Source organism: Dasypus novemcinctus, chromosome 9 (assembly GCF_030445035.2).
Source record: "Dasypus novemcinctus isolate mDasNov1 chromosome 9, mDasNov1.1.hap2, whole genome shotgun sequence".
NCBI lineage: Eukaryota > Metazoa > Chordata > Mammalia > Cingulata > Dasypodidae > Dasypus > Dasypus novemcinctus.
Window position 1 is genome coordinate 56,094,295 of NC_080681.1, and position 72,089 is coordinate 56,166,383.

At 34.8% G+C, this 72,089-nt stretch overlaps 1 long non-coding RNA gene across 1 annotated transcript; it reads left to right on the forward strand.

The window, feature by feature from the left end:
- The first annotated feature begins 24,729 nt into the window (after positions 1-24,729).
- LOC131279905 (uncharacterized) lies at positions 24,730-57,721 on the forward strand. The gene is made up of 3 exons (XR_009187403.1): positions 24,730-24,808; positions 55,642-55,715; positions 57,280-57,721. It is a non-coding gene; the product is annotated as an uncharacterized lncRNA (long non-coding RNA).
- Positions 57,722-72,089: the final 14,368 nt, after the last annotated feature.

Consider the following 72,089-nt stretch of genomic DNA (forward strand, 5'->3'; position numbering starts at 1 on the left):
TAGGCGGATACTCTATCTGTTGAACCATATCTGCTTCCCCAAAAGATACTCTTTAAATAATTACATTTAAAATAAAGATGTAAAAACCTAATACAAGTCATAATAGAAGAATAGGATATTGTGATATTTGAAAGCTAACTTTTCAAAGGCCAAATAAGACTTCTTGGAATGAAAAAAAAACATAGGTGTTGAACAGAAACATTCAATGGAAGGGATAAGCAGTATTTAATACATAGTAAAGAACATGTAAATGATGTGGCAAACAGGCATGGGGAATGATCCAGAATAGGCTCAAAGAGATAATGATATTTAAATTTTGAAGATGTATTCAGGAGGAATGGATAATAGTACAAGAATTTCCAAAATCAATCTAAAAGGAGTCATGAAAGAAAAAAATAAAGGGGGAAATAATATTTCAAACAAGAATTTCTGAGAAATTTTGAGAATTGATTAAAAGATGAAGGTTCATATTCAGGAAGCACTACAAATACTAAGTGGGAAAAGACAAGTGTCACATAAATATATTAGAGAGAAATATATTAGAGAGAGTGTCACATAAATATATCAGAAAAAAAGAAAACCATAAAAAGTAATATAATTGTCTAAAAAAGAATAAATATTAGATTGACTCATAATTCCAATCAGCAACATCAGATGAACAAGAGCATCCAATTGACCAGGAAAAGTAACTTGATGTCTACACTCAATTACAATATCATTCAAGAATAAAAGTAACATTAAAACATTCTGTAAGACTTAGTGACTCCACAAAATACAGATCCTTATTTTTAAAAAATATTAAAATATACTTTAGTAAAAAGGAGCATAAACAAACAACAAAAGAGTAGGATACAATGGTAAGCAAAGGAATCATATATTGATATAATCAATCGTTTCTATTTTCTAAGTCATACTAATTCTTAACCTATATGCATATAATTATATGGCCTCCATGTATATATACAATTTACAGAATTACAAGAAGAAATTGACAAATCTATTATAATATCTGGCAAATGATAAAACATCATCTAGAGACTAAAAGATCAATACTGTTTTAAGTATATAAAAAGATCTAAAATACAATAAACCATTTCAATCCAGTGGACAAATATATAAAATTAAACCAAATAAATATCAGTTAAAAAATGGGTGCTAGAATCTTACTTTTGTGGTTCAAATATCAGATCTGCCAATTATGAGTTTGTTGAATTTGTGCAAATTACTTAACTTCTCTCACAGTTTCCTCTTCTTTAAATAGTAATAATTTTAATAACTCTGATAATTGCTCACCCCTCAACTCTTCAATTTACTTCTACTTACTTTCAACTATGAAAGGAATTTGACTAGAACATGGTCTGGATTCCAAATTCCTAGAAAAGAGACTCCAATTAACAAATTTGGGACAGGCATCCACCCCTGCTGCAATCAATTGTCAGACAGTTGGGGCTAGAAATACAATAGAAGTCATTGTGAGCTAGGAAGAAACGCAAGACCATCTGCTATAATCAGTACCTTGCCTATCCAATCTTTAAAGATACACATTAATATTTTAGTGTGTAACATTGTTGAATAATTCATTAACAAACCTTAGTTGTTTAGAATCTATGTTGCTTTAGAAACCTATGACTTAAAAATAACTGAATCCAATGTTTAGCAGTATCCTTGCTGATAAATCCAGAACAATAATATAGTCTTTATTGTCATGGCGATGAACCCTCTATATATTAAGATAACATAATCTTAAATTTAATTTTTATTATTGTCCCCTTAAATGTCTTTTCCAAGTTAAAATGTGCCATTATTTTAGTTCTGGTAATCTAGACTGAAAGGAAACTAAGCACTGCCTCTATAAATCTGCTGGATCGCACTAAACTGGCTTTCAGGAAAGGCCCTACTTACCCACTTTTACACACATATCCTGTCCAAACCTTCAATCTCTGACAAAGAATGGTAGGTAAATAGGTTTTAATATCCTTCCTGTTCCACAACTGAGAAAACTGAAAAACAGAGTCATTAAAAAACTTTACCAGTAACTATCAAGAGCAGGAGCTAGTGTTCAAAGTCAAGCAGTGTTGCTTCAAAATCTGCTTTAAACCCCCACATTCTGAGTATAAGTGTGTGTGCATGTGCATAAATTTGGAGAGTGACACAGATAATTTCCTGGTATACAAGTGGAAAGAAAAAGGAGGAAAGGGAGGAAAGAGGTGAAGGGAAAAAAAGGAGAGGGGAGGAAATATTTATTATTGCCACTCTGAAAACTAGAAGACATGCTAGATGGTAGATCTTGCCTGCCAAATGTATGCTAGATTTTTCAACATTCTATTAAAGGCAATATTCTGTGGCATATTCTTTTAAATTTAAAATTAACTCTTTCAAATGATTCTTTAAAACAATTTCATTAAGGGCAATGATATACATGTAAATGAAAGTGCACATATAAATAATAGCATTAGCTTTTAAATATATGAAAGTAAATATTGCATACCATAGTTTTCAAACTCTATTCTCCACTTCAGGTTTTATAACAATTTAGTTCAAATAACTTTATTAAGCATTTATCTCTATTTGGTTATTTTACATACATGATATTGAATTAATAAAAACAGAGTGATTCGAGAGTGACATTAAAATATACTGCATGTCAACAGGTTTCAATTTTTTTCTATTACAATGCTAGTGAAATTTTAACTTAAACTAAAAGAATTGGTATATGTGTCAGTGCTAAATTAAAAATACTGTTTAGAGTTCATTAAATCAACATGTCTTGGTTATAATGATTTTACAATGAAACATAAAGAATAATTTTAACATATGTAATGTTGAGTAGTATATTAGAAGCACTCAGTTATGATATTGCATTGTATAAATTATAATTACAATTTCGACACCTTTATTAATTGACTTTTTCTTGGTAAATTAGATGCAGTATTTCTATTCTCTGTATTCACATTAAAACACTAGAAATAAATTGAATTTATTAGAATTCATATAAAAGAATCGGATGCTTTTTTCCTTCCAAAAGGAACCCAGCCCATCACCTGATCTATATGCAAATAAAAATAAATACAGTGATTTTAATACAACTATGCATTATGCTACGCACCATGCTTCTTGACTTTGCCCAAAGCCATGCACATTTGGCCATGCCAATATTTAGGTAGCAGTTTACAGAAGGAATACATAAAATACTACTGGCAGTATGGTTGTTTTCTACAAACAAAAAATGAAGTGTGAATTTGTAAAGAATTGTGTCTTCCAAAGAGAAAGTAAAACTGTAAATAATGCAAATTGGCAGGATTATAGAATATAATGATTCCAAAGAATATTCTGAGTTATAATTGGAAATGATATTGAAGGAAACAGGTTACTCTATTTTATGTGTTGCTAAGCATTGAATTTGTAACTTGCTAAGGAATTCAACTATATCAAAAGAATATGAAAAATATATTGCAATATTATACTCATTAAAAAACCATTATTATACTTCAAAGTATATGATACATTGGCTGAAGAGTAACATTTTCTAATGTTTGAAAACTTGTTAACAAAATATTAAGGGCCTCTGAGACCACGGATTATTTGACTTCCTGATTGTATTGGATTTAAGAACATTATTTAATAATATTTGGATTTGGAAATATCTAAACATAACTGATAACTTTAATATTCTAGTAACCAATAGGATGAATAGCAGCTAAAAGAAAACTAAAACAATAACTGGACGTATACAGTTGTTCAGGAAATAATAGGAATGATTAATGAGTGAGAATTACTCTTAAGGGCCTAGAAGTATAAGGTTTCACTAAATAAATTTACTGATAAAAAAGAGAGATTCCTCTTCATTTCCATAAGGAAGTTTGCTGTATAGAGAAACATTCTAAAAATACAAAAAGAGATTTCAGTGTCCTCTATGACTGAGGACAGTAAAACATGCTTTCTAAAGCATAAAATAAACATTTGCCTTGGGTATGCAGACATGAGAATGACTGATCCTAAACTTCATCAATTTAGTATTAATAAATAGGCCTTGAGAAAAGAATACTACCACATTTTGAAAACAAAGGAAATGGTGTAGAAAAGCATCAACCTTCAGATAAATCATATAAGGAGTAGATTATTGCTAAGTCAGTCCCTGTCTAAGCGATTTCCAAGTCGGCTGAAATGCAGATTTATTCTAATAGAGATTTCTCAAATTGATTTTGTGTTCATCTCTGGAATATTTTATCTTTATGTGGTGCTTCAGTCTATGGAAATGGCTTTGCTCTGAAGAGCCTTCACCAGGTATAGATTACTCTAGTATTGTATGTCAAAAAGTCATGAAAGAAACAAACCAGTATAATGCAAACAAGTAGAACTAAAATACAATGTGCAGTGAAACAGAGAGGAGGACAAGGCTTCTATCTGCCACATTTGGAAACTCAAAAGCAAATGAAAAATGCTTAAAATGGGCTTATTTTAGTCTTCATGTTTTTAATCACAGGTTTACTTTGCTGAAATTCAGTTCAGTTATACTTAGCCATATATTAGCAGTAGTAAAAAGATTATGCTCAAATTATCTCAGAATATATTAATATTACCTTAGAAATGTAAAAGCAATAAGCCCCTTTCATTATTGGCTAAACTCAACTCATACATTCTTCATAACATTGATTTTTTCATGTTATTTGTACACTAACTAGTTCCATTGAACTGCATGGAGACTGGAAGATAGAAACATTCTGAAAAAGCATAACTTGGGAATTAAGTTACTTCAGATTATCTAGATTCTAGATCGAAAATAAAACAGTAGTTTTAGGTAAGACAGGAGCTTAAAAAAGAACATGCATTTCCTATTTTTTTACTGTAAACCCAATTATCAGTGTTATATGATCATAAGATACAGTGAATATTTGTAATACCAAGCATGCAAACTATGGTATTTAATTTTTCAAATAAATTGAAAGCCAAAACTGAAATATAGGTCTTCATGTTCCATTTAATTTATCTCTTTAAAAGTTAAAAAAAAAAAAAACCCAAGGATTTTACTGCAACTCCAATTTATTGATTTTTTTTTTGTCTGGAAATCATTTATTTATGTATTTCATAAAGACCAATCAGTATCGCATCCTTCATATTTTATCTGTATTTTCCTATTCTTTGAACTAGTTAGAAAGCATCATATAACAATCATCTGTTAAAAATGAAAGCAGTGTGCGCCTTATATTCCCTGAGAGTGTTTTAACCATTTGTGCATGTTTTACAACTTTATTGTTTCAATATTTCTTTGTGGGGTTGGAGAGCCAACCACTATGTCCTCAACCTTCTTCATCCCAGTCTTTTGACTTACTGTATTGTTCAAGTTAATATTAGACCTGGATATTGGGTAAGATCTCTATTGTATGATTTGAGAATCTAGTCCTTTGTGTTAGATAACTTCCATAACAATGTTTCCACGGGCATTCTGACTGGCACATGTTAACACATGTGCAAGATATTCTCTAGTATATACAATTAAGTTTACACATTATGGCATAAGCTTTCCTTCTAAACACCACTTAATGCATAGCTTTGATTGAGACCATTTCCTGCCTCTGACGCATGCTCTACCTTTCAGCATGCCAGTAGCCATAGGCAACCAATGCCTTGCTGGTGAACAGACCTTAATCAATTACTGATGATAGTTGGTGCATTAATAATGCCTGCTGTTTCACCCTCAACCCATCCTGGGTGGGATAACCATGAGGAATACTCTTATGTTCTACCTCGCATCTTTACCAGTGTGATTATACTCCCCTTACCTATGGTAGGAAATTGCTTTATAACCTACCATTTACTGGATTTCTTTCCTCCATCTCAGTTTCAAACTCCTCTCTTCATGTTTCCAGAAATCTGTTCTCAAATAGGTTACTTTCAATTTTTTCATTGACTTAGATTCTGCTTCTAGAGAGAACTAAATTAAGACATACAAAGGAATCAAATATATGCAGTTTTACAGATTATATAGATGTTCAATTTTATAATCAAAGTCCAAATAGCTTCTGAAAATATCTATATTAATTTACACTCCCAACATGACTGTATGGTGTCCCGATTAATTCAGATTCTCACCCAAAATTTCTTAATTTTTGACAACATGGTTTGTGAAAAATAATATCGCATATGGAAAACTTTGCATGTTGTATTATTAATGAAAATAAACATTTTTATGTCTTTATGTGCTTACCCACTAATCTTATTTCCTCATCAGAACAAATGCCTGTTTATGCTTTTTTCCCAGTTTATACTAGTTTACTTTTTTAATTCTAATGGATTGTTTTAAGTTCCTTATATATTCAATATACTAATTATTGCTTCCTTTTTTTAAAGATTTATTTTTCATTTATTTCTCTCCCCTTTCCCCCACCCCCAGCTGTCTGCTCTCTGTGTCCATTCACTGTGTGATCTCTGTGACCCCTTCTGTCCTTATCAGTGGCTCCAGGAATCTGTTTCCTTTTGTTGCCTCATCTGTTGTGTTAGCTCTCCGTGTGTGTGGCACCATTCCTGGGAAGGCTGCACTTTGTTTCCTGCTGGGCAGCTCTCCTTATGGGGCACACTCCTTGTGCATGGGGTTCCCCCATGTGTGGGACACCTCTGCGTGGCAGGGCACTCCCTGAGCTCATCAGCACTGCGCATGGGCCAGCTCCACACGGGTCAAAGACACTCGCATCTTGAACCGCGAACCTCCCGCGTAGTAGGCGGACGCCCTATACATTGGGCCAAGTCTGCTTCCCAATTATTGCTTCTTTTATATCAGTTTTATATATTTGTTGCAAGTATTTTCTCCCTTTTTATTTCTCCAGCATGTCTTTCTGCTGCAGTTTAATGAACTAGGTTCTTAACTGTAATACAGCTTGTTTAATCAATACTTTCTTCCATAGTCAGCACTTTCCAGTTTAAGAAATCCTTTCTACCCTGAAATAATAAATACATTTTCCTACATTTCATCTAGAAATATAAAGGTTTTACCTCCACCATTTTAGTATTAGAAATTGATTTTTATGTGTGATGTGAAGCACAGACCAATTTCATTCGTTTCTCATGAAATTTTCTGGGTATCATTTATAAATAGTCCTTTCATTTATTCTTTTATCTATCAGAATTATTTTCCTCTAGATGAGGCATTAGGAAACTTTTTGGCAAAGAGCCAGATGGTAAACTGTTTTGGTTTTCTGACTATGTATGATTTCGATTACATGTAATCATTTTATTTTATTTTACTTATTTTATTTTGCAACTCAAATTTAAAAAGTGAACAAAAACAAAACAAAAATACCCATGCATAGATGTTCATACACAAAATGCATGCACTCACACACACACATACATACACATATATTTTCAGCTCCCAGGCTATATTTGACACCCTGCAAATATTTTGCCTATTACTGTCTAAATACTCATATATCTTGTCCCCTTGCCTTTTATAAGTCATTGTTCAATTGCCATCTTTCGTTAGGTCTTACCTGAACAATTTCTTTAAAGTTGTGTTTCTTCTCTCTTTAGGTACTACCTACTGCTTCTCCCATGGTCTATTTTTCTTCATGGAATTTACTAACTTCCAATATTATATATAACTCATGTTTCTTTTGCTAATTTTTGACCTATCCCTTATACACACACTGGAATGCAATCAACAATTGGATGGGGATTTTGTGCATGGTTGTCTCCACAACACAGAAAAATGTGTCATATATTATATCCATGTGAAAATTTTTGAATGAATGATTGAATTTTATATTTTTTGAAGTTTTATTTGGTTATTTTCTAAATCTACTGGATCCTTTCTAGAAGGTCCTGCTTTTTATTCATTATTTATTTCCTCCTTTATGTTTTGAATTATTGTACATATACACATACAAAAACACAATTCAGTGTTTGCCTTTTATAATTCTAATACTTAAACCTTCGAAATTCTGATTATAGTGAATTTTTGTTGTTGTTAGTTGTTTCTTATGATGTCTTGTTTCTTTGGGTTTGTCAAAGTTTGTGTGTGTGTACACACCTGGGTATAATGGGGGTTGTTTTGTCTATTAGTATACATATCTTCCCACCTTTAGCAGAAGAAATGTATATGTATTAGAAAATTCATTTATCCAAAGAGGATTTATGTTTGCATGTCTCAGTCTACTGGGGCAATACTAACCCATGTAGTGGGATTTTCGACCACAATCCACATAAAGTAGTTTACAAATTATAAGAGAATTTTATTTTTTTACATGCATAATTATTTTATGATCTACAAATGGACTTTGCAACTTTAGATTCTTTGGGAGTCTAAGTCCACTGTTTATTGTCTTTATTTCATAGTGGTTTGTTTCCCCTTGTGTTTGGTAATGTTTTATGAAGAGCTTATATTTGACTAAACTTAATTTGGGGAAATCCTGAGAGGCTGCGAATGAGAATTATTTTCTCCAGAAAGTAGTTACATTTGCTTTTGCTGGACTCCAGGGTGATACTACCAACTTTAAAATACTTTAGTTAATTTTTCAACTTGGGTTTTCTTGGGTTGTGTGGGTAATGAAAATTAAAATCATATTCCAGTGGGAGCATAGGCTTATGACTTTACATTCCAAACTTAAACAATTATTTTTATTATTCCACCCAGTGATGGTATAGACTGACTGATTTACTCAATGCTTCCCTTTGTCTACAAGCATAGTTTTGTTTCTAGATTACTCTAAGAATATGAAAACTGTGTGTTCCATTTTTTTGATGGTATGACAAGTTCAGCTCCCTTTCTTTGAACAAGCTCAGGCAGTTTGTGCCATTGCCAGGTGCACAGATACTAATCCTCCAAGGTTTAGATTTTTGGTATTGGTAATAATACCCAGGGAAAACACAGTTTCACTTATTAACTACTGTGTTGTTATTACAATACTTTTATTACTATCATCCAGAGTGAGATTTATACTCTATAATGTTCAGCAAAATAATTAAAATTATTTTTGTTGTAATTTATTTACCATCTAGATGTTTAAAAATGAAAAATCATTTCAGAATATCTAATTTGTCACAGTATTAAAATGGAAATAATCTCTTTGTTCCTTTGCCAACCTTCCTGAGAAAATCTTTTAACTTAATCTACAAAACTTAATAATTTGCTCCTCAGCTGCATTCATTCTACTTTTCATTTCAGCCTATCCATTTAAATTTTTAGATCCTAGATTTTTATTTCCAAGACATTTTAGTTGATTTTTTATTATAGCTATCTTTTGTTTTATGGATTTAATACCCTCCAGTCACTCTAACTTAGTTATACTAAAGTCAAAGCATTTTTGTCTTTACTACATTTATTATTTTTTAAATTGTTAGTTTATCTGTGGCTGTCTTTAGAGCCCTATTTTCAGGGTGTTGCTTTTCCTCAAACACTTGATGTAAATTTGTATTTCTTTAATTGAAAATCTCTGCCTAACAGTTTGTGGTTCTATCTTCTCAAAACCATTATATAAATATGCATCTGTAGGCTTTAAAATGTTCAGTCATCAGGGTTATCAAGAGTGTATAGATGGCTATTCATCTGCAAATGAAGGTTCTAATGCTTCTTGAAGCTTCACTGGCAGTAGGGGCTGTGAATCTCCTATCAGATCTTAACCCCCTCATTTGCTGCCTTGGCCCACAGGTAACAGCCCTACCAGGGGAGAGAGAAGGGTACTATTTTAAATGGCTACTATGAATTCAGTTGTCAGATGTAACACCCTAATTCCTAGATCGACTGTGTTGAAGTCAACATAGACATTTTTATTTTTATTGTTGTGTGCATTTTGGTCAAGTTCATAGTACTTACATTAATATCATGTGGTTACTATTTTTCAAAGATATGACATACTATCTTGTCCTACTGTCCACTGATGGGAATCTCTGCTTTTCTGGTACTTGCCCTGTCATTTCAAAGTATTTGGGGGTTGTGCAAGGTGGATGTGTGTCCTACATCCCTAATCATTATGTAAAAGAGCTATTTTTAATGTGTCTTTGCTGTATCTTCATTGTATATAAATTCTATACGGGAACACAACATTGAAATTTTACCATGTACGGTATCTCATATGTGCAAGGAATATATAGCTTCTTAGTGTACAATTAATCTGATCTTATTCATGACTTTCCACTCCACTGAGAAGTACAGAAAATTAATTTAAAAAAACAGTATGCTTTAAATTAAAATTACAAATTAAATGATTAAATTGTCTTACAGTTTTGGATGAATTCTCAGTGCTCTAATTTCCAGTCTCTTCCCCAACTTTTTAAGTCGATTAAGGATTGGAAATGGGTGTATGCATTTCTGAAGCTGCAGTCAAGAAAGAAGCATCCTGTGTCCAGAGTGTCTTGGAGTTCCTCACGGGCATCTTCTGCAATATCTGGGCTGGTGACAGCTCAGTGTGACTTATCATAACTAGTTTCCGGTAATCACATGCCATAACTTGTATTTGGAGCTTGCCATCTTAAATGTTGACTTCTAGTACAAAATTAATGTATAATATGGTCTGTTTATTTTACCACAGTACTTTTAGGCTCATCTGCCCTCTCATCACCTACCTGTCACCTACCTGGGTACACAGTTTCTCTGAATCCCTTGTAACAGTTTAAAGAAAGAGGAGAACCAGGAGTATACCTCAGACTCATTGACAGACAATTCTCCCTGTTATTGCTTGGTTATTCACACCCACATTGGCATGTGGCCATTCTGCATGGAAGTCTCTTCTATGGTCATGGAAATGAAAGAAAATTAGAAAATAAACAAACTTTTCCTGCTTCCAAATTTTCCCGAAATCTAAATGTGTTTTCTGATTCTGGGTCTTTGACCTAGAGCAAGGAAGTCAGAACCCAAGTTTAGAAATCTTCCCTTCCACTATCTATTTCCTTCTTACCACACAATTCACAGAACCAAGGTAGAGGATTGACCCCCATCCATGTTTTCATTACTTCCTCTATATCATATTCTGAGTTATCTTTACAGTAGTTTTTTAGCCACTGAATCGTCAAGTTTAACCATCTTGGCTTTTCCATGAGTCAATTAGAGACAAATGCTCCCCTAAATAGTATTGATAGTTTACCATCCTGTATTAGATAGTATTCTCCAGAGAAACAGAACCAACAGGATGTATATTTTAAGAAACTTATTGTTATAAGGAACTGTCAAACACAACCATGGGGGCTGGCAAATCTGAATTACATAGAGCAGGCCTCAAGCTAGAAATTCCCATAAAGGTGATGGTAAAGTCCTGAGTCTAAATTCCCTAGGTGAAACTGGATTACTGACAATTCTATTATAGCCAGTGCCAAAGTTGAGGCAGAAATTCTTCCTCAGAACTCTGGGCTCTCAGACCTCCAACTGACTGGATAAAGAGAATCCCCACAATGTTGATAGTGATCTCCTTTGCTGATTGTAGATGCAATCAACTGATGCATCATCTACAAAATACCCTCATAGTAACAATCAGGCTAGTGTTTGGCAAAACACTGGACAATATAACATAGTCATGTTGACAAATGAAATTAACCATCACACATTTCAAAATATAATTTCAATTAGAATAAGTTAAGAGTTCTGGCATGATGGCATCAGCTTAGATGGATACTACCCAGCTCTCTCTCACACACACACACAAAACAGCTGAGAAAGGACAAAATTCTACCTAAATGAGCAGTTTTGGGAACCCACAGAATAGGAGGCTTCAGGGCATCGATCTGGAGGGAATTGGCAAAGAGATAAAGAGCCCAATGGAAAACTGTGAGCTTTTTGCCCCTGTGTTGGGAAACCATGGGCAGCTAAGCCCCACCCTCCAGGCAAAAAGCCACTGTGAACCACCTGACTAACACCTGACACTAAGTGCAAGGGAGCGTTCTCTGGGAGGAAGAGGGTTCTGGTGAAGGTGGAGAGGGATTTTATTTTGTGGGTTTGGTTACCTGGGGCCTCTTTGAACTTCAGGGAGCATACCAGCTGTCCCTGAAGTGGCCCAGGGAGAGGGGAGAGGGGAATCTGCTCAGGCAGCCTGACATACCCATCCACTCTGGGAGAGAGGAACTGGGGTGAGGAGAGGGCAAAGATAGGCAATTGACTAGTCCAGCACCGAAAACTATCAAAATTCCTACTCCTCTAAGGGAAACAGGCTTTAGAAAGCATCAATAAGTTTTAAAGGAACTATTTAGGGCCCCTTGGGGGGAAAAAAGTTCTGGAAGAGAGTTGAGAGTGGTTTCTTTGCAGTGAGTTTGATCACCAATTTCCCCTTTGAATCTCAGAAGAAAGCTCAACCAGACAAGGACAGGGGAGGGTATATCCATTCATACAAGCTGTCATGCCCGACTTACCTGGGAGAGGAAACAATTAAATAGAAGGGGGATGAGAACAGACAGGTGTCTAAATGGCAGGACTCTGGTTAACTGCAAAGATTCTAATCTGCCCAAGGGAAAGTAAGTTAATAGATTTCTGAAAGGCTAACTGACCCAAGGAGCAAGTTTAACTCAGTGGAGGAGTTCCCACCTTGAATTTCTGAGGTCCCTGGTCCTACTCCCAGCTCTTCTCAGAGAAGTGATCCACCAGGTTATCAGACATCCAGCTGATACTTCAGGATGAGGAACATATAGACATTTTTTTGTATTAGATTTTCTTGGACCTCTTAGTTTTCTTAAAAAAAAAAAGTGTTCCTTTTTAAATTTAACTTAGTTTACTCACTAAAACCCAGCTCAAAACCTGCAGGGTAATTGATTGATGAATATCAATAAGTAGCCTGAGAAGCTCCTTAGGGGCCCAAGAGGAAAGCCTGTTTTTCCATGGTTTTTGTTTGTTTGCTTGTAGGTTGGTTGGTTTTTCTTTTCTTTTCTTTTTTTATTCTCTTTCTTCCCCTCTCCCTTTTTAAATTAATTGCTCTTGTCTTGTTTTGTTTCCCCTCCCTTTGTTTCACTTTTTTGTTTACCAATTTTGTCTACCTATGCTATTTCTTTTCCTTCCTTCATCTTTCTATCTTCAGCTTTCTGTTGTTCTCACATTCCACCTCTTTTTGTTTGTGTTCAATTTTTCTTGTCTTTATTTCTCTCCTTTTTTTAACTTATTTTTTTATTTGCCTTTTCTCTTTCCTCTTTTCATCATTCTGGCCTTTTACATCATTCTATATATTTTTCTCAATTTGATTTCTCATCTCATTGTACTCCACTTTTTAAATTCTTACTCCTCTAGAGTTAATTACATATTTCCCTAGGTCTTATATGGTTCCTCTTTTCCCTTTTTACCTCTTTCCTTTTCTCCTGTCTTAATCTCCCCCTCCCAAGGGAACATAGACAACAGCAAGGAATTATAATAAGAGGAATGAAGTATCAAAGTGAAAACTTACCACACACAAAACCAACAACAAAATAAAACCCTAATTAGAAAAAGAAGCTAATTAACTAAACAAACCTATCAGGATAAACTGATGCCTAGACACTAACACAAAATTGTGACTGATACTAAGAAACAGGAAGACATGGCCTAGTCCAATGAACAAACAAAAAAGCCAGGAGGAGATGCAAAACATGGAACAACTAATCAGAGATTTCCAAACAAATAGTGTGAACCAACTTAATGAAGTGAAAGAAGAGATTAAGGATATTAAGAAGACATTGGGAGAACACACTGAAGAAATTGTAAGCATACATAAAAAGATAATGGATATGATGATGATGAATGGCACAATACAAAAAAATAAAAAAATAATGGAAGCACATAACACAGATTTGAACATGCAGAGGAAAGAATCAATGATGTGGAAGACACTACATCTGAAATCAAACAAAACAGATAGTAGACCTGACAGATAAAAACAAATAGAAAAAGTCCAGCAGGAACTCAGGGATTTGAATCACAGCACAAAATACACAAATCTATACATTATAGGCACCTTGAGGAAGAAGAGAAGGGAAAGGGCACAGAAAGTGTGTTGGAGAAAATAATGACCAAAAATTTCTCAACCTTGTGGAAGGACATGGATGTACATGTCCAGGAAGCACAGTGCACTCCAAACAGTATAAATCCTAGTAGGTCTATTCCAAGCATATACTTGTCAAATTGTACAATGGTTAACCAAAGAAAAAATACAGAAGGGAACAAGAGAAAAGAGAACCATCACATACAAGGGAAGCTCTGTAAGATTAAATGATGATTTCTCAGTTGAAACATGGAGGCAAGATGCAGTGGTATGACATAGCCAAGGTGTTAAAAGAAAAAACTTCTAGCCAAGAATTCTCTATCCAGCAAAACTGGGATTCAAAAACAAGGGAAAGTTCAAAATATTCACAGATAAACAGAAATTTAAAGAGATGCCAATAAGAAACCTGAACTTCAGGAAATACTAAAGTGAGTTCTGTAGGTCAAAAGGAAAAAAATAGGAGAGAGTTGGAGAAGAGAATAAGAACAACTAAAAAGATAAGAGAAATAAAAAGAACATGTGTCATACATAAACCTAAAGAGAATATGGCTAATGTAAGTAATTCCTCAACAGTAACAACACCGAATGTTAATGGATTTAACTCACCAGTCAAGAGACACAGATAAACAGAATAGATAAGGAAATCTGGCATATCTATATGCTATCCTTAAGAAACCCACCTTAGACACAGGGATGCCAGAAGGCTGAAAACGAATGGCTGGGAAAACATTTCTATAAGCAAAAAGTAACCAGGAAAGGGCAGGAGTAGCTATACTAATAAAGGACAAAATAGACGTTAAATGTAAAACTATTATAAGAGTCAAAAATGGACACTATATATTAATAAAAAGGGTAATCATTTGAAGAAAGAACAATCATAAACATTTATGCATCTAATCAGGATGGCTCAAAATATATGAGGCAAACACTGGAAAAACTAAGTGGAGATATAGATGCCTCTACAATTATATTGGGGGACTTTAAAACACCCTTATCACCTTTAGACAGAACATCTCGACAGAGAATCAATAAAGAAACAAAGATTTTCAATAACACATTAAAGGATCTGGACCTAATAGACATATACAGAACATTATACCAAAATGAGTAGGGCATACTTTTTTCCAGTGCACATGCATCATTCTCCAGGATAGACCACCTGCTAGAGTTAAGTTAAAAATTGTTAAGAGCCCACCAGATTCCAAAAGTTCATTACCCAGTCTACTACTGAAGGTGGAAGAAACAGAGCCGTAATCCTATTAAATTTGTTTCTTGAAGAGGGTCTCCAGATTTAGCAAATAATAAAATACAGGGCACCAAGTATATTTGAATGTACCTGAAGTTTAAATTTCAGATAAACTCCAACTTTTTTTAGCATAAGTAGATCCCATAATATAAAAATGTTTGAAGACATATTTTATTAAAATAATATTTATTTACTTGAAATTCAAATTTAACTGTGTATGCCCAATTTTAACTGGTATTCTATCCTTTAATCTTAATGATTTTAGCTCTCAATTAGTGAAATAAAGATTTCTGTCTTAAAATGTCCCATGTTTTGAAACATCATTATGTTAACTTTTTAACTGTTATTTATTATTTTTAAAGATATTTTGACTCAAGAGAAGAAAAACAATAGGTTCCTGGTTCTGATTTGGCTCTGCTATTATCTAACTCCAAAATATTTTACTTAGTTCCTTTCTTCTCTTTGAGTGTATGTTTTCACTTCTAATTAAAAGAAATTTTAACTAGATAGTCACTAAGTTCCTGTACATCTTTAAAATACCGTAATTCTATTTATCCCTAGAAATTGCATTGCATGAGGAATATAGAGAAGTTTTGAAGATCAATGTAAAAAACAGACTTTAGGCAAGGTTAAATGAAAGCTAAGGGAATCAACCTTTCCAACTCTCCCATTCATTACCGTCCAAATAGCACACTTCCTTTTCAATTGTCCCCTTGGACCAGCCAAAACTTTTGAACAGTCTTGACCAGAGTAACTTGTTATATCACTCATTGGATGCTCTCATTTACATTTTCTAAAGTGGCCCCAAAAGAATGTTTGAAAGAATATATTTAATATTACACTAAAATGCCTTATCAGGCACATTAGGAAATTGATACTAATGGTACTACTTCTCCAGAGAGCTGGAACAGTGCTAATGGTCCAGCACTTGTCACCGTTTTGGCAAAGTCTAAATTAGTTTCTAAAGGTCTCTTTAAAACAAAATATGTGCTTAGAATTCTTTGCAAGACACTATACTGATATTTTAATGCATCACATTCTCTCTATTTTTAAAAATTATTCATCATGCAAAAGCTGTATAAAAATAAAGGTTATACAGTTTTAAGGCTGTAAGGAAAAATGAAAGTCTTCTCAGAATCTTAATCTATCTTCCATGAGAACATGTGAATTTTTTAAAAAGTCTGAGTCATATCGCATAATAAATACTGAAAAAGAGCCTTGGAGTTATAATGTCACACAAAGTCCCTCTGTCCTAATAAGGTGTCTGATTCGTAAAATTATGCATTAGTGAATAGGGACATAATGTTTGGAAGTGAAAAAAAAAGGGTATTTTTTGCAGCTTTCATTTGTGATCAATTACACTTGCATAAATCTGCTGGTATTTCAGAATTGGATCCAACAGCTCAGCACTTGTCAGGTGAGTAAACTGCTATCACAATATAAATTAGAATTTTGGGCTAGTCTTCTCTCTACTTTAGGGCATCATTTAGCACAATGAAGTGGCAGATGATTAAATGGTACCACAGTGACCTGAAAGGAAAAACATTCCTCACAAATTTCATAATATTTCTTGGAACTTCAGGAATTATGTGATAAGATTTATTTCATTTCTAGTCACCCCACTGGACACATCAAGTTATTATAATAATTCAAAGTAATAATTGTCTATAAATTGTCATCAGGTATGTAAAAGCTTTGGTAATTATTTTAAGTTTCTTTAAATTATTGTATAGTTAATTAGTGTATTAAGTCAATACTGAGTAATTTATTATAATTTAATAAAAGAATTCAAGAATTCTTGAAAAATTTGAAATCATATTATATTAGAATACCATCATTCTAATTGAAAGAACACTAAATCATTTCTCAATTTTGTTTTAAATATGACACGTGCAGTGCTTATCAAGATATACCCATGGAAGAAGGTATCATAAACTGAAACAAATTTTCAAATTACTTTATAATTAAAGGTCAACTTCCTGACAAAGGGCCCAGTGGAAAATATTTTATATAGAATTAGAAAAACCATACTTAATTGATTAACATGTTATAACTGTACACTATATATCCACAATGTACAGAAGTTTGTATAAGGCATTTAAGCAAAAGTGTACCACATGTAGTATTATTTAATATTATAGAATGTTGCTGAGTAGATAGAGAATGACTTCAGAAAGGGAATTTTTTATATAGCAAAAGAAAAATAAATCAAGCTTGTTAGTAAAAATAACAGGTCTCTCTCTCTCTCTCTCCACACACACACACACACATTTTCAAGATTATTGATGAGGTGGAATGTGTGAATGTGTATATTGTTTGTATGTGTGCAAGGAGAGATAATCTTATTATATTTTCTGCCCTAAAGAACCAAGAAGATGCCTTAATGTACAAACAACAATCTTGGATGTCCTGGATATAGTTTGTCATTGATGTTTACTTGAAGTTAACATAGGGAAAACAAAGTGAAAATGAGCTAAATGAAGAAAAGAACTGAATATGTATATACAGCAAAAGTAAGCTTTCTAAAAAATGAGGGGTTTGTGACACTATGCTACTTCCTCTCAATTGTTACAGTAAATCAGGAAAGAAAAAAAAAACTATTTCCACAGAATCACATAGTCATTTCATATTTGCAATGGAGTGAGTTAGAGATCATCAGATTTAATCTATGCTTTTTGTGTGTGTGTGTGCGAGGTTCTTTTTGGGTATCAGGGTCCAGGAATTGAACCCAGGACCTTGTATGGGGGAAGCCATATGTGGGAAGCCAACACTTAACTACTGAGTTACATCAGCTTCCCTGAGGTTTTTGTGTTGTTTTTTTTTCTTGTTATTTGTTTTTGTTTTTCAGGAAGCACCAGAAACTAACCTGGTACCTCTCATGTGGGAGGTAGGCACTCAACCGCTTATGCCACATCCACTCCCTAAAGGATTCATTTTTCAGATCATAACACCAAGCATGAAAGTGATTCAATTGAGATTTTATGAGTTTTAGATGGAAGAATGATCTACAAATAGCCTGAAGGTCAATCTAAGGTTGTTTTCAATGTTTCCCTAGACCATAAGCTCTAAGTTCAGAAATATTTTCAGACCACAAGAGCTGATAAAAAGACTTATATCTGATAAATGCTTATTATGTATATACAATGTGATTTACTTTGCTATTGCTACTTGTTTAATACACTTTTTTAGATTGTCATCACTTACAAAATATGTGAATCAACCAGTTGATTACCACAGGGACAGCTGATTTCATGTCCCAGTTTATCTAGGTTATGGTGTCCTTTTGTTTGGTCATGCAAGCACTGGCCTGATCTCTATTTTGAGGTAAGATTATAGATGGATTCATATCATTAGTCAGTTGGTTGTATTTACAATCAACAAAAGAGATTCTATGTGCCATGTGTGGACTATCATCATGCAATCAGTTGTATGTCTTAAAGTAAATAAAAGGGATTTCAAAAATTAGAAAGAGGGAATCAGACTTGGCCCAGTGGTTAGGGCATCCATCTACCACATGAGAGGTCCACGGTTCAAACCCCAGGCCTCCTTGACCCGTGTGGAGCTGGCCCATGCACAGCACTGATGTGCAAGGAGTGCCGTGCCACGTAGGGGTGTCCACCATGTAGAGGAGCCCCACACAAGGAGAGTGCCCCATAAGGAGAGCTGCCCAGGGCAAAAGAAAATGCAGCCTGCCCAGGAATGGCACAGCACACACTGGGAGCAGACACAAGATGACACAACAAAAAGAAACATAGATTCCCGTGCCGCTGACAACAACAGAAGTGGACTAAAAAGATCACGCAGCAAATAGACACAAAGAACAGAAAACCGGGGTGGGGGGGAGGGGAGAGAAATAAATAAATAAATAAATAAATAAATAAATCTTTAAAAAAAAGAAATTAGAAAGAAAACATTTCTGCATCTTCCTCAACCAGCCATTTTCTCCTAGGAAGTACTACTTCACCTTCATCAGAGTTTGGATGTACCAATTCCCTCATTCACATGAAGAGGTCTCATATATTCAGATTTTGGTACTAAGAATAGTTCTTGAGAAGTAAAATCTTAAAGATAAGATTTTTGACTTCGTTTTGGGGTTTTGGAATTGGTTCTCTAATCTGATCAGATTAAAAGACACCAATGATTCTATTTCCAATGATCAAAAAAGCACTGATAGTCCATGGTGGTGTGAACTGGCAATAAAGATAAGCAAATATCACCATTGGATACTTTTACTAAAATGATTATAAGAAGCAAGGATTTGGATGACAGGATATTTGATACCTAAGCAGAGTTTTGTGAAGGAAAAGGTGAATAAAACCTATGCATAAGCGCCATCCCTACCACCATGCCACTTTATTCATAAGCCCATCAGGCAAAGCTAGGAGTTGCTGGAGAAAGAGGCTAACTGCTGTCCATAGAATGGACCACTATCCAATTAATTGTTAAAATCTTCACCTGCTGAAGTCACCCTCTGGTGAGCATTCACATGGGATGCAAATATTTTCATGGTTATTTCTTTGCCCATTCAGAAAGGACAATTCACAAACATTTTCCCCAGACTCCATTGTCACCAATTTTACAATCATATTCCTTCCAGTTTGCCGACCATACAGTCAAACCATTAGCAACAGCCCATGAATCAGGGTACAAGTGCACCTTGACCCATTTCTCCTTCCAAACAAAATGAACAACCACATGCAAGGCTCAAAGCTGTGCCCAGAAAGAGATTTCTCCTAACCACTATCCTTCAGGGACATCCCTGAAAAGGGCTGCAGTGTTGCTGCTGTCCACTTTTGGGTAGTATATGAATATTGTGCAGAACCATTTGTAAATCAGGGCTGAGTTTTCCCTTCCTCAGTCAATTGAGTTTAAGGAACTCCCCAAGAGGGCATAGCTGTGGGCAGAAAGAGAAGGTAATGGGGCAGGAGTGGTGACAATGGGCATTTGGGGTACTTTCCTGTGTACTTGTTCCTTCAAGACCCACTCAAGCCCTATCTCATATATGCATTTCTATTTTATGATGAAATGCTGCTATGCATGTCCAACTTTGTGGTTTAAAGAATTTTACCTAGCTAATTATGGTTAAAATAGCATGGCACTGGCCTAAAGATAGCTGTATTAACCAGTGGAATAGAATTAAGTGTTCAGAAACAGATCCTCAAGTTTATGGCAAAGTGATTTTTGACAAGGCTGTTAAGCCCTCCCTGCTAGGCCAGAACAGTCTATTTCACAAATGGTGTAGCAGAACTGGACAGCCATATCCAAATGAAAAAACAAGGACCCCTAAATCACACATTACCCAAAAATTAACCCAAAATAGATAAAGCACCTAAATATAAAAACAACAACCATAAAATGCCTAGAAGAAAATCTAGGAAAACATCTTCAAGATCTTGTGGTAAATTGTAGTTTCTTAAACCTTACACCCAAAGTATGAGCAATGAAAAAAAAATAGGTAAATGGGAACTCTACAAACAAACTCTCTTGAGCTTCAAAGGACTTTGTCAGGAAAGTGAAAAAGCATCCTATTCAATGGAAGAAAATATTTGGAAAGCACATTTTGATAACAGATTATACAACCCAATTATAAAAAGATAAGAAACACAACTTTAAAAAATGGGCAAAAGACTTAAATAGACAATTCTCCAAAGAGGAAATACAAATGACCAAAAAGAGCATGAAAAAATGTTCAACATCATTAGCTATTAGGGATATGCAGATAAAAAAGTACAGTGAGACATCATTTCCACATTACAGAATGGCCATTATGACAAATCCAGAAAATTACTAGTGCTGGAGAGGATTTGGAGAAATAGGAAAACTCCTGTTTGTGGGAAGGTAGAAACGTGCAGCCTTTGTGGAAGACAGTTTGATGGTTCCTCGAGAAATTAACTATAGAAATGCTGCATAATCCATCAATCTCATTACTAGGAATATATTCAGAGGAACTGAAAGCAAGGATGCAAATGGACATTTGCACACTGATGTTCATAGTAGCATTATTCATAATTGCTAAGATATGGAAATAACCCAATTTCCATCACCTGATGAATGGATAAACAAAATGTGGTATGTACATACAATGAAATACTATTCAACTATGAGGAGAAATGAAATCTGGATGTGTATGATAACATGGTTGAACCTGGGGACATTGTGTTGAGTGAAATAAGTCAGACACAAAAGGACGAATATTATATGGTGTCACTAATAAGAACTCAAATGATAAGTAAACTCATGGAGATAAACTCTAGAGTATAGGTTACTGGGAAATTGAATGGGAACTGATGCTTATTGTATGTAGAATTTTTAGTAATGTTGATTGTAAATATGTGGAAATGAATAGAGTTGATAGTAATCCATTATGGTGAGTATTAACAACACTGCTGATTTATAAATGTGTTTATGACTGAAAGGGGAAGACTGTTGATATAATATTTCAATTGAAAGGAAGCTAAAGAATAATGTAGGGACTGTATAACAAAGTGATTTTGGTGGTGGATGAAGACTGTGGTTAATAGTATAAGTAGAAAAATGTTATTCCTTTACCTATAATGAAGTATATTGTGGAACATGGGAACATTTTAACTAATGCAATTGATGGATTATAGTTAACAGCAATACTGTAAGATTTTGCACCAATGGCTAAGAAGATATTATATCAGTTCTAAGAGACAACAGTAGGTGGTGTAAGAAGGTATGGGATTTTTCCTTTTGGACTAGCTAACGAATGAATGTTAAGAAAACACTGATTGAACATAAAGAAGAATTTGAAAGTTTACAAAGAAAAGTATCAGATCTTATGCAAAAAAAAGGCAAAATGGAAGAGATTAAAAGTACATTGGAGGCATATAATAGCAGATTTGAATTGGTTGAGAGCAGAATAAGTGACTTGGGGAGCATAACATCTGAATTTGAAAAGACAGGAGAACAGGAAAAGAAAATAATGGGAAAAATGGAACAGGTCTCAGGGAATGCAATGACAATGTAAAATGCACAAACATGTATTATAGGTGTCACAGTAGGAGAAAAGAATGGAAAAGAAGCAGAAAGAACATTTGGAGAAATAATGACTGAAATTTTCCCAAATCTTTTGAAAGACATAAATATTAATATCTAAGAAGGGCAAACAGAATGTCTGAATAGACCTACTATTCATGTATCATATTTATGTTCTGAATATTACTATTCAGTGTGTCAAATGCCAAAGATAAAGAAAGAATTCTGAAAACAGCAAAAGAAAAACAATTGATCACATACAAAAATTGCTAAATAAGATTACTTATTTCTTGCCAGAAACTGTGGAAACAAGAAAGCAGTGGTATGATATACCAAAGGTTCTGGAAGAGAAAACACTGCCAGCCAAGAAGGGCTTATCTGGAAAAATTGTCCTTCAAAACTGAGGATAACTTTAAAGTCTTCACAGATAAATAAAAACTAAAAGAGTATATCACCAAGAGACTGGATATACAATAGATATTAAAGGGATTGCTGCAACCTACAGGAAAAGACATAAGAGAGAGGCCTGGAGAAGAGTGTAGAAATGAAGATTATTAGTAAGGGTAACCAAAAGGGTAAAAAGAAAGAAAATAGTAGGATAGGCCAGTGGAAAGTCAAAAGATATAATGGATGAAATACATAATGCCCTTATAGTAATAATATTAAATGTTAATGGATTGAAATCCCTAGTCAAAAGACACAGACTGGTAGAATAGATTTTAAAAATTACAGCCATCTACATGCTGTCTGCCAGGGACTCACCACACATGCAAGGACACAAACAGACTAAAAATAAAAGATTACAAAAGTGTACTCCACACAAGCAATGATAGAAAGAGCTAGAGGGGTGGGTGGAACTCAATGCTTGACATGTATGAGGCCCTGGATTCAATCCCCAGTACCTTCTAAAAAATTGAAAGAAAAAAAAAACTGGAGAAGCAATACTAACATTGGACAACATAGACTTTAAATATAAAACCACTATAAGAGACAAAGAAGGACATTATATATTAATAAAAGGAGCAATTCACTAAAAAATAACAATGTTAAATATTTATGCACCTAACTGGGGTGCCTCAAAGTACATGAAGCACACACTAGCAAAACTGAAGAGAAATAAATGTCTCTATAATAGTTAAAGACCTCAGTACAATACTCTCATCTTTAGATAGAACAGCTGGACAAAGGATCATTAAGGAAAAAGAGAACTTGAATAATATAATAAATGAACTAGACCTCACAGATAAATGTAACATGAGAAAAGAAAATTATAAACCAATTTTTCTAATGAACATAGATTCAAAAATCCTCTACAAAATAATTTCTAATCAAATCCAATAGCACATTAAAAGAATTATACATCACAATCAAGTGGGATTATCCCAGGTATGCAAGCATGGTTCAACATAAGAAAATAAATCAATCATCACATTAGTAAACTGAGGAATAAAAAGCACATGATCATCTCAATTGACACAGAAAGAGCATTTGACAAAATCCAGCATCCTTTCTTGAAGAAAACTCTCCAAAAGGTAAGAATAGAAGGAAACATTCTCAATATGATTAAGTGCATATATGAAAAACCCACAGTTAATACTGCATTCAGTGGAGAAAGACTGAAAAGTTTCTCGCTGAGATCAGGAACAAGAAAAGGATATCCATTATGCCCACTGTTATTCAATATTTTGCTTTTGATTTGCTATTTTGCCAGAAAGGGCAGTTCTAGTGGCTTCCATTTGGACTTTCCTACCATAATAGCCTTCACTCCACAAGTCAGGGAACCAATGTGGAGATTTTGCCACTTGCCAAGTATATCTATTAAACTTATGCAATATGAACTGGGGAGATAACCACAGAACTGCTCTGGGGACCCTCTGTGAAATGTAACTGAGCTAAAACTCCATCAATCACCTGAACTCCACAAGCCCCTACTCTGACTGATGGACCACAGTGAAGTTTTGAGTCTCCTGGAATTAATGTCACTTCTGACCAGTGTCTAATAATCACTGAAATGTCTGATCATTTCCTTTTCTCCAAAGCAGTTACTCTAGTAAAAGGCCATAGGTCACTTTGGGGAAGCATGGGAGGAAGATTAACAGTATATATTTTTAACAGTGTGACAGGGTTCTCCAAGGGGACATGGCCTTCCCTCATTTAAGGGGCTCCAGGTCTGTAAACTGTCTCAAGTCTGGGAATCAGTTAAGAGACCATGGCTCTTTGTTTCTGTAATTCAAGTTAGATTTTTGTTCACTTGACCTAGAACACTTTTGCTTATACAGATCAAGTAGGAATTTAGTAGATTACTCATCTATTTCACATCTAGGAACTCCATGACTATTTTACAATGTTATAGACCTCTGTGACTCAGACAATTTTGATTGCTGCTTTGAGTCTGCTGCCTATTATGGTAGACGTGCCCACCTTACCGTTGGAGAATAAGTACAGCCACTTGACTTCTGTCAACCCAGGACCTTATCATCACCATTATGTTTAAGGATTCCAACTCAGTGACATCAGTTTCCATGGTGATATCTGACCTACAGAGTAGAGTAATCACAGGGCTCATCAAGAAAGATGGAGTTATTCTCACAAATGTATTCCTCACAGTCCTGGTGAAAGGTGTTATCTTCTGAACATTCCCAGGGTAGGTGATCAGCTCTTACATTATAGATCCACACCAGAATTCCAGTCTCTCTAAGCCTTTGGATCACATCATCTACATTGTACCAGGGCAGTTATGGCATTCTAACACTAGGCAATGTCAGCAATCTTTTGGTCCATGTTTCTGTCAGTCACCCCAACAAACTGTTAGGACCCTTTCTAACCCCTCAAGTTACAACATTAAATCCAAAATCTCTCCTTAGTACACCTATATTAAAAAATTCAACCTGTTCCAATTCTATATTCCTTCCACCATTATTCCATACCCTTAATATCTATTTCCACATACATTCCCGTGATTACTATCCATATAAATTGAAAAAACTCATGCCATTCTTTTGAAGTATAATGTACTTTCTCATGGGTCTCACCTTAAATTTTGGGGCCTGTTGGACCTTCAGTCTAGTTATAAGCCTAGAATAAAAGAGGATTAGTGGGGGTGAATAATGAAAATGATTAGAAGTTCTTGCAAGTCAATTACCTCACAGCATTCCATTGTAGTTTCATCTGGTTAAACAGGATTAATTTCAGTTGAAATTTGGATTGCAGACCCCTTAGGGCATACTGGAATTCAGAAAGCTGTTTCTTCAGGGCAGGGTGGAGGTCCAGTGGCTATTTTCTCAGGGCAGGCCATTGCATGTTTGTCTGGCAAAGACTCAGCAGAATGTAGGGTTTCATTGTCACCACTGCCATTATTAACAACCTATATTTCCCCATTCCAATTTTCAGAAGCCCAGTCTTTTCCAATCACTGACCTCAAACAGCAGACACCCTAGAGCATTGTGAATTTTGTTTCCATTCTAGCTCTGCAACTCCCACAATGAGACTCTAGGTCTGGTTTTCAGAGATTTCAAATATGTGGCTATATAAAATAATACGTTCTTTCAAGGTACATATAGAAACTGTTGCATCTTTCATGCAGTGTTTGAGTTGCAAATTTAAGCCTTCAACTCATCCTTTTTTTTATATATATATATAACTGTTTCCAACTTATTTAGGTACAACTCGCCAACATCATTATATCTTTACTCCACAAAACTCAATTTTCAAAAACACCTATACCCTTGCCTCTTATAAGCATGTGAGTGACTATATCCAGTGGTGATAATTTCTATATGTCTCTTGCCAACTTTGATGGTTAGGCTATTGTGTCAACTTGGCCAGGTAATTGTGCCCAGTTCTTTGGTCAAGCAACCATTGGACTAACTGTAATACAAGGGCATTTATGGACTTTAGTCACCATTGACTTTACAGCAGTGGTAAATCATAGAAAGCTGGCTATAATTACATCAATCAGGGAGATCAGCAATGAGTGGTGCTTTACCCAATCAGTTGAATGCCTTAAAAGGAGAAGTGATTCCAGCATTGAGTGAGAATTTTCCAGTTCACCTTTGGACAGCCAGTATCTCCCAGAACTCATGAAGAACCTTCATTGGACTTTCATTGGAGCCCCTGGTTGCAGCCTACCTGCAAAACCTGGACTTGTGCATCCCCATGGCTGTGTGAGAGGCTCTTATAAAATCACATAATATTGACAGATATCTCTTGTTGATTCTATTTCCCTAGAGAATCCAGACTAATACACCAACCCACACCATGGACTATAAGTGGTGTCTTGATTATTAGAAACAGAGTCATTACTGTCTTTGTGTCTAATTATAGTAGAAAGCCAATTGCCAAAACTCCAGAATGAATTTATTAATTTTATTTTTTAAATTCTGTTTCCCAGGAACCACCCACAGTACCAAACTATATTAGTTAGGGTTGTCTAGGGAAACAGAACTGTCAGAGATTTCAGTAAATATTCTGAGATTTTGTAAAATTGTCTCAAAAAACTTTGGGGCTGCACAAACCCAAATTCTATAATGTAGGCTGCAAGTTGGGAAATCAAGTGAAAGTTTTTGATGATTCTCCAGGAGAAGCTGGCTGGCTGAAATAGAGATGAAATTGTCTCTTTGACTGCTAAAATCACTTCTCTTTTTAAGGCCTTCAACTGATTGGGTGAGATATCTCTCATTGACTAAGGCAATAGTCTCAGTTGATTATAGATGTAATCAACCATTTATGCAGTCATCTTACAGAAGTGCACAAAATGTCCTCAGTAACAATTAGACCAGTGTGTGCTTGACCAAACAACCAGGCACCATTAACTGGCCAAGTTGGCACATGAGCCTATCCATAACATTTATGTAGCCACAAACTTGAGATTTCTGAAAACCAAATGCAGAGTCCCATTGTGCAACTATCTGAATTATAATGCAAATAGAGTTCCCAACCTTGCAGGGAATTTGCTGTTAATGAGAAGGCATTCATTGGGAAGGAATGAGATCTGAAAATTGGAATGGAGATATGTGGGCTGATCATGATAATTGTGGGAACCATGAGCCACTAAATACTTCTGAGGTTTTTTTTCCCACATAAACCTACATAAGCATACCTCATTTTACTACACTGTGTTTTATTATGCTTCACAGCTATTGCATTGAATTATTTCAATTCTTTACAAATTGAAGTTTTTGGCAACTCTGCATCAAGCAAGTCTTTCAGTGCCTTTTCCCAAACATCATGTGCTCACTTCTTGTCTCTAAGTCACATTGTGGTAATTCTCATAAAATTTCTAATTTTTTCATTATTATTGTATCTGTTATGATGATCTGTGATCTTTAATCTTTGATGTTACTCTTTTTATTGTTTTGGAGCACCACAAATGCCACCTATATAAGACGGGAAATTTAACTGTTAACTGTGTGTTCTGACTGCTCCACTGACTGGCTGACCCCCATCTCTTTCCCTATCCTCTGAAATTCCCATTCTCTGAGACAAAATAATATTGAAAATAGGCCTATTATTATTCCTACAATAGTATCTAAGTGTCCAAGTGAAAGGAGAGTTACATATCTCTCACTTTAAATCGAAAGCTAGAAATGATTAAGTGTAGTGAAGAAGGTAGGTTGAAACTGTGGTAGGTGAAAATCTAGACCTTTTGCACCAATTAGTCAAATTGTGAATGAAAAGGAAAAGTTATTAAAGACATTTAAAAGTGCTACTACAATGAACACATGAAAAATAAGAAAGTGAAATGGACTTTTGCTGATGTGGAGAAAGTTTTGGTAGTCTGGATAAAAGATCAAAGCATCCACAACACTCCTTTAAGCCATAGACTCTTCTAAAACAATCTCCTAACTCTGTTCTATTCTGTAAAGACTGAAAGCAGTAAGGAAGCTTCAGAAGAAAAGTATAAAGCTAGCAGAGGTTAGTTTATAAGGTTTAGGGAAAGAAGCCATCTCCATAACTTAAGGTGAAGCAACAGGTTCTGATGTAGAAGCTGAAGTATGTTATACAGAAGATCTAACTAAGATAATTGAGGAGGGGCTTACACTAAACAGATATCCAATGTTGATGAAACAGTCTTTTATTGGAATAAGATGTCATCTAGAGAGCTACAATGTCTTCAGACTTTCAAAGGACAGGTTGATGCTCTTGTTAGGGGCCAATACAATTGGTGACTATAAGTTGAAGCCAATGCTCATTTACCTTTCTGAAAATCATAGGGCCCTTAAGAATTATGCTGTTATCTACTCTGCCTGTGCTCTATGCAGATCAACAAAGCCTGGATATCAGCACATGTCTTTACAACATAGTTTATTGAATATTTAAAGCCTACTGTTGAGCCCTCCTACTCAGGGAAAAAAAAATTCTTTTCAAGCTAGTACTATTCATTGACAAGGCATGTGGTCACCTCAGAGCTCTGATGGAGATGTACAATGTGGTAAATATTATATTCATACATGCTAACAAAACATCAATTCTGCAGCCCATGGATCAAGGAGTCATTTCAACTTTCAGGTATTATTATTTAAGAAATATATTTTGTAAGGTTATAGCTGCCAGAAATAGTGATTTCTCTGATAGAACTGGGCTAAGTTAATTCAAAATATTCTATAAAATGATTCACCATTCTAGATACTGTTACAAACTTCAAGATTCATGAGAGGAGGTTAAATCAATATTAATGGGAGCTTGGAATAAGTTGATTCCAACCCTTATGGATGATGTTGAGGACCTGAAAACTTCAGTGGAGGAAGTAACTGCAGATGTGGTGGAAATAGCAAAAGAGTCAGAATTAGGAGTGGAACTTGAAGATGTGACCGAATTGCTACAATCTGATGATAAAACTTTAACAGATAAGGGGTTGCTTTTTCTGCATGAGCAAAAAGAATGGTTTCTTGAGATGGAATTTATTCCCTATAAACGTGCTGTGAACATTATTAAAATTACAACAAGATATTTAGAATATTACATGAACTTGGTTGATAAAGAAGTGACAGGGTGTGAAAGGATTGACTCCAATTTTGAAAAAAGTTCAACTGTGGGTAAAATGCTATCAAACAGCATCACATTCTATAGAGAACTCTTCTGTGAAAGTGTCAATCAATGAGTTAAACTTCATTGCTGTCTTATTTTAAGAAATTGCCACAGACACCCTAACCTTCAACAACTAATACCCCTACCACTCAGTAGCCTTCCACCACCAAAAAGATTATAATGTATTACAGGCTTAGATGATGGTGAGTGTTTTTTAGCAATGAAGTATTTTTAAATTTAGTTATATACATTACTTTTAGTCATACTTCTATTGTACACAATAGAGTACAATCTAGTATAATCATAACTTTTATATGGACTTGGAGACCAAAAAAATAAATGACTCACATTATTGTGATATTCAATTAATTGTAGTGGTCTAAAACTGAACCAGCAGTGTCTTCAAGTAACTCCTGTAATTGCCTCCCCTGAGGAAACAGCTCACATGCCTCAATTTGATGAGATTAATTGTTTTACCAGATGAAAACTTAATGGAATGCCTGGACACTGCTAATTCCTTTCAGGCCCCATCCCTACCATTCCCTTTGCTTCCAACAATCTCCTCATCTACTCATTTGTAAATCTTAAAGCAAGAATTTGGGATTTCAGAAGTTACAAAGGAACGTTTCTGCCTCTTCTTCAACCAGTCAACTTCTGGGACTACAACTTGACCTTCATCAGAGTTTCCAGGTTGAACTCTGCCTTATAGACTTTGGATGTGCCAGATTTCAGAATCACCTTTTTAAATGTTTACAGCCTGTGGTCTGCTCTATAGACTTCAAACTTGTCGATCTCTATGGTGATATTAGCCAAATAATAACATAAATATCTATATTGATTTATACCTCTTCCTAAATCTATACCTCTAACTTTATCTTTCTATGCCTATAGATACTTTACTTATACTTATATCTATACCTATACTTGTATTTTTATCCATATATCCATATATATACAGACTATATACACAAACACACATATCCCGTTGGTTTTATTTCTCTGGAATACCCTGACTAATATGCTCAGTTTGCAAAGTGACCTTGTAAAAATAGAATATATTAGTAAAATTGTTTAAGTCATGATCCATGTAGTAATCAGTTATCTTCTCTATAATTGATTTCAAATTGTGTATCAAATCTTTGGGAGAATTTAGTGTTATTGCAAGAGGTTCTTGACTCCATGTATGCACACGCATTTTTTTCAAAGCAGGGTTTTGGGTGTATTATCATTATCATGAATCTCTAAAGTCATGTTAGCTTTATATATGTACCCACACATATATATGCACCAATACATTACATTCATATACCTACCCATATTGAACATACTCATATAGTCTCAAAAAGGTTAGAGAAATACTGGTATCCAATTATTTTTCACTTATTATACTAAAAGACAGTATTTGCTTAGTTAGTTTAGCTCTAATAACATTGTCTTACTTCTTTTTAACATCTATTATACTTTTTATCTCTTATGAATCATTGATTTCTGGCTTGAATTCTAATTAGTGTAAGTATATCTTACAAAATAGTATCTTGGATAAAGTTTTGAATTGAGAGGAAGATGATTTTAATTTGAGTCTTAATCTCTGATTTTTAATTACAAACAATCCTTTAATCACTTTAAATTTAAGTTTTCACTTCTGAAATTAGTTGCAGTAACAACAGTCCATTCTTTGTGCATTCATGAATCCTTAGCACATATATATATTACTTTGGAATTCCAACGTTACTTAATATCAAGGACTATTTTTTTTCAATCTTTCTAGGCCAAGCAAAAACAGTCCTTGATATTAAGTAACTTTGGAATTCCAAAGTAATATATATGTGCTAAGGAAAATAAGAATAAAATATTGATTGAAGAGAATGAAGATAAGTAACTGAATAACTGAATATTGTTTTTAAAAAGATTAAAGCACAACAAAGTACAGAGTATTTCCATTTTGTCTTAACTATTCTTTTATAACATATACTTCTTGAAGGCAGAAAGATTGAGAGATCTTTCTATCCTTCTCTCAGTTTATCACATGAACATGATAGTAGATATTTAACATTTTTTGTAAGTGTGTGAGTACTCATATTGTTAACTCTTATATCACTAGATAAATCTAAGTATTTAATGTAAAATAATTCTATTAATTCAATATATCTTCTCAAAGTTAGAGGTTTTCTTTTCTCTATCAGAGAAGTTGTGGGGTTTACAGAACAATCATGCATAGAACACAGAATTCTCATGTAGATCACCCTATTATTAACACCATGCATTGATGTGGAACTTTGACTACAATTGATAAAAGCACATTTTTATAATTGTATTATAATTAAAGTTCATGGTTTAACTGTGTAGTGAAATTCCATGGATTTTTAAAATTAATGTATCTGTAATTAGCACCATTTTACAAAAGAAAATTTACTTGGCACTACGATGTAGTGCTAAAGTAATGAGTGAAAAATACACAGAACCTAAATTTGAAGCCAGAATTTGGAACTCCTAATTTGGATTCCTCTAATGGACAAACCCTGGACTTAACTCACAGAAAATACACACAGACCATATTAACTTCTGTCAGATCTCAGCCTTAGCAGATGCAATATGTTGACTATATGTCAAACATAACTTTATTATTAAACATTTTAATGTCAATTTTAAGAGTCAAATTATTTTCTTTCAACACATAACTAAACTGATGCCAACACAAATTTTGCTTTAGTTTCCATTATTCTTACCACTCCCCTCCCTTGGTTCCCATGAGACCTGTAAATTGATTTCACCTGCTACAAGTAGAAAATGCATTTTGGTATCAAATTGTTACTATTTGTTTCAATTCAGTATTTGTACAACTGAGTATTCAGGCAGCAGCTGTGTCCCCCGGTACTTTCAGGTACTAAATACAAAGAGAATAGATGCAATTTTACATGATTGTTGTATTCAAGAATTCCTGTCATTTACATATGTCACAAATATTGTATTTTTAAAATCCCTATGCTAGCACAAGTCTTGTGTTCTGATGCATTTGGCTTTTTAATATCTAAGTAATTTCAAATTCAGTTCTAACTCAAAAGGAGTGCAGAAGCTCATCCACCTCCTCCAATATCCCTCTCAAACACATTTACTTCACTGAATATGCTAAACCGGACCTTATATTTGCTGCCTATGAACATGAGAATGAATACCAGATGTCCATTGATAATGGTATTGCTGATGCTGACACTTTGTTAAGTGGAAATTCTTGCAGTGTTGCTGAAGAAGCAGAAAATCTAATGTCTCTTATTTGAATGAGTTTTACCTTTTGTCTGAAAATTCCGTATAGCTAAGTAGACTCACAAAGATGTAAGTATTTCAGGGCTCAGAAAAACTATAAATAATTGCCCAACAGTATGAAAAATTATTATTCTGACATGGGATTATATAAATTCCAAATGCACTAAGATGTCCACAAGGTGATCGATGGCTTTAAAAACAACTTAGACCAACTTTAGGAAGAGCATGAATTGGACTTGCAATAATTTAGTTTTTATTTTCTTTTTTCTTTTACGTTTTACCATTGGTTTATAACTTATTAAAAAATTATTGTGGCACACATTCAAAACACTTAATAAACACTGTAAAATATATGGTACTCTGAACCATTTTGACCTTTTTAAAATTCTTCATTTCAGTTGGCCAGTCATTTCAGGCTTTGCAACAGGTAACTGTACTTTTTAATAGGAAGAGAAGAAAATGGTTGACTCTTTAAAAATCTTGCTTAGAATACTGAAAAGGTCAAGAAACTACAGTGGAGGAATGTAAAAATGAGACAACTGAAATTCTGATACCTCGTTTTTGTGACGAATTTTGCAAGAATTGAAAATGTCACAACATGAAGTCAATTTTCAGGAAGAGACTTAGACACAGCACAAGCTAAATCTATCGTCACTCTACCATTAGCCTGCGATCTCAGCTTTCTGATTAAAAACCTCCAAGACTTGAAAAATTGTTATTTTTGATCTTTTGTTATTTTTATCAAAGAAATATTTCGTGAGAACATAGAACAGAAAGGAAGTAGAGTCAGTACTTCTCATTTGGCAGGGATTATGTTCCCCCAGGGGACATTTGGAATTTGGTAATGTCTGGAGACCTTTTTGATTATCACCACTGGAAGGCTGAGTGAGTGGAGGAGGGGAGTATGTGACTGGCATCTAATGGGTAGAGGCCAGGTTTGCTGCTCAATGCCTTATAATGCAGAAGACAGCCTACTAAAATGAAAAATTATTTGGCCAAAAATGCCAAAAGTGTTGTGATTGTGAAATCTTGAGCTAGAATAATGTATAGCTTCAAAAATATTTTTATCTTCTACATACCCTTCAACATGGAGAAATCTCATTATATTAAGTTTATACCCACCAAAACCCTTTGTATGCAATGCATGCACAATGAATATCTATCACTGCTGCTGTTTTTATATAAAATACATATAATGACCTTGCAAAGGCATATTTGTTATCATTCAGGCTTTATAAATCATATATCATGAATTACTTTTAGAAATAGCTGTTGTAAAACTCAGTTTTTTCCCTAAATCTGTAACATGAAATTATTCATAAATAATGTAATGTACATGATGCTAAGGTATCAGGTAGTTTCAGTGTACGATAGAGTTTAGTTGGATAAAACAGGAAAAAAAATAGAGAAGGAAGGGAATAGACATAACAAATATAGGGCACTTAGTACACGCCAGCCTAGTCTTTTGCCACCTCCAATCTATCTTCCTACTGCTACCAAACCCAACTTCTTGAAAGGGAAAACCTGTCATGCAAATCCTGGGCTCAAATCTTTCAACAGTTTTACATGCCCAGAGCAGAGTTCAGAAAACATTTTCCTGTAATGACCCAGAGAGCAAATATTTTAAGTTTGACACACCATGTAGTCTCATTCCAATTTAACTCTGCAGTTATAGGATGCATACAGACAAAGGCAATATGCAAATATATAGATGTGGTGGTTATTTTCCAAAGAACTCTTGTTTACAAATAAAGGGGAAATGTTGGATTTGGCCCAAGGGCCATTGTTTGATATAACACCGAAGTTAAAGTCCAAAGTATTTTCCAGGATTTGCATCTGGAACTTCTTAATTCTTTAGCTTTATCTCTAATTTCCTTCCCTCCAACCTTTGTTGTATCCTGTATTCTAGGAACCAAGAGCTATTAATAGTCCTTTGAACATATGCTTTGTAACCTGCCTGATGTTGCTCCATAAATGCGGTAAAGGCTTGCAGAAGTCTGGTCAAAACCTATTCCGATTGAACACCCAGATGAACTGTCACATTAAGGGCCTTTTCCTTCTTACCCACTCTGTCCCCTGCTCATAGGCTTCATCTCCACTTTTTTGTTCCTCAGTGTATCCTGTGGACTGAGTGTATCCACTTTGAACCACATTACTGCAATTTATTTACATTTTTTCCACTTACAATAGATACGGAACATAATTGAACCTAACAAGAACATAAAACCATTCATGAACAACATAAATATCTATACATTTTCATGCTTTAGTCCACTCTACATGGGAAAACCTCTTTGATTTTGCCTCTTTTGATTTCAACTTTCAGCCAAGGTATGCTCCTTTGAACCTTGTAATATGGAGCCATATATACAATACAGCACTTTTAACTAAATTGTAAAAATTACGTATTTATATTATGATTAACAATGATATAAGCATTTTAGCCTAAGATAATCAAAATGAAGTCCAAAAATATGAAATAAAGGAGAGATAACAAGGGAAAACCATGGAACACACTTTAAAAACCTTAAGAAAAAAATGTGAAAAATAAAAATTCTGATGAAATTATAGTTTTAGGAAGGGAAGGAAAATAGGAGAACTAAGCATGATTTTATATGTCAAGTTTCCATGTATATCATTTGAAAGTGATACAGCAATCCTTTATTTCCCATTATAATCACAATACCTTTTTACCATTTCTAACTTGCAAGCCTGTCTTTTCATTTTAGCAATAGTTGCCACTGATATAGCCACTGAAATAGTCAAGGTCTCTTACATGAAAGAATAGGTCCTTTTGAACATATCTTAACTTTCAGGAGATTTTGAAATTTGATTTTTATTATACTGCTTCTGTATCAGATTCTTGTATAGTTATCTATGATGCCTCAAAGCAAGCAGCCTACAAAGGGGGACTCCTAGTCTTCATTTATTTTAATTGTTTGGCATTTACATTCTGGTTTCTTGTTTTTTTGGCCTGAATTGGAAAACATAAATACTGGCCAGTTATTTAGTGGTATGTTTAGAATATAACTATGCACTGAAGAGCCATGGTTTTCCAATTTTAAACTCTAACTTGACCTCAAACCATTTAGCAAACAACTTTAGAAACTGTTCAGAGAAGAGCTTAAAATTAAGGAAAGAAGTAGAGGGAAGGACTAAAGAAAAAAGTGTGTTGGAGGTAAATATGTAACTCTTAGGAAAGTAAAAAAATTTAAAAAGCATATGGTGCCCAAATGTTTACAAATATAACCCTCATTGCAAATAAGAAATCATTTACTGATTTGCTCAGATATTATGTAACTCTGAGAATAGAATGAAGTTAGAAAATAGACAATTTGGATAGAATACATGAAAAACTTCCTGACAGTGAACACTGTAGGATTATGGAATTATGCCTCAAGGGAAGTGGGAGAAGTAGGTCACTTGAATGGTTGAAATCAAGAGGTAAAACATCACTTTATTTGTTGATTCTGCATAGCAATTGTTAAGGTCCCTAAGGGAAGTGTTTCATCAAATAGTTGAGATTTTCAGAGGCTCTCTTCACTTACTCTGTTCTGAGTCTCTGTATTCCAAACGATTTATACAAATAACAAAAAGCCAATGTGTTTTATATCCTATTTCCTATCCTGTTATATTTTAAAATAACAGAAAATTATCCTGGACAAAGTGTGATTGGGTTTTCTATACATTTTATGCTCTTTAATTTGTTCCACTTTTCTGGAAAGAACATGAGATTTAGAATCATAGTAACCAGGCTATTTATCCTTGCTTCAATCCATGATATATATATACCACTTAATTTCTTTGAAACTTTGTTTCTGCCTTCATAATACAGATTTTAAAAATGCTATGCTTATTATAAGGATAGAATAACCTAACAATATCATTTGGTAAAGACTGATTATTTGTTATATCTAAGAGTGTTTTTCATCTTCAAAGATGAGATTACTATTTCTTTCTAAATTGAGTATGTGTTTTAGTTTTTCTTTTTTCTTTTTCACATAGTGATGATGACCTGTACTAATATGTACTACTCCCTCTCACAGTTAATTTTGTGTCATAGCCAGAGAAAGGAAAGGAACCCACGGCAAGGAAACAAAATGAAACTCATGCAGAATTGAATCATAGCCTTAGTGCCCACAGCAGCAGGACTTTCTAATTGAGTTGGATAGCCGTAGATGTGTGTGTCCATTTTTGTGTGTGATTGTACAAATACATGCATACCTCAATGTCTTTGTCAACTTCACAATCACTAGATGTAACAGAGAATATTAAGCCATGTTTGACCTATCTTCTTAATTTAAAGATGGGGAAACCTCCAATTTGGATGAAAAGGCTCAAATCCACTTGGGGATTGATCTAAATACTGCATTTTTATCATGTTCTACCTGGAGCAGCAGTGAATCTTCACAGAGATAGGTTTGGCTGTTTCTCAAACAAAATGGCAGGGAAAAAACATGCTTATGTTCACACATATTATTGAGTGCCTCATAATGTAACTATAAAACTCTGCAAACCTATTTGGAGTAATGCTAAAGCGAGAGCCAAGTGCAGACCAACAGGAACCGTGATAACAACATCATTTGGCTAATGTGCTGTTTATGTATACAAAATGCTTTGCAAATGGTAAGAGGAAAATCACCAGCAGAATAGTTTCTAAAAGCATCTTAGTTTTCTAAAGCCACACTTATCTAAAATTGTAACAAAGAACAGCAGGAGGTGTGTGACAATGGAGCCAGTACAAAATGAATGAAGTTTCAGCCAAATGTCAAAATATAACGAAGGAATTTCTGAGGCAAAAAAAAAAAAAAAAAATTGTATTGGGAAATGGGAATACAGTAGTTTTATAGAGATTTGGAACTTTAAATTATTCAGAACTGGTACAATCAAAACTAAAACACGTGCATGTGTACCATCTGCTTGCCTCCAAAGAGGAGTCTTTGGAGAATTAATTTCAGCTGCCAGAGTTGCAGGAAAGGAAACTGGTCTCTAGTTTCTCTGAATCAGTACTTCAAAACAGAAACTCATGAACAGAAGAGACTTGGGCCGTCTGTCTGTCTCCATGGAGAGATATTCTCCAGAGATTTCAGCGGCTGCAGAAAAATATGAATAGAGAGATAAATGAGGTATACTCTACAAAGTGAAATTCAGGCAAAGAGAAGTATTTTTAATCCAAAGCATATTTTAAGATTAGCTATTGGTCCTAAATAGAGATATAAACTATCTCATGAATATTTTCTACTATAGGTAAAGTTTTTTAGTAATGTTAAATCATGAATTGTTAAGATATGCTAAGGCCAAATATTTTGTTTCTCATTTACTAAGAAAAAAGGCCAATTAGAAAAGGAGTAATCAATGTTTCTAAAAGTTATTAAATATCTGTTTCTATTGATTTTTTATTTAATAGCGCTTTCAGTCGTGACACTAATAGGCACATCTGCAAATATAGCCTTCAGTTTTAGAATAAAACTGCTGCCAAGTAATGCATCTTGTTTTTCTACAAGTTAAGGAATATAGGGAAGTATAATCATAGTCCATGATTTAAGGACTTTAACATTTAAATATTAGGAATTGACCATACATGTATGAAAAGTTAACCATACAAGAGGCCAATACAATTTCAAAGGATGACAAGGCATCATAAGACAGCATGAGATTAATTACAAGACAAAAATTAGATAGACACTGCATATTCAAAGAAATAAAAAATCATTTGGGGGTCATAGTATACTAACAGGACTTTACTAAGAGAAAATTTGAGCTGAGTTGATGAATGGACTAGTGACAGTGAAAATAACCTATGCCGAACCCAGCAATTCAAAGGGGCTAGCTTTATTCACTCAGGAATATTTTGGAGGAGTATACAAATAAAGTAGATGAACGCATGGAAAGATGATAGATAGATAGACAGATAGGTAGATAGATAGATAGATAGATAGGTAGGTAGGTAGATAGATAGATATTATTTTTCAAGTTCATCGACTCCTTTAGGTAAAGCATATAAATGTTGCATAAAATTTATCTAAGTCCTGGGTGGTGCTGCAGGGACAGTTACCAGACATTGTATGTCCTCCCATGGCCCACTGTGTGGACTGTGGGAGAGTGTGAGCTATGATGTGGACCATTGACCATGAGGTGCAGCAGTACTCAGAGATGTATTCACCAAATGCAATGAATGTCTCATGATGATGGAGGACATTGTTGTTAAGGGGGGAGGAGTGGGGTGAGGGGGGTGAGGAGTATATGGGGACCTCATATTTTTTGAATGTAACATTAAAAAAATAAATAAAGACAAAAAATTTTAAAAAGGTTATATAAATTTTAAAAAATTAAAAAAATAAGAGGGAAAGAGCAAAAAAAAATTTGTCTAAGTCCAGAATATTCAAATTTTTGTAATACACATTAATGGAAAGTAGCGATATTAAGCATACACATACACAAACTTAGTCAGATAGAAAGTCTTTTTTTAAGAATAGAACTGAATAATAATAAGTCTACTTTAGTCCATTGTTCATTACCCAATCATGAGGTTTTGACATGGCAATACCCACTCTGTTTCTAATTGAGAGGGGGCTTAAATCCCATACGGTAGATGGATAGGCCTTTCTTGCTTGGAGTTGCAGACATTCTCTGTTCCTTGGGATGGATATTGTCCATTACCATCTCCTTGTAGTTGTCCTGGATGGGTTCAACAAGCTGGAGAATAGATGTTGCATATCTGCTGAGATTCAGAGTTCAACTGGCACATGAACAAACCAAATATTTAAGTCTCTGAGACATATGTTTAACAAGTATAGTGCTAATTATTGGTTAAATAAAAGGTGCAGAAAAGCCATGTGTAGGGAAACTATAAATGAGTCTAACTCTGTAAAACTGGAGAGCATAAATTTCAAAGTAAGGCCCACTGACAGGGTGCCAAATTCCTGAGCTTGTGGCCCTGCTTATAGTGTCTGGATATCTCTAGAGCCCTTAGGAACCCTACTGTTTGAGGTGCTGTTTACTGTGGCAGTAAGTGAGATCCTGCTGAGACTTGCATAAGTGTGACCTCTGGAAATACCTCCCAACTCACTTTGAAATCTGTTAACTATAAAAACACTTTTGTATTTAACATATCCCCCTTTTGGTCAGGGTCTTTTTCCAGATGCACTACTAGTTGGCACTTGTTAATAATCTCTCTGTCCCAAGGTGGCTCATCCATGGGAGTCATGTCCCAGGCCAGAGGCACAAGTGGAGTATGAGTTATATGTATTTACCTCATTTTTATATGAGAAAACTGAGGTTAGAGACATTAAATAACTCTTTCAAAGTCAAGCAGTTAGGAAGTCGGAGAGCAGAATTGTAACTCAGGTCTGTTGGATGTTTCTTTCACTTTGTTGATCTTACTAGTACACTGACTAGGGTAAGATCAGGAAGCATTCTCAGAAGACTAAACTTCTGGATGGTAGCACTCTGAGCTACTCAATTAGTGCCATAGACTTACTTAAATAAAAAAGACAAAAGGACTGAAAAAATGTCAAACATGAACAAACATGGCACCACAAAGAACAGACTTTTACAAAAGGAGAGCCACACGCTTGTGACCATGGCAAAGACTATGAGTGAAAAAAGGGCAAAAGTTGACACCGATTCTTTTTCATTCATTGGGCCAACTAGCACTAGATTAATGCTTGATAGTATTTTCTAGTATTTTGAAAACACTACACTAGAAACTATTAGAAATCTGAATCTCAACTACAGAAAATCTCATAAATTTAATAATCAATTAATTATGGGAAAAATTATAATCAGATACACTGAGAAGAGAAATAAATTTACTTTTAGCCACTGAAACATGCACACACATGCTTAAAACATAAATTGCTGACTAAGAAATATAATGAAATGAGAGAAACCAAAGTATGGCAATCAAGGGAATTCATGCCAATGACAATTGAGAAAAGAGGTAGTCACAGTTCTTTGTGTGTAAGGTTACTTAAAATGGGTTTAGACCAGTTCATTTCTCTACAGATATGCAAAGTAAATAAAGGCCAATGTATCACAGACACAGAATCTCCAATTCACAATTGTGATACCTCTTAAAGCATAAATGGATTATAAGACTCTTTAGAAGGCCTCCAAAAATGGTTTAGGAACATATTATTTACACATAATTTTTGATAAAAGAATTTCAGAAAAATCTTCATTATCTGCAGCTGAATTTGGCTCTTAATATAAATTTTTTGTCCAAAGTAACAGAATTTGAATTAGTTTATCTTTATTTTTATTTATTTATTTTTTTGGTGGGTGGTATTTCAAGATCACATCACTACATCAATGATAAATATTGCACTAGAAACTAGTCAACCACCATCTTCCATACATGGGTGGATGCTCAATTAACATCAATGCGAAGATCCAATGTTTATAAGAGGGCTATTTATAAGTAATTGAAAACAATCATGGTACCGAATCTGACTTTTTCTTAAAATGTCCTTAAATGTCATTTTATATATCCTCAAAACTCTAAACTATATTAAATAAAGTATTGTAGAAAGTAATTCATATGAAGGAATCTGACTTTGTGCCCAACTTATAGCATCCTACTTCTTTCACATCCCATCTACATCCCAGGATGACTAACAATTTTGTTTCTGTGGCACAGACCAATTTTTCCATTGGTTAGTGTCCAATTCCTATCACCACCTGTGTGTGAAAATTGTGTCATAGGGACTTCAAGCCCTACATAAGTCATGTGACTGCAATATGGGTTTGATGTAAAAGAAAATGAGTTAGCTACAAGCAGGAAATCAGACCAGATGGAACAATGGCCTTTTACAATATGACACTCCCCTCTGCCTTTGTTCTATTAAAAAATATAGTTATTTGTACATAAGCCACTACAATGGTAACCAGAGGCACCAGGTTATGAATCATCTTAAGGCTCTGTGGAAATTTTCAGAAAAAATTTGGTTCTTCCAAGTGAAGTAAAAATTGCCTTTGATTTTCTTAAGCTCCTTCCAGACTTACAGAGCTATTAACATGTAACATTTGCCTATTGCAGCATTAGATAAATGCCAACTTAGTGTTAGAAGAAATGCATTTTCGGCTGAAAGGAAACCAAGTTGTCCTAGTTAGTTATGTTAAAGAGAATCAGAAATTAATCAGTCTACTATTAGGGCACAGCTGTTTTTTGAAATGTTTCTTTGATTTTCAAGAGTTTATATTTTAAAGACATATTATTAAACATAATGGTGAGCATAGCAGTTGAGGGAAAAGCATACTTGAGGCAAGCTGGCATTCACTGGAAAACAAACAGTCTCTTCCTTGTGTTTATGACCTTTGAACAAGTCCTTTCTACATTCATTTCAGATCTACCAAATGGACATATCATATTATGATTCAGTGTAAACCTGGAGGAATCAGGTTACAAAGGAATTCAAAGTTTGATATGCTGTCTCCTAAATTTTAGAACCTGCGGGAAAGAAATTCCACACTTCTAAGTCATTAGTACAATAACAAAGTTCATTAACGGAATGTAATGACATAGTAATAGCCTTCAAACTAACAATAAATACTTTTTTATAAGCACTGCACGTAACATAATAGCTCTTTTAGCTCAAAGGCAGAGGTTTGTGTCATCCTTAACTGAAGCACACTTACATTGTCTCTTGCTGAGCAGCTAAGCACAGGTTAATGCACTGCTACAATAGTATATTTTTTAAGCATTCTTTTCCTCAAATGGCTGAAGATAGTATTTGCATCAATGTCATGACACATGGTATAATTGGAGGGTTCTGGGCCATGAACGCATATTAAGCTGTTAGACCCTTGATATTTGCTTAAACAGTCTGGGTACTAGAAGCAGAACAGATGCCCTAGTTTCAATGCCAATGTATCACTCCATCCCCTCAAGCTGCCTTTTGTAATTGTCAGTTCAATATCAGCATCAGGGTCAGAAACCAGAAAAAAGTTCATCCCAGATTTTCTTCTTTCTAATAACCTAAGAGTGCAAGAAGGCAAGCCTGATAGTTTTTAATTTCTCTACTGCTTAATTTCTCATTTTAAACTAGATCACCCTCAGTGTTTAAAACTGTACCTATTTCCTTAATATTTACAGTTCGGCACTCAGAATGACTTCTAAATTCCTAGAATGTAGAATTTTGAGAATTCCACAGCAAATAACAAAGATGAAAAGACCTTAGGTGTGGCTCAAAAGAAAAGCAAATTGTTCTTTTAATCCACAAGTGGGTGTATGTAAACATTGAATAATGCTTTCTATGTTTTATAATTAAACCAGTCAATGACCATGCAGCTTTATATTCTTAAATAAATATACCTTTGTCTGTCCTTTCTGGGTAAAGATCCTGACAACTAGAATAAGTAAAGGTAAAATATTTATTGAGAAAAGACAATCTATAAGGACGACAAAAGTAATACATATTCCCAGAGTGTTTACCATGTGTCAAGCATTGTGCCAACAATTTACATGCATTTACTTATTTGCGTCTTACGATAGGACAGTGCAGCTTTAGCACACATTTTACAGATGAAGAAATTGAGGCCTGGAAGTAAAGCTTCTGATTGCCAGAAGTGTAGGAAGTGGCAGAGGAAGAATGTGAACCCAACTCAGCTCCAAGCAGTATCTCTGTTGTTAATTAACCACTGTTGCTTCCTGACAAGGACAGATGCCTAGATTAGGTCACACAGATTCTTAGACTGTATTCAAACTAGCTGTGGGGTCTTAATAAAATCAATTCTATTCAATGCTTTTCAAAAGAATCCACATCTGTAAAACAGTAAGTTTGTGCTAAATGATCCCTGGACTCCCCTCAGGTCTAAACTCCCATGATTCAATTATAAACCAAAGCTATCTCACAAGGTCTAATTCACCTCTTTTCCTTTGATTCAAAATTACGATTTACTTAAAGTCCTGTATTCAACTGTAGAACACGTTACTCCAAAGTAATATATTTCCAGAGCCTACTCAGTGCAATTTGAATGCTTCATAAAAAACCATATAAGTAAACATTTTTGGGTCAGCAGAGGGGTTGCAAAATCAAATAAAGTGCTGAGGTCCATAGAATTCTAAGCTTAAGCATCCAAATGCCAGGTAACAGCCGACTGAGCAAGAATTTCTGAGATAATACAGAAGAATTCAGAAAAAGAGTTTTGCTACTTGAAAGAGCTTTTGTTCTTTCTTCCCCAAAGAAAAAAGTATTCATGCCCATACCAGAGGTAATACTATTCACAAAGACTGAGATACATTTATGAGCACATCTATAATACTATATCCAAAATATATGAATTTAATATTTTTGATTCACTGTTTCCTGGAGAGAACAGAATAAACAAGGCAGGATATTGTGAATTTTAAATTCTCTGTTCCTTCTCATATTATATTAATATTCCATAAATCTTCCAAAAACTGAAGAAGTACAGCTTAAAGTTTGAATTTAAAGCTCAAATTTATAGGTAGCATTTTTAAATGAGAAGGCACAAATTCTACAATGTGCAAGAACTATAGAAGAAATTAAGAACATAGAGTTTTCAAATTGGGAAATCAATTTCAATTATATTGATACTTCTTGCTGTAATTATAATTATCAAGTTATTGATATTTTACTCGATTTCCAGTCACTTTAAGGCAAAATTAGCATATATATGTGTCCCTTTACCCACTGTATTAGTGAGGGTTCTCTAGGGAAACAGAATCAACAAGGAATATCTGTCAATAGAAAAAGATTTATCAGAGTCTCTCACGCAGCCATAGGGATGCACAAGTCCAGATTCTGCAGGCAGGCTGCAACCAGGAGCTCCAATGAAAGTCCAATGAATGTTCTTGAAGAGTTCTGGGACACAATGGCTGTCCAAAGACGAGCTGAGAAATTCTCTCTCAATGCTGGAATTACTTCCCCTTTTAAGGCATTTAACTGATTGGGTTAAGCGTCACTCATTACTGATGGCAATCTCCTTGACTGATCTGATTATAACCAGCTGTCTATGATTTACCACTGCAGTAAATTCAATGGTGACTAAAGTCCATAAATGCCCTTGTATTACAGTTACCCCAGTGCTTGTTTGACCAAACAACTGCGCACAATTATCTGGCCGAGTTGACACAATAGCCTAACCATCACACCCACCTTATGAATCATTTATACTTCAAAGAAATGAGATTTTATTATATTTTACAGAATACTTTTTTCATACACTACCATATCATATATATGTTTTATTTTGTTTTACAGTAAAAGGGAAGGAGAACAGAGAGGAAACAGAGGAAGTAGATCTGTTTCCAAAAGAAAAAGGAAAATGTGAGTTTTTTTTCACTTTCCTGCAGAGGTCATTTTCCTCTCAAGTAAGGCTTTGAATGCACCCTGGATGCTGCTGTCCCTAGGAACTGTGCCTGGAACTTGAATTTTAGGGTGTTTTTAGAGTAAAGTCACTGAACCTAACAGAAGGAAAAGAAGATCCATAGTAATTAGTTCAGAGAGCTTTAACTAGACACTCTGGTAATACATTAGGGAGTGCCTTAGGCAATAGCTCTAAATAAAGAATAGGCCTGTAGATTCATGGGAAAATGAGAATTGTACTATCTATTTCACAAGGCAGGTTGTGAAGAGTAAAAGAGTTAACATAAAACAGAGCCCAGCATGGTGCCAGGGAAAATGTTAAAGAAATGAGGCTTGTTACTAACAATGGCAGTGAAATTGGGGAAGAGGAGGAGGAAGCAAGGTGGTGGAAGCAGTAAAATGTTTAATAAAGTCAGGAAATAAAATTTTAATTGTGGTATAAGAAAGGACACCATTTCTGCCCTTGAGGCATTTAGAGTTTATTAAATAAATAAGTAATTAAATGAAGGGTGACAGGGGAAATAATGATGTTAAGTATGGATTAATATGGAAACATATGGGAAATGTCCCCAACCCAGGCTTGGAGAATCAGGGAATAATCCTCACAAAACAGTCTAATCCGAAACCAGAGACTGAGTCTACTCTACACCAGCTGGACACACGTTAGCAAGTTAATTAACTCCTCTGACTGGCAAGTTAAAAAAATATAAATGATGCTATTAATAACAGCAGTAAGTAATTTAAGTACTAAAAGAGATGAGAATATGACTATAGTGTCCAAAACATAAAATATTAATTTTATATAAGAAACTAACATAGGACAAATTGCTTAATTGTTGTTCATCAGCATATTTGGCAAATGAAGGAATACAAAAATTACTACAGGAGTATCTTATATAATACTAAATATTAAAATATCTACTAATTGGCCTATGTTTTGCTTTTCTTAATTTTTTGTCTCTTCCTTATTAATTGTCCAACCTTCAGAAATTAAAACTGTGGCTTTCTGATGTGCTGCCCTATAATCCTGGATGTTTATGTCTATTCTTTTTTTAAGAGCAATTAAATACTTTTTATAAGGTATTCTCATGAACTGTCTGCTTTAGTTCAACTAAATTAGTAGTCACTTTTGGATTTTTAAAAAAATATTTTGTTAGTTTTCAGCATCACTAATTTCCAAATGGAAAGTGATGTTAGAATAGGAAGCAATAAAAATATATAGGCATATATATGTTTGTACACATAATATGAGTAAGATCAAAGAAGTATTTTAGGAGAAAGCAGGGCATGAACTAAGATAAATAAGGTGGAATTAAGGTATGGAAATTATAGAATATCATAAGAAGAATATGTGATTTGATCAATTATAAAAGTGTATTAAACAGTTGTTGTGAATGGAATGTGGGGCCAAAAAATGGCAATACTAGTCAAGAAGAAAAAGAAAATATGAAGAATAGAAGATATAGAATGAGTTAGAAATAAGTTGCTCTAGCCAAGTGCTGAGGAACAAAATCTCAAAATAATAAAAGCAATATAATATAGCATTGCAGTATTCCAGCTTAAGTTATAGACCACTTTTTCATCCTTCTTGGATATATAATGCAGGGAAAGTTACTTCAGAAATTTTTTTTTCCTTAACTGCAAAATAAGCATCATCCTCATCATCCTCATCATCCTCTTCTTCATCATCATCATACAATGTTGCCTTAAAGCATAAATCAAATTATCTATATATCCATCTATCTATCCAACCATTTATCATCTATCTATCTGCACTTAACATAGTACATGTCTCTCATTATTCAAGTAAAGTTAGCTGTTATTTTCACCAATATATACAGATAGGTAATGTCAGTGTGAAAGCAGAGAATATTGAATCTGTGAAAAATTTTTTAAAAAGAAAAAAATTTGCAGACATGTTAAACTGAATGAATAAAAGAACAAAGATTCAAAGATTATAAACTAAAGAAGGTGATCCATAGAATTTTTATTTATAAAAAAGGAATATTATATTTTGAAGAGGATCATTTTTAGAGTGAAAGTGATTGATTCACGTGGAGATTTAAGGAAATATCAGATTACTCATGTGGCATTGTCTTTTAGTGAGTGGGGAAAGGATAGGGAATTTTAGTTCAGGAGTCAACCTCATGTAGATACTAATTAGACTATTCTAAACTTGATTTTTTCTTCTGATCCAATTTTAATCGCCTACTGTACAACTTAATTGAGTTATCATGTAGGTTCTTCAAACTCAGTTCATTCCAATATGAATTTATAATTACTCTTTTTCCCCTAAATTTACTCATCAAAAATTATTGTCAGTGTTATTTAGTGGAATCAAACCAAATTGTTGCTCAAACGAGAAACTTGATGGTCATGCATACTTCTTCCTCATCTATCAAATTAAATCATCAGGTTCAGTGAATTCTGCCCTCTAAATGTTTCTGTAATCCATTCACTTTTAATTTTCTGTGCTGTCCTTATTCCAAATTATACCACTATTAGTACTTGTTTGTATTGCTGTGAAAGTTCCTTAACTGTGCCTCTATGTCCCTTAATTACCATCTGTGGTTGTTTAAAGCTATACACACCTCAGAGAAACATGTTCTTAAATTAAATCCATTCCCATGGGCATGGACCCAGTGTAAATGGGACATTTTGATGTGGCTATTTCAGCAAAAGTGTGATCCCACCTCTTTCAGGATGGCTCTCAATCCTATTACTGGAGTCCTTTATAAGAAGAATGAAAGTTAGACAAAGAGAGAAAGCCACAGACTGAAGAAGTTCGTAGCACTTTGATAATGATGAATTCCAAAAAGAAATATTGAATTATGTTTGTAAACTGATCTTTTCCTCTGAGCATATTAGATTATATTGGATTCATAGGTTTACTTGATTAAGTAATTATGTAAACCTCTTTTGCCAGTAGGGTACAGATAAAAGGTATGGCAAAGGACAGAGTTAAGGGTTTTTTATGTTGGAGTTTTGATGTTGGAGTTTGATGCTGAAGCCTTAAGCTGGAGCCCTGGGAAGAAAGGAACCCTAAGCCTGGAAAGAAGCAAACCCTGGGAAGAGAGGAACCCAGAAAGCCTGAACCCTTGTAAATATCAGCAGTCATCTTGCTCCAATATGTGAAAATAAACTTTAGTGAAGGGAATAACTTATGCTTTATTGCCTGGTATATGTAAGTTCCTACCCCAAATAAAAATCCTTTATAAAAACCAACCAATTTCTGGCATTTTGCATTTGCACCTCTTTGACTGACTAATACAAAGCTGAAATCAATGAAACCCAGAAGAGAAGGGAGAGAACAGCAGATGTCACCTTGTGTCTTGCCATGTGACAGAAGAGCTAAGGATGGTCAGTACTGGTTTCCAGGAAGAAAGCATCACCTTGATGATGCCTTGATGGTGTCTTGATTTGGACATTTTTCCAGTCTCAAAACCATGATCAAATAAATTCCCATTGTTTATACTCAACCCATTTCACGGTATTTGCTTTGAGCAGCTTAGGAAACTAAAATACCATCTAATAATTCTTTTTCTACCATGCAGGAAAAAAACTAGCTTTTTAAAATATATAAATACATTTTTATCATACCACTACTTTAAACGAGTCAATGGCAAGTTAACACCTGTTACCATCAATATTAATTTCCAAATACTTATCATTCCCTATCTTGAGATTCCTCAGCATGTGGACCCTTTCCTCTCTCTAGTTTCAAATTATCATAGTTTCTGCTCCAAATATTTAGGATTTGATTCAGTTTTTGGAACATGCCGAGATATTTGTGTCTCTAGGCTTTCTAACATGCAATTCCTTCTGCCTAGAATTCTTCAATTTTCTCTTCAAATAGAAATTTCTACTAATTCCTCAGGTCTTGAAATAGTGATAACACCCTTCAAAGAAGTCTTACATGAACTACAAAAGTTGCTTCTGTTCATATGACAACATATAATATCTTCTTGATCCTCTTTAAAAGTATTTAGACCCGTAGAAAGATTCTCCCCAATTAGGCCAGTGTTTTCTCATTATCCCTACTTACATAGAAGTTTTGACCTCTAGAATACAGCCAAAAAGAGGTGCTTTACTTTATGAATAAAAAGTTAAATTTTACCCTTTCTTCCACAGTAGGGCAAATGAACCTAGTATTTCAGTTTGAGTAACACCAGAGAGTATTGTGGTTTCTTTAGGGCCAGTTTTATTCATCACTATATAACTAATGCCTAGTCTAACACTATAATATTTACGACTATATGAATAGTAATGAATGAATGAATGCTTGAAGTAATCATTATGGATATTTAAATAAGGAATATTTTACCTATTTATTTTATGGTGGTAATCAATCTCTAAATGATCGATCTTGCTTTTCATACATTCGTTCATCACTTATACATATTATATACATAAAACACGTATACACACATATATATATGCACATGTATGTGAGCAGTACTCATAGCATTCACTATTTTTTTAGGCACTATTACAGATACTAAGGACACAAAATTGAATACAATAGGCAAAATACCTTGTTTTCATGAAATTTACCTTCTACCTAAGTTAAAATTACAAACAAAAATCATAGTACAATGGATATGAAAGAGATAACTGCTAGGAAAATAAACAAAGCAGAGGAGGGATAGAAGATACCAAAAGGCAGTGGAATTTTAAATAGTGCATTCAGGGACAGGTTCACCATAAAAATTCTCTTTGAACAAACAGTTAGAGAAAATGAAGAAAACCCGTGAGGATACATGAAAAAAATACATCTTAGGCAAAGAAGCTATCTTATTCAAAATAAGTGAGGCAGGTGAGGATCAAGTATGTTTTTAAAAAAGAAAGATAGCCAGTGGTATTGGGTCTAAGTGAACAAGGAGGAGAAAAGCAGAAGATAATATGGGGCAAGAAATTGATAGTTTTTTTTAGAGATTATATAAGGACCGTCACTGTATTCTGATATGGGAGCCATATTTTAAAAGAATAAAATATTCTTTATTCAAATATTTGTGGAAGCTGCTCTCCTAAGATTGGATTCCAGGGTGGGCAAATGCATAGAGAGAGCTACTACAAGGTCATGGAAATAATACAATGTGCATATGACAGCAATAAAACTAGGACAAAGATTCTTGATCTATTTTGAAGAAACAGCCAATATAACTTGCTGAAGAACTGCCAATGGGGAGTGAGAAAATAAAGAAATTAAGTATAACTTTTTGGTTTTGTCCATGTAATTTTGAAGGAGTTTGCCATCAACTACAATGGAAATGGCTATGATATGCAAATGAAAGAAGGAAAGCAGATCAGGATATTAGTTTGTTCTTGTTAAAATTAAAATGCCTTTTGAAAACTGAATAAGAGGTTGGATTTGTGAGCTTGGAGTTCAAAAATGAAGAGGTCAGTTCTAGAAATAAAAGTACAGGAAATATTAGCATAAAGATGGTATTTAAGCCAAGAGCCTATTTGAGATTTCCAAAGGACATATAGGGTAGAAAAGACAAAAATTTAGTTTGATGAGTAGAAATCAGGAAAGGAACCTAAGAAGGAGAGGGTAAAGAGTAAGAGAAAACAGGAAAATGTGGTGTCCTTGAACCCAAGTGGAGAAAGTGTTTGAGGAGGGAGGGAGTGATATACGTTAAAAGTTGATGGGAAATGAAATACACTGAAGACTGAAAATTGACCATTGAATAGAGTAGTATTGAGGTTATTGGTGGCTTGTTAAAATTAGACTAGTGGAGCAGTAAAGGCAAACTGACTGGAAAGGAGTTGAATAAAGAAGGCATGGTGGTTTGAAGCTGTATGAATCCCCTGAAAAACATGTTCTTGAATTTAATCCATTCCTGTGGGTGTGAATTTGTAAATAGGACCTTTTGATAAGGTTACTTCAATTAAGATGTGACCCAGCCCATTCATGGTGGGTGTTAATCCTATTACTCGAGTCATTTATAAATATAATGAAACTCAGAGAGAAAGGCACGGAAGCAAGAGGCTGAAATTCAACAGGACTGGGATGAGAATGGAGAGTCCAGTAAAGGCTGCTATATGCCTTGCTATGGGAAAAACTAAGGACCAAAGATTAAAAGCATCCAGCCCCAGACTATCACAGTCTTTAGGAAGAAAGTATCATCTTGATGGTAACTTGATTTGGACTTTTTCCAAGCCTCAAATCATGAACAAATGAGTTCCCATTGTCTAACCTTACCTTTTTCATGGCATTTGCTTGACCAGTCTAGGAAACTAAAGCAGATTTTGGTATAAGAAGAATAGGGTTCTGCTACTGAAGATACCAAAAATGTGGTATTTAGATTTGGGTAAAGGATGGAAGCTGAAAGAATTGTGAGATTCTTAATAAGAATTGCCTATGTTGCTTTGAAGAGATTGTTGGTAGAAATATGGATGCTAAAGGTACTTATGATTAGGCCTTAGACATAAATGATGAATGTGTTATTAGAAACTTGGGGAAAGGTGATCTTTGTTTTAAAGTGAGCAGAGAACTTGGCGAAATTGAGTTTTGATTTTGGATGAAAGGCAGAGATTAAAAGTGATGAACTTTACTATTTAGCTGAGGAGATTTCCAAGTGTGGAAAGTGCAGCCTGGTTTCTCCTTGCAGCTTATAGTAATATATGAGAGGAAAGGGATAAGCTGAGAACTGTACTCCTGGGCACAAAGAAATCAGAAACTGATGATTTGGAAAATTTTGACCTTCAGGAAAGTGAGTTCCCAGTGAATAATAGTCTATATGAGAGTTTCACAGAACATGGAAACACTCAGCAATTTCTGTGAAATTCAGAGTTAGAAATACATTTATTCAGGAAAGATCTGTGGAAAGTTCCTTTATCAGCAGGTTTGGACTCCTATGAAATACATACAAAACCAATATTTTTTTTTGCATTATTTGTATCAATGGAACCACTGCCAAACTGAACTAAAAGGGACAGAGAGGGAAACGGACTTGGCCCAGTGGTTAGGATGTCCGTCTACCACATGGGAGGTCCGCGGTTCAAATCCCGGGCCTCCTTGACCCGTGTAGAGCTGGCCCATGTGCAGTGCTGATGCACGCAAGGAGTGCCGTGCCACACAGGGGTGTCCCCCACATAGGGGAGCCCCATGCGCAAGGAGTGCACCCCATAAGGAGAGCCACCCAGCGCGAAAGAAAGTGCAGCCTGCCTAAGAATGGCGCCACCCACACAGAGAGCTGACACAACAAGATGATGCAACAAAAAGAGACACAGATTCCCATGCCACTGCCAACAACAGAAGCGGACAAAGAAACAAGATGCAGCAAATAGACACAGAGAACAGGCAACCGGGGTGGGGGAGGAAGGGGAGAGAAATAAATAAATAAATAAATCTTAAAAAAAAGAAAGGGACAGAGAAGGGCCAAATTGAAGGAAAAATCATTTCAAAGGCAGAACCATGGAAGCTGAGATCTGAACTGAAGTCATCTTATCAGGCCAAGAGAGTGGGCTCACTCATTCAGGTGTGTGGAAAATGTGAGTCTGCTCTAGGACTTGGAGAGGGCACATTTTCCACTCCATTGTTCAGTGAGAGTCTGACCACCACCCCAATGCACAGAGAGGGTAGAGCAAGTGCCCAGGCACTGTGGGAGGTCTGCCACTACTCCAACTCTCAGAGAGGGTTGATTTTGCCCTGGTGTTTGCAGAGAACCTGGCTGCCATCCCAATACTTAATGCTTGGAAAGAATGGGGTCTTTATAGCAGTGTTTGGGGACAGCATGGCCACAGCACAAGCAGTTGGAAGGGATGGGGCTGCCACTTTATCATGCCCAGAGTATAAAACATACTTCCATAAATGACTCTCAGACCTTGAAATCTAATGGAGTATGCCCTGTTGGGTTCCATAATTGTTTGGGATCCATGGTCCCTGTTTTCCTTCCCATTTCTCTCTATGGGAATGGGAGTGTTTAATCTATGTCTGTCTATCAATTTTGTATTAGAAATACATAACTTGTTCTCTAGGTTTAACAGGTCTGTAAACAGAAAGGAATTGTGCCTTAGCACAGACCACACCCATATCTGATTTGATGAGATTTTATACTGAGCATTGTTTCGGAAAGACTTAAAGATTTTGGGACATTGTGATGAAACTAATGTATTTTGCATGTAGAACAAATATGCTTGTTTGGGGTCCAGATTTTGGCATATGGAGGTATGAAACTGTTTGTACCCCAGAAAAACATGTTCTTAAATTTAACCCATTCCTGTGGGTGTGAACTCCTTGTAAGTAGAACTTTTGGTGAGGTTTCTTCAGTTAAGGTGTGGCTCAGCCCAGTGAGGATGGCTTTTAATCCTATTACTGGAGTCCTTTATGAGACAATGAAACTCAAACACAGAGAGAGATAATCACAGAAGCAAGAAGCTGAACTTTCAACAGAACCCAGAAGAGAATGGAGAGGCTAGGAGTTACTGCTGTATGCCTTGCCATGTGAAAAGCTAGGAACCAAACATCACCAGCAACCAGTTCCAGAATGTTACACACACTCTTCTGAAGAAAGCATCACCTTCATGACACTTTGATTTGGATGTTTTCAAATTGTTTCAAACTCTGAACAAATAAATCCCTATTGTTTAACCTGATCCATTTCATTGTATTTGCTTGAGCAGCCTAGTAAGATAAAATAACTTTCCTAAGGAGCTTGGTTTTGAAGAAAAGCAAAGGAAGGGTATAGTAACTGATGGGAGATATAGGTTAATTTTTCTTTGTTTTAGAGCAGACTGTTATATTATTTGTATATGATAATGAAAATTATTTTCTAGAGAAGGATAAAATTGTGCTATTGGAATTTGGGGGAGAGGGGATATACCACTGTACTGTCCTTGAAGAAGTAAGAATGTATATCTACTAGATAATTGAAAGTTTTGGCCTTTAATATGAATATGTAGAGTTTTTCTAAAACAACAGAAGTGAAGCCAGTATATAGGCAGAATAGCTATATAAAAGTGCTGGAGAAAGTGGAAGTTATCATTTGATAGCTTTTATTTTTTTTTTAAATGTAATTTGAAAGCAAGGAATTTTAGTGGGAGAATAAAAATGAGAATTGAAAGTTTAAGAAGGCAAAAGACTTTCATCTGGAAAAGGGACTATGAAGAGAACAACAGATAAAGTATGACTTCCAAGCTGAATTAAGGGACTAGTTCAGGTTTGTGAGATAATTTACTTAGTTTGTAACCTTTTGTTGTTCCATGGACCCTTTGCCAGTCAGGTGAAAACCACGGAACTCCTTCTCAGAAAGTAGTGGCAGATAGTTTTATGACACTCAACATCAGAGGTCAGAGAAAAAAAGAGAATGTTCATTTTTTTTCAACTCAAGCTCACAGATCCCCTGAAATCTTTTCACTGACCCTTTGGTTAAGAACCCCTGCTTTACTGAGATAAGTCAGCATGGTTGTATGTTTTTCTCTAGCAACATTCAGCCCCACTTATGTATAGTTAGTTACTGGGTAGTCAGAAGATTGGCTTTAACCAGAGTTATGGTTTTACCGGAGAAATATGAGGAGATACTATAGGAACAAGTGATTCGAAGACATAAGCACTGGGAGTACTTATAACAGTGAATTCATACGTGGAGCTCTTTCATTACACAATACTTCAATAAATACTTGTAAAACACCAACTTTGTACTAAGCAACTCTCCAGATACATTGGAAAATTTTGTGGTAACAAAGATTCCTCCCCATATGATGCTAACATTCTAATGGATGGAAACAGAGAATGAATATATATATATATATATATATATATATATATATATATAAATTATAAGCTGTATTTGCTGATAATAACTACTATGGGAAAAAGAAGAATTAAAGCATGATCAGATGTGCTGTGTTGGAGGGTGCAGTATATTTAGACTGGTCAGGGCTTACATAATTTGTGAAGTAAGGTTTGAACACAGACTTGAAGAAGATGAAGGTATTAATAAGGCAGCTATCTGGAGGAAGAGCATTCCAAAAAAGATGGCTTTTGGAGCAAAGGTCTGAAATCAGAAGTGTGCCTGGTATTTTCAAATTGTTGTATGGAGGACAGGATGTTTTGGATGGGTTGAGAGAGTAGGAGCAGAACAAGAGAAAAGATGAAAGAAGTTAAGGGGGAGGGGCTAAAGGAAGAGGATCACCCTTTTAATTTGAGTGAAATGTGCAGTCATTGCATAGTTTTTAGTTTGCTAAAAGGTTCTGGGGGCAATGTACCAGAAGATGATTGAAAAATGACAGTTGGATTTTGCAATGTAGACATCATTGGTGACCATAAAGAAATTAATTTAAGTGAATTGATGGAAGCAAAAGCCAGATTGAAATGAGTTTAAGAAAGAATGGGAAGAGAGGAATTGGAAACATAGAGTACAGACAACTGTTTCAAGAAGCTTTGTTTTTAAGAAAGAAAATCTGACTTCTTCCCCATAGCCTCAGAATTTTGAATAAGCTAACACGCCACATACCATGGAAGTTTCACATAAAAACTTTCCATTCCAAGATATCCATGGAAAATGGGGTCATCCAAAACTCTTTCATACTGGGGTAAGTTACAAAAAATAAATATTTGATTATTTATTTTTCTTATTAAAAACAGGAAGGTCTTTTTTTCCCTAAAATTGATCCAAACACAATGTTTTTTTAAGCCATATTTATTCCCAACAATAAACTACTTTTCTTCTTTTTGCATGAGCCACTTTTTGCAAAAAAGTTGTATTCTCCTGCATTTATTTTACCAAAGCAAGTAAAACTATTCTTTATGAGTTACTTCTCTTTCCCTTTGACTGCAACAAAAATACAAGGAAATGGATAACAGACTGGTTTCAAAACAAACTTTTTTCTTTTTTCTTTTTTCAAATGGAAGGCATAAACATCTGAGAGAGTGAAAAAGAAAAGGGAAAATGGAAATTTTGGAGTTATGTCCTTAACTAAAAACAGGTAAGAGAACAAAGAGAGGAATTGGCTTAGATAGGACTACAGATAATTCATTTATGACAGGCTCTCAAGAACTAGCCCTAGGTAACATTTAGCAATACCTGGAAAAGTTTTGATGGTCATAATTGGGAAAGTCTTTTACTGGAATTTAATGTTTAAAGACAAGGAAAGCTGCTAAATATCCTCCAGTTCACAAGAGAGTTTCCATAATGAAGTGTTAACTAGTCCAAAATGTCAATAGTGATTAAGATTTGAGATCCTTGTCTATGGTAAGAGGAGGGCAGGTAGAGTACGTGGGCACAGAGAATGGTGTTGGAACTAGGTGGGAATTAGAGTCTGTAGCATTCAAAGTCTCAATGCAATAAGTAGAACAAGGTCAGCGGCTGAGGAAGAGGAAGACAGGGGAGGACAAGGGTTAAATATCACTAACTTTACCAAGAAAGTACAAAAGTGAGATAAGGTAAGAAAAGTAAGAGACTATGCAAGCAAATGATGATAATGAGTGACCAAAGAATTTAATCCAGGTAAGGTAAGCAAAGGGATGAGGGCATTAAGGGAGTGAGGAACAGTGAAATTATGTTATATTCAGTGGATTTGAGATTCTGCAGAGAGTTTGAGTTTCTGGGGCTCCCCTTTTATTCCTCAAGAATGGGAAAGAATGCCTAGAAGAGGTGTGGTTTTAGTTCTTATGCTCTGCTTCTTGCTGAAGGGAGGGAAAGAGTGATTTTTACTCTCAATATGTGCAATCCTTTCTAGTCCAACTTAATGGACTTCACGACCATTGGGGAAATTCTTTCAAACTAAAATACCCTTCCCCAACTTTTCTCTAATTTAAAACAAACTCCATACATACTAATAAGTAAATGACAAAAGATCCCATAAGAAAATCCACAAAAAAATATGGATATGAATGTATGTAGTTTTGAGCTAAGAAAGTAGAGTAAGTTATATTGCAGGGATATAATCACAGATTAGCATCCTGGCTCTCCCCTTACTACTTGTGTGACTTGGAGGATGCTACATATCTTCTCTGTAAATCATCTGTAAAAAGGGGATGAAATTCCTACATACCATTCTGGACCTGTATGAGGATTCAATGAGATAATGCATTTAAAATTCTTAGCACAAGGACAGACACATGACAAACGTTCAATAATGTAGTTTATGTTGTTAACTATAAGTATTAATTTAGAAAGGAGGAAATTTCCAATAAACTTAATATGGCTAAACTTAACACATGTCAGAGAATTGCAAACTTTATTAAGATAAAATTTACACCTATCCAATTGACAAAAATTTAAAAACATTCTAGCATGCAACCCTGGGGGGAGTATATGAGGAAATAGGCACTCATTTATATTACTGTTCATAGTAAGATTTGGCATTGTCTTTTTAGAAAATAGTCTGTCAGCTTTCATTAACATTAAAATATGTATATTCCTGAATCCACCAATCCGAAATGTAAGATTCTGACTGATAGAATTGAAATCAAGGGAAAGTCAGGGTTTATGCATAAGGTGATTATTTTTGCTAACACCCATAAGATGAAAATTTATTTTCTTTCAAGGTGAAAAGATCTTTCTTCAGAGCAGATGAAGGCTGGAAGCAGCAGGGAAGGGCACCACTGGATTGTAAGGCACAGCAGCAGTGAGAAGGAGCAAACACCAGGGTTACAGCAGGTCAAGATCTGGCAACACTATGAGCAACTCTGGAAGGATTGTAGCCTGAAGCAGTCTCATTAAAACCTGGTGCTGTAGAGTCATCTAAGAACCAGATAGCTGAAATTTTGAAACCAAGGATTGCCTGCCACTTTCTGCTTCTAACTGACCTCAGGAGAGTTATGTAATTTTCCTGTGCTGCAGATGTCTCATCTGTAACTTGTGGAGAAACAGAGGACCAATGCCATAGGGTCTTGATTAGAGTTAAATGAGGTATAACTTTGAGTGTGCATAATGACACCTGGTACATATTAACTACTACATAAATGTTTGCTAAATTAAAAAAAAAATTATTTCCAGAAACACTAACCTAAGATAGGAAGTATTTTTCCATCTGGTTGAGCATATATTCTCAAAATGGAAGACCGAGACTTGGGAATCTACCAATGGCAAACAAGTACAGTTGAAATTATAACCATCAAACCACAGCCTAGATTAAATTGTAGGTCCTCCAATAATTTGTTGTTATTATATTTATCATTAACAATAAATACTTTACAAATTAATATAATAATACTTACCAGCTATAGTACCCTGGGCTAAACATTTTACCAATATTATCTAATATATGCAAACATCATATGGTTAGCTTTTATTATCATTCAACATTGATAAATGAGGAAACGGAGACCAAGCAAGATAATTCTGTGAATCATCCAAAATCAAGCAGTTAATAAGCTGGGAGCCAAGGTCCTGACTTTGTTCAGTCTAATTCCAAAGTCAATATACATTCTCTATTGGTATGGCTAGTCTGGAAACACTGAGTATTTTATAAGGTTATTCTATTATTGTGCAATACAGTTAGTATTTGCTGAAACCCATTGGGGTTTGGGGAACAGAAAACCCAAAGATGGGTATATATTGAAGATTTTTATCTATAGGAGAATCAGTGTTCATGTAAAAGGAATATACACAGAATCAGCCAAACTGAAAATTTACATATATGGTAGAAAGATGTGATCTTTTGGAAAACAGTATCATTAACAAGATGCTGGGGACCATTTAAATAGCCCAAGATGCATAATATTGGAGGGACTAATCTTGTCCCTATTTCATGGATCAGTAATCCATATAAGACCTGTTTAATTAGACAGAGTCGAATGATTTCCAGTTGCCTTTCTACATCATTTTAACATCCCTTAAATGTCCAAACTGTAATAAAATCAGGTTTGATCCAATGCTATATCCATTCTCGTGTGCTCTCTGCTTATTTCCCTGGGAAGTAGGAGTGATCTCATTAACTATTCCTGAGATGGAAAATCAATATCACACATACATTTAAACTTCTAAATTCACAATATATTTAACTGCACATATTATACATTATTAAACTTCACTCACTGTCTCTTTAATATTAATATATTATGTATCATATTTAAATATACTAGTCTAATACCACTTGATGGCTAACATTTCAAAAGCTATTTAAGATAGTTTTATTTACTAAGAAATAAATGAGATAGATAAACCTCTAGACACAGAAAACAACAACAGCAAATAAAGCAGTGTAACCAAGTGGATCCCTAAAGTGAATGATGGTTAAAATATGCATCTAAAACGTTGGTGTTATTGTACCAAAAAATTGGCAGGATTTTAAATCTCTACTCTTTCTTATCTTACTCTTATTTCCAAGTTTCTTAAATCCCAAGCATGCTGATATCTTAAAATCGTAATCAAGATTTTATTAAAACTTAATTGGAAAAAAAATATCTTTTAATACAATTTATGATTCAATAAACTGCACCTAGCTACTAAATTTAGGCAATTGAAAAAAATAACAACCACCAACTACTTATTTTTGGCTTATATAGATTATAACTAGGGTATTTGTTTGAAAGCAATGATCTAGTCTTAATGTTTATCTGTATTTATTGTTTTTTATTTACTTGAGGTGCTCAAATTTTACTTCGTTATTTCTCTTCTGAAAATAGAGTTATATGAATTATTTTCCAGATTTTCATTCTAATTTAATGAGACAACTGGGAAGGAATGTGAGACAGAGAGAGAAAGAGATTCAAATAATCCTTTTCGTGTATGTCATATATTTTAAAAAAGAAAACAGACTTTTCATACCATTACTATGAGCCATACATCACATTACACTAAACATTGGTTCTGTTTCTCAAAGGAATCTGAATCTGGAAGGAAGAACATTATATTGTAAACAATGTGAATGATAGTGTTGAAAGGTTCTGAAAAGGAAAAGTATGCATATTCTATGTTTATTTTTGTTTAGTTTTGGTTTTGGTTCTCTTACTTTCAAGAAGACGAAATACCTAAAAAATATAGCAGTATGTGTATTAGCAATGGAAGATGAAGGAGCATTAATTTTTGTGGACTCGAGTAAGAAAGAAAAACAAATACAGTATATATGGTGCATGAGGTACATATAAATCTAAAGAGGTGTGGATGCAGATATTGTATTAATATGCATATTAAATTAGGTCTCCACAATCAATCTGGCATTTTAAATATGTTAGATTTTTAAAATAAGATTGCTAAGAAAATCGTCAATTTCCTTAAACTCTACTAGATTAATTTTGCTGTCCTAAATAACTGAGATATTTGTGGTAGTCTCCCCTTATAAATAGAAATTGATATTCATTTATTTATTAGCCAAACGAAGATTGGTTTGTACCTTTATCAACTGGAATTTTTGTTTAATTTTGCACAGGAACTTACTTTCATCCAGTTTTCATGTAACAAAACATAGATAAAGGCCGTTGCTTGCCCCACTCATGTTGTATTTGAAGTATGTAATGTCAGATCTCCAGTATTATGCCTTAAACAATGAAGCCAAACATGCCAGGGGACTTCTTAATAGACAGTTCTGATGAAGCAAGAGTATTAAATTTATCCAACCATGAACAATACATTGATTATCATATACTTCAGCCCTTCTGTTATGTCTTGATGACAAGAAAAATAAAAAATAGAAAATGAAATGTGCTTAGTTACTGGTAAACTGAAATTCTTATAATATATATTGCTTGGAAAACATTTACATGACCAGTATTGAGCTTTTTTAAAAAAATTATGAGTAGTATTCAATAAATGCAACAATTATGATAACATTCTTATAGATATGTAAATGAAAACATGAAAAAATACAATTTTTGGCCCTGTGTTGTTTGTTCCATTAAGGGGAAAATAAATTGTATAACAGGAAAGCACAGAATAACCATGCCAATTATGTTTCTTTGAAAATTGTGCCCACACTGCATACCTAGTATTTGTCAATAAGTTGAGTTTAAAGATGTAGAAAGTGATAAATTATATGATTTAAAAATTATTTTGCAGCTGAAGCTTAACAAAGGATTACTAAAAAAACTTAGTTAAAGGGGGAAAATCACATGATTCAGCTGGATAAGACATGATTATACTATGCTTAAGCATTGTCAGTATTTAGAAAAGTATGGGGAAATTTAAAAAGGCCTGATAATTACACCGTCACCTCATTTTGGCAGCCCTATAATAATCATTTTCCTGTTTTTTAGAAAGATGCAAAATTCTATAGTGTTGGAATTGAATGTCAAATAAAAAAAAGAAGTCATGTCAGTGCTTGTATACCTTAATACAGCGTTTTTTACAGATGAATTATTACTTCATGTTTTGCTTCTTTGCCTTCACAGTTATTTCACACATACTTTTTGTGAGTAGCCATAAATGATGAAGCATATAAATTTCACAGAACTCACTAAAAAGTGTGAAATCAAGTTTGAGATGTTGAACACTGTTAATTTATTTGTATCATTGGTAAAGGTAGAATGACAGATTAGGATAAAGACATAAGTCAAGCCAGAGGGTGGGAACAGATATTTATCAAGTCTTATTGAGAACCATCTTTCTCCTTTATTCAAATACATGTCACTTTTCAGGAAATAAATCAAACCCATAAAGAAAATCTGGCAATGCAATTAAAAACATATGCCTGCAGGAAGTACATAGTCTAATTTAAAGGTACTATTATTGAACATATCCATGGAAGCGCCAATATAAATTAATGCAAAAAGAATTATCTGACCACAGTATCAAATTCCAATTCTTCCACTAGTGCTAATGAAAAAATGACTCTCCCTCCTTATATATTTATGGATATGTGTGTTTGTATCTATTTCTAATGTAAATTAAATATATAGATGTGTATCAATTATACTACCCATAATATAGTATATTTATTTCTCTGAGGATTAAAAAAAATCGTTAATTTAAATTTATTATTGAATTATGCTTTTTATAGGTTTGAGGGACCACTAGCAAATAATGTCTTCAGGGCAGAAACTTTATTGAAATTTTTGAATGTTTATCTTTCCTATACAAGGAATAATATCTTATTGAGTCTCCAGATTATAGTGAACACATGATAAATGATAGTTCTTTTCCTTCTTCTATTTATGTCCTTTAACAACTTTCTTAAAAATGTAACATCATTTCTTTTATTTGAAATATGTATTTTAATATTCATAATTCCATTTAAGGGAATTTTAAAGAATGGATAATCAGAAAACTTCAAAGAAATGTTGTCTTACTTGATTGGGGTCAGTTTTTCTACCTGTTTCTCAAAAAGATGGAGCCCACATGTGCACAAGGATAGAAATGAGATAGGAAAACTACAGTGCCTGAAAACATTCCAGGAGTTGGAATCTAATGAAAGGAACTTCACTTAATAATAGGAAAAGACATATAAAGGTATTTTTATAATGATGTAGTATAATTCTTCAGCTTCTCTTTATGGCACTTGTCCAAATTCACATGTAAGGAAATGAGAGAATTATTGTGTGTTATCACTGAAAGAATGTAAAGACCCTATAGTCCAAATCCTCATTTTACAGATAAAGAAAAAGAGGCCCCAATCAAGCAAATAACTAACATAGTCACCTAGTGAATTAAAAATGTAGAATGAATTTATGTATGGGCAAGGAAAGCACACTAAAATAAGATTCAAATCTTTAAGTCTTTAATATCTTAAAGGCTGGGCTGGTTTCATGAAAGCAGGGGTCATACGATTTTTTTTTCTTTAAGTTTTTTACATACTGAATATACACTAAAATATTATGTACTATATGCAAGACAAAAATAAAATCAATAAAATGAACATTCATTTACTAATGACCAACCTCAAAAATAATACAGATTAATGCCTTATGTTCATTTCTAATGCATATTTTTTCCATATTTTGCCTATTATTTGAAAAACTATCAGCTAACAAAATTGTACAAAATGCTAAATATAGACCCTATAAAGGAGAAACTTTTTTCAGAATCTCTATAATTTACTTCAGAATAATGCAAAATTTATTCTTTCTTTGAATTTCCCACTAATTGTGATTAACTGATCAATAAATACAAGTGAGCTACAAAATAAGCCTAGCCTTTATTTTTTGCTGAAAAACCTAGTTTTTTTATGTCATACAATTTTAAAAACTGCAGCTATATATGAAGAAGTCTTGATTTAATATAAATAGGACAAAGGCATCTTATATAAACAAAAAGAATAGTGAAAGAGAAAATATGAATAATTAATATAAAACATAAATAACAACATTTATTTAATTTTAGTCAGGTACAAACTATTCTAAGTCTTAAAGAAAGACTGGAATATTTATATATTTTCATTGCTAATTATTGAAAGCCACATTACAGCCTCTTAAGTAAATACAAAGCAGAAATCATAAACCACAAAATCTATGTATCTAGAAAAGAAAACCTCAGCAGGAGGATCTCGCAAAAGAAGATTGTCCAGCTCAGCAGAGTTTTTCACATAAAGATGAGTGATTATGTAATAACGATCACAGCATGGTGGGTAATATTTCAATATTAGGTGAGATGTTATTTATTTTCAGTTCATTCCCTCATCATAATAACGTAAATGGGCCTTTCCTCTCATTTTATTCTCAGTTGAACAGAATTTAAACTAATCTTTAGTTTCACCGAATGCAATGAAAAAAATATTACCCTTATATAACAGTATTTTTGAATATATACACCAATGGTCCTCAGAGTATAGTCCTGGACCAATAGCCACAGCATAATTTGTGAACTTCTCAGAAAAACAAATTCTCTGTTTCCACCCCAAACTTTCTGAGAAATAATTTCTGGAGGAAAGGCCTAGCAATATGCATTTTCACTAGGCCACCAGGAGATTAGGCTGCACACTGATGGAAATTCATGGTAGCAAATGCAATAGTAACTTACAGCTTGCCTATGAAATGTGATTTTAATCTACAGTTTTCAAAGTCCACCAGTCCAATATACTTTTGACTGATATTTGAAATTATACATTCAGAATTGAAGATATCATTGAAAAGAGGAGCAAGCCACACTACAGTTATCCCCTTCTTTCATTTACAGTTGTCAAATGACATAAAATTCTTACATATTTTCATTCAGGTTTCCCTCTACATTATTCCCCTTCAAACTAGGCCCAGGAAATTGGTCAATGACTAGTAATTTACCAAGTCTAGTGATTTAGCTTTTCATTCTCTGACTCTTTTACCTTTCTATGAATTTTTTTTATGTCAAAGTCCATGATACTAAACACTATGAAAGGCTACACTTCATTTTTTAAACAAAATTTTAATGAAGTTTATCATGCATGTACATAACTAAATAGTAAGTATATAGTAGATGTAAACCTGCAAAACAAACATGTATATCATCATACAAGGCTCCCGTACATCACCCCACCACCAACACCTTACATTGTTGTGAGACATTTGTTACCAACTATGAATTAACTATAACCCATATCTTATATTAGGTACATTTTTCTCCCAACTCATTTGTTTATTAACACCCTGAATTAGTATCATATATTTGTTACAGTTCATGACAGAATGTTATAACATTTGTTTTATTGAGGACAGTCCCTCTTCCACCCCTGGATTGCCTGTGTTACACAGTCCCATTCTTTGTACAATCCATTCAAAGTGTACACTCATTGACTCTCATTTTTTTCACAGTTACACTGTCATCACCTCAGTCAATTTTAGAACATGTTATTACTCCAAAAGGAAAAATCCCATGTTACTTTATACTCCTCTATGGCTGCAAAAATATGGTATTACTGTTAACTATAGACCATAGGTTGCATTAGTTGTAATCTCCCCCATGTATTACCATATTCTTAACACTTTGTAGAAGAAGAACATGGTTATATTTATACTATTATCACAATCGTCATCCATCACTTCAATCACTGTGTTATATTTCCCTAGATTGTTCTCTGTTTTTCTCCAACTGACATTTATATCCACAGAATACCCCTTTCAACCATAATCACATGTATAAATCAGCAGTGTTATTTATACTCACCATAGTGTGTTACCATCAACTCTATTCATTTCCACAGTTTTACAATAAACCTTATTAAAATTTTTACATATTTTGAGTATCAGCTCCCATTCTCAACAGATATTTCATCCCCTAGTAACCTATACTCTAGAGTTTACCTCCATGAGTTTTTTTGCTCATTATATTTAGTTCATATTTGTGAGAGACCATGCAATATTTATTTTTTTATATCTGGCTTATTTCACTCAACATAATGAGACATCATATATAAAAATTGGAAAAACTAATATCTCTCAACCTGTATTATTTTAAAATGTATTTTTATTGAAGTATATAATTCATACATGAACATTCATAAACAATAAGTGTAAAGATTGTGAACTTGAAAAAAAATGCATAACATCATACAGGGATCCCATAAATCGACCCTCCACCAACACCTTGCATTGTTGTGAAACACTTGTACAGAGTGTGCAAGAGCATTGTCAAAATATTACTACAAACTAGTCCCTAGCTTACATTTTGTGCATTTTCCCCCCAACCCACCTCATTTTTTAAGAATACGTTTTTATTACAGAGATGTGAACTGACAAAACAATCATGCACATGTATAGAATTCCCATACAACAGTCTTTTACCAATAAACCACATCATGGTGAAATATTAATACAGATTATGAGATAATATCATCAGACTATTACTACCAACCATGGTCCATAGCGTATATTGGCACATTTTTCCATATCCCCCATTATTAACATTATGAACATAGTACCTCTTTGACATTGATGCACGAATAGTATAGTATTGCTGTTAACCACAGTCCATAGGTAACACTGATTGTATTTTTTCCATGCTTCTCCACATCCTATCATCCTGAAATAGTGATGTACACTAATCTAGCTCACAGAAGGACACACTTGCATCTAGATGTACCATCAACCTCAATTCTCATCCAACTTTGTTCACTGTGTTATTCAGTCCCTAAATTATTCTCTAGTTTTCTTTCAATTGATATTTTGCCCTTCATTTTTAAATGTCATTTGTAACTGTTAACCTTAATCACCTAAATATGTGCTCTTAACAGTGTGATGTTACTCTGTCCTGATTTCCTTCTATTTATACTCTGCTAGTTTCTTCAAACTTATAAAAACATATTTGTCTGTTTTTCTTTGGCTTTCACCACTTATTGCTGTATCAAACCACTAATGTCAACCACCCTAGGGTTGTATCTAATGTCCTCTTTTTATTAATGTATTTTTTTAAATATACTTAGGTTACACAAAATGTTGCACAAAGTGAAAAGGATTCCCATATGCCCCACTCCCCATACTTCCTACCCTTCCCCACATTAACAATTTCTTTCATTCGTGTGATACATTCACTGCAATTGATGAACACATTCAGAGCATTGTCACAAAGCATGGATTATAGTTTACACTGTAGTCCACACTCTCTCCCATTCAATTTACAGGCTATGGCAGGACATACAGTGGCCTGTATCTGTCATTTCAATGTCATTCAGGACAACTCCAAGTCCCCAAAACGCCTCCATTTTGCACCTCTTTTTCCCTCCCCCTGCCTTTAACACCTTTAGTGGCCACTGTCTCCCCATCAATGATATAATTTCTTCCATTGCTGGAATCACAATACATTTATAGTAGAATACCTGTAAGTCTACTTCAGTCCATATTTTATTCCCTAATCCAGAGTGTTCTGGTATGGTGATGACCACTCCACCTCCAAATGAGAGGGGACTTCGATCCCATACAGCTGATGGATGAGACTCTCTTGCTTGCAGTTGCGGACTCTCTCAGTTCCTTGGTATGTTGGTTGTCCATCCTCACCTCCTTGTTAGTTGTTTTGAGTGAGTCCAGTGACCTGGAGAGTAGGTGTTGCAACTCTGCTGAGGCTCAGGACCCAGCTGGCACATGGCCAGCCCAAAGATTCAAGATTCCTGGATGTACAACTACCAACTCCAGCACCAACCATAGGTTCAAATAGAAGGGACAAAAGAAGCATGTGTAGAGAAGTCACGACTGAGTCCAACTCTGTCATGCTCGGGAGCACAAACTCCAAAGCAAGGCTGAAAGCAAGGCACCAAAGCTGGAGCTATCTGCCATGATCATAGGACCTGGGAGTCTCCATAGCCCTCAGGAGCCCCACTATTTGGGGTAGAATCTACTTTGGCACTCCATGAGATCCTGCTGAGATATGCATAAGTATTACCTCTGGGATGAACTCTACTCACTTTGAAGTCTCTTAGCCATATAAACTTATTTGCCTTTAACTTTCCCCCCTTTTATTCAAGGTCTTTTTCCAGTTGTATTGCTAGTTCATGTTTGGTAGTAACTCTTTGGTGCCAGGGATGCCCATCACCAGGAGTCATGTTCCATGCTGGGAGACGGTAATGTACTTTGTTTGGCTCAGAGAGAAGCCACAATTGAGCAACATGGAGGCTCTCAAAAGGTAACTCTTAGGCACCCTACAACCCTAGGCTAAGTTGTAATTTCAAGAGCAAAGGCTTATAAGCACAATCTTCAATAATTGAGGGCCCATCAATGGGTTATCTTTCTTCACTAGTCATTGCCATGCACTTAGGGGATTGTTGCTGCTCTCTTAGAGAATGTGATGGAGCTCCCCAGGATGGAAATTCAATATTATTTTGGTTATTGTATAAATTTCTACTCACTATGACACTGCTTCATGAACATTTGAACACATTTATATACTTTACACGTATGTCCAGGTGAATTTCCTCTCATGTATCCCCCATCACTGACACCCCACACCAATGATCCTCCCCTACCACAGTTGTAACCTTTCGGTGGTCCAAAACTTCTCCAAAATGAAGCCAAGAATATTGCCAAATATAATTAATAGATAATTGATAGGTTTAAACATTAGAAATAAAATACATAATAATTTAGAAAAACTAAATTAAAATTTTAAATTTGGGATATTAAAAAAATGAAAAACTTGGGAAACTGACTTGGCCCAATAGATAGGACATCTGCCTACCACGTGGGAGGTCCAAGGTTCAAACCCTGGGCCTCTTTGACCCATGCGGAGCTGGCCTATGCACAGTGTTGATGCACGCAAGGAGTGCCGTGCCACGCAGGGGTGTCCCCCACATAGGAGAGCCCCACGCAAAAGGAGTGAGCCCCATAAGGAGAACCGCCCAGCGTGAAAGAAAGTGCAACCTGCCCAGGAATGGCACCGCACACACGGAGAGCTGACACAAAATGACACAACAAAAAGAAACACAGATTCCCAGTGCCGCTGATAAGGATAGAGGCGGTAACAGAAGAACACACAGCGAATGTACACAGCGAGCAGACAACTGGGGGGGGGGGGAGAGAAATAAATTAAAAAATAAATCTTTAAATTAAAAAAATGAAAAATTTTAAGAAAATTTTTTTGACATTTTGCCTTTCATCACTGTAATATCTGTTGTCCTATATGTACAGTGACATTTTCCTCCATTTCTTCCCCAGTGTTTTTTTTTTCATTTTATCTTTGAAGAAGTTTTAGGTCACAGTAAAGGCACTTACAGAATACAGAGGACACCCATATAACCAATATTCTCTCCCATTTCCACCCTCCCATATCAACAAATTTTTTTATATGTGGATGGTATATTTGTTACAACTGATGTACAAATATTGAAGCATAGCCACCAACCATAGTCAGTGGTTTACATTATGGTCTACACTCTAGACCACACACTTTTATAAATTTTTTATGAAATTCAATAATGTCTGTGTCCATCATTGCAAGGCCATGCAGAATACTTCCATTGTCCCTCAAATGCCTCCCTTCTCCTCCCCCTATGGCCCATGGTGACCACCAAGCTTCTCTCCTTGAAGGACAAGATTTATAGTTACTTGCAACAAGACTGAGGGCTTGATACACTGGTCTGTCCTCCCCTACTAGGAACCACTTACACTCTAGAGACACTTGCCCCTCTGCTGAGAACATTTCAGGCCTCCCCAGAATGGGAGTCCAACTCCTTCCCTCATTATGTGGGTCTCCACCCACTGATACAACACACTATGACAAAATCATCGATGCATACATTCTCTAGAAGACTGCCCCAGGTATGCCCTGTCCAAAATGCCCACCATCCAACACCCTAACCCAGTAACCCTTCTTTGTCATATAGCCATAAGAGATTTCCCAACATTGTAGTTTCAACCATACACCTGCCAATCCTCAGTGTTCACCTGCTTCTTCCCCCAACCCTATCCCAGTTCCATGGACCATCCAATTCACCCTACCCACACTACCCACCTGTCAAGCTGTACCACACAACTCAATAGTATTATTATACCCCCTGTCAACTACTCACTTCCACCTTATAGATGTTGCCGGTATGAACACTGGCTCACAAACTTTTACTCCATTTCTATTTCCTGTAAACCTATCTTCCAGACTCTAGCTCTCTGAGTCTGCTTGAATTGTTTAATTCATATCAGTGAGGCTATGTAATATTCATCCTTCAATACCTGGCATGCTTCACTCAACATAAGGTCCTCAAGAACCCCCATCCTACCCCTTGTGTTAGTACTGCATTGCTTCTTACAGCTAAATAAAATTCAATTTTATGTATATACCACATTTTGTTTAGCTATTCATCTCTTGATGGGCATTTGGGTTGATTCCAACTTTTGGCAATAGTGAATAATGCCATAATGAGCATTGGTGTGCACATATCTGTTCATGTCCTTGTTTTCAATCCTGCTGTGTAACTACCCAGCAGTGGAAAATTGCTAGATCATATGGCAGTTCTATGGTTAGTTTGTTGAGACACAGGCAAACTGTCCTCTACAATGGCTGGACCATTCTACATCACCAGCAATGGATGAAGGTTCCCATTCTTCCACATTCTCTCCAACACTTGAAGTCCTCTGTTATTTTAATGGCCACGAGTCTAATGGGTATAAGATGATATCTAATCATAGTTTTGATTTGCATTTCCCTAATAGCTAGTGATGTTGAGCATCTTTTCATGTGATTTTTAGCTATTGTAATTCTTCTTTGGAGAAGTGTCTGTTCAAATCACTTGCCCATTTTTCAAATGGGTTGTTTGTCTTTTTATTTTTGAGATATAGGATTTCTTTATATATGCTGGATATTAGGTTCCTAGCAGATATATGGTCACCAAATATTTTCTCCCATTGGGTAGGCTGTCTTTTCACTTTATTAACAAACTCCTTTGAGGTGCAAAAGTTTTTAATTTTCAGGAGGTCCAATTTATCTATTTTTTTTCACTTCTTTATGTGTGAAATTCATGAAATCTTTTCCTATTATAAAGTCCTGTAGATGCTTCCCTACATTAGCTTCCAAGGTGTTTATGGTCTTGGATCTTATATTTAGATCTTTGATCTATCTTGAGTTGATTTTTGTGTAAGGCATGAGATGGTGTTCTTCTCTCATTTTTTTTTTTCTTAGATTTCTTTTTTTTTATTTTTTAATTTTTTATTTTTTTAATTGATTTTGTAAAAATATTACATTAAAAAAAATATATGAGGACCCCTTCAACCCCACCACTCCCACCCCACCACTTCCCCCTCCCAGCAACACTCATTCCCATCACCATGACACATCCATTGCATTTGATAAGTACGTCTCTGGGCACCTCTGCACCTCATGGTCAATGGTCCACATCATGACCCATACTCTCCCCCATTCCATCGAATGGGCCCTGTGAGGATTTACAATGTCTGGTGATTGCCCCTGAATCACCATCCAGGGCAGCTCCAAGTCCCTAAGACACCTCCACATCTCGTCTCTTCCTGTCATTCCCCATACACATTAGCCACCATGTCTACTTTTCCCACTCCAATGCCACCTTTTCTCTGTGGACATTGAATTGGTTGTGTCCATTGCACTTCTTTGTCAAGAGGAGGCTCAGATTCCTCATTGATACTGGATGCAATCCTCTCGCTTTCAGTTGTAGGCACTCTAGCCTCCATATTGTGGTGGTTGTCCTTCTTCAACTCCATCTTAGCTGAGTGAGGTGAATCCAATAAATCAGATTGTAGGTGTTGGAGTCTGTTGAGGCTCAGGGCCTGGCTATCACATTGTCAGTCCAGAGATTCAGATCCCCTAAATATATCTTAAACCCCGACACCAACTACAACTCCAGCACAGTAGCATGAAAGTCTTAAGAAGAGAGATCCCATCTGAGTCCAGATTCATCACGCATAAACACCAGCTCCAAAGAAGGGCCATCTGACATGGCAGTTAATCCCATCTGCCATGACCATAGCACCCATGGGCCTCTTTAGCCCTCAAAGGAACAAATATCTGGGGGTTGTATCTACTTTATCTGTCTTAGACTCTGCTCAGTTGTGCATAAGGGCAATCCTTCTGACAGCCTCCAGACTCTTTTTTAGAGACTCGTAGCCATATAAACTCATTTCTCCTCTCATTCTTTTGGATATAGATATCCAGTTCTCCAAACACATTTTGTTGAAGAGGCCATTCTCTCCAAGTTGAGTGGGCTTGGTGACCTTGTTGAATATCAGATGACTGTATATATGAGGATCTATATCAGAACTCTCAATTCAGTTCCCTTGGTTGGTATGTCTATCCTTGTGAAAATACCATGCAGTTTTTAAAAATATATTTTTTATTTATTTTTAAAAGATACACAGTTGACATAAAATGTTACATAAATTTTTTTTAGGAGATTCCTATATACCCCACTCTCCATACCTCCTAATTTTCCCACATTAACAATTTCTTTCATTAGTGTGGTACATTCATTACATACATTATATAATTGATGAACAAATTTTGGAGATTTAGCACACAGTATGGATTATAGTTTACATTGTAGTTTACTCTCTCTGCCACTGCCTTCTGTAGGTTTTAATCACTGTAGCTTTGGAGTATGTTTTAAATTCAGATAGTGTGTTTCATCCAGTTTCATTTTTATTTTTCAATATGTCACTGGCTGTTCAGAGTTAGCTCTTCCAAAGAAATTTCACAGTTAGTTTTTCTAATTCAGGAAAAAATGCTATTGATTTTTATTGGGATTTCATTAAATCTGTAGATAAGTTTGGGTAAGATAGACATCTTAATGATGTTTAGTCTTCTCATCCATGAACAGGAAATATTCTTCCATTTATTTAATTCTTCTTTGATTTCCTTTAACAGTGTTGTGTAGTTTTATGCATATACATAATTTATAATTAGTTAAATTTATTCATTGGTATTTGATTATTTTAGTTGTTATTGTAAATGGAATTTTTTTGTTGATTTCTTCCTCAGATTGGTCATTATTGGTGTACAGGAATGCTACTGATTTTATACATTGATCTTACAACCTGCAACTTTATTGCACTAATTTATAAGC